We start from the raw sequence: 72,089 nt of genomic DNA on the forward strand, positions 1-72,089 counted from the left end.
TGCTGAACCATAAAACATTCCATTCAAAGAAAAAGAACAACTATTTTCTTTAAATTGAAAACTAAAACCTTTAGAATCCAAACTTGAAACGGAAATGATGTTTCTGGTGATACTAGGAACGTAGTAACAGTTTTCTAGTTCCAGAACAAAACCACTAGGCAAAGAAATAAAATAAGATCCTATGGCTAATGCAGCAATCCGTGCTCCATTTCCCACGCGTAGATCCATCTCGCCTTTATCAAGCTTTCTACTTCTCCTTAGTCCCTGCGAATTGGAACATAAGTGTGAGCCACAACCAGTATCTAATACCTAAGAAGTAGAATTTGCAAGATTACAATGTATAACATACATACTTGAAGTAGAGGCAACGTTCCCGCTCTTCTCATCTTCCTTTTTCTTCAAGCAATCCCTCTTCCAATGCCCCTTCTTCTTGCAGTAGAAGCATTCAGAGGCGGGAGGAGAACGAGTCACCCTTTTCTGTTTACCAGAACTGGTGCCGTTGGACTTGGATGAGGGCGCAGCCTTGCCCTTATTCTTGCCTGATTTCTTGAAGTTCTTGCCCTTACGCACCATAAGCATATCGTGTTTATTCTCTTGCTTGAGCGTCTTTTCAGCGGTTTTCAGCATACCGTGAAGCTCAGTAAGAGATTTTTCCATGCTGTTCATGTTGTAATTCAACTTGAACTGATCATATCCATTATGAAGAGAATGGAGAATGATGTCAATAGCCATTTCATTTGAGACTTCAGAATCTAGAGCTCTCATGTTCTCAAAGAGTCCAATCATTTTAAGAACATGTGGGCTCACTGGTTCTCCTTTCTTGAGCTTAGTCACAAGGATCAACCTCTAAGTCTCGAATCTTTCGATTCTGGCTTGGTCCTGAAACATGTTCTTCAACTCCGAGATGATTTGGTAAGCATCTGAGTTAAAGAACGTTTTCTGAAGTTCAGGACTCATGGATGCAAGCATCACACATTTGACATCCCTGTTGGCCTGGATCCAACGATTAAGGGCAGCTTCAGTTACCTCCGGCCCAACCTCTTCCGGTAACTCTTCCTCAAGGACATATTCCTTTTCCTCATGCATAAGAACTATTTGCAAGTTCCTTTGCCAGTCGAGGAAATTGTTTCAACTTCTCTTTGTCGAGAATTGAACGTAGGTTGAAAGTATTGTTATTGTTTGCGGCCATTTGATTACTACAATCGAAAAGAATTTGCAATAAATAACCATTCATAAACTTTAATAACTTTGAAACAAAAGCAAGCATGCAATCATTAAAGCTATTAAACATTTCATTCATGCAAAAAGCAAAACATGGTCCAAAAGAATGAAACGATTCCAAGACCCCAAAAGTCCTAAATCCTTAAGCAGCTTTGGCATGTCTTAAGTAGTTTAAGATTCTAGGTAAGCAAAACCTATTGCTAGTAATCTCCAAATTACTCTTGTTTAATAAATTAAACCATAATTTATCCCATTGCCACAACATAATGCCATTGTTGTTTGAGTTGAAACCACAATCAACGTGCTCCTTTGGGATGCCTTACTACCTAAGTCAACTAAAATAGCACATCGCTTTGGCGTAAACCTACTACCTTAGATCCTTAGATTTTTGTAAGTGCTTGATTTGGAAGAAAATTTTAAACTCAATATTACGTTGGACCTAGTTGTTTCTATGTTGGTTCGATTATTTAGTGAACTTAATCTAATCGAGTCATACGAAACAACCTATTCATGCAAAGCATACATACATTCATACATACACGCATAATATATATATATATATATATATATATATATATATATATATATATATATATATATATATATATATATATATATATATATATATATATATATATATATATATATATATATCCGATTGCATAAATAAATGGTGATCTAGTATGGCCCAAAACATCTTGTCTTGAAGCATCCAATCTTCATCACCTTCTTGTTAGCTTGACATCGTCTTGAATCTTCGTTCAAATGCTAACTTAAAGTTAAGTTCTAATCTCAGAAATACTTGAAAATAATAAATTACATCAAAATTTCCATGGTACGCAGACCATATTTAAAACTTTACATTCAAAGATAGAACGGTACGCAGACCGTATTTAACTATCCTAAATGGCCATACTAGTCACTTGGAGTACCTGCATTGCATAAAATATATATTCTATGCATTCACCCATTCGTATGCTAAAACGAATGGCCCATATAAATATGCAAGTATTTACGTGAATTAATTAAAATTCACGTTCACATAAACGCGTCCTAAAAGATTAATCAATTTCCAAATTATTAATCCTTAGACTTTATTCTAATTAAAATCGAATTTAATTAAAATAATGCGACCTACAAAAATAATTAAAATTAATTATTTCATTTTAATTTCATTTAGCGGCTCCCACTCAAACCAATAATTATTCCGGATAATTAATTATGAAATATTAAATTAAAACTCGTGGCCCGGCCCAAGCAAATAAAATATTAAATTAAATATCCCGTTAGGCCAAATTAATGCAAATAAGTCAAGCCCAAAAAGATGTCATCTGCTTATTTGGGCTAGGCTTGCGCCCAGCCCGTTGTAGCATTGCGTGGCCTACGAGGCACACGAGCATAGCCCGCAGCCATCGCAGCCATCGCATGGCCTACGAGCCATACGAGCATAGCCCGCAGCCATCGCAGCCAGTGCACACGTACCCGCAGCATCGATGCTTCCCCTGCGTGCCTTGCTCGAATCGTCGCAGCGCATCGCTGCACCATCGCAGGGCATTGCGCCCTGCTTTGCGCGCAGCACAAGCCCCTCACTCTCGCCCAGCGCGCGCGGCACACAACGTGCATGCTGTTGCCCGCGTCGTTGTGACTCGGTCGCGCATGGTAGCTCGCATGGCTCGTCGAGCCACACGCCCACCACACACACGTGTTCGTGCCTTTGGTTCGTGCCTACGGACCAACTTATTAAAATTTAATTTAATTTCACGAACTTGCATTAATATTATTTTTCAAAAAGTTACGATTTTTATTTTCGAAAAACAACGATTTTTAACGATTTAATAAACTTTAACGACAATCCAATTTCGTATAATTATTAAATCAAGGCTAACATTATTAAAATTTTTAAGAACGAACGAATCAACTTGAAAAAATTTGAACTTTTAAATAATAAAATCCAAAACTTTAAATCGTTCTTTAACATTTAAATTTCAGATTTTAAAAATTAGGTTTAAGTGCGATTAAAATTAACGAAATCATTCAAAATTTTAATCCAATAATTTTTAAAATTAGCCACTGACCCATGAAATTATATTCCCTTTCCCAATTAACCGAATTATTAAACCAAAATCATTTAAAAATCAATTAGGGTTCCAAATTTTACGAATTTTGGAAAGGCAAAATTAGGGTTTATACTTATCGGAAAAATCTGAAATTTTTACCATAGATCAAGAATACACCTAGTAACATTGTGTCAAAATTTCAAGAAATTACTAGTAGTTTAGGTCGACCTTTTAATTGAATTACTTTCCGATACTTTTAATTTTTATTAAAAAAATTAACAAAAACGCCCAAAAAACGACACTTCGAGGCCTGTTTTTGCAATTCCGTTCTCCTGAGTTGATCTTAGAAAATCGTTATCCATCAGATTAGGGTTTTAAAAATCGAAAAAGCGAATCTTTTTGAATTCAGACCTTATTACGCAATTCATCCAAAAATTCATAATAAATCCGAAAATTTCACAAAAAATTCCAAATTTTCGATAGATGCAAAAACAAATAAATCATGCTAAAATATGCTTTGAATACATAAGGCTCTAATACCACTGTAGGGAAATACAGTTAAACATAATAACATGTGCGGAAACAATCCCCAAAGCCAGGAAGCATGTATAAAGCACAGATTAAGCATACTTACGTTTGAAGCGTGTTTTCCACAAATTGTCAACGAACACGAACTTAGAACTCCACTTGTCGTTCCTCTACTTGGTTCACCGACACGATCAGATCCGTCTTGATTATCGTAGCTTAGACAATCGATCAAGATACTTTGCTTTTGGGAAGAACTCACTTTGGAGGCACAGAGAGAATTAGGGTTCTCTGTGTCTCTAGGGTTTGAGTATGACTGAATTGTGTGTGTTGGAAAAAGGGGTTAGAAGGTTATTAACATAACCTTACTAACCGACCAAGCCACAAGGGCAAGGCCGGCCAGCAAGCCCGCACAAGTGCACACGAGCACGCACAGTGAGCTGGGCCGTGGGCCGCGCTGCTGCTGCTGTGTCGTTGCCTTGGCCCGCGCGCACACACACGCAGCTGCTCGGCCATGGGCCAGCGCTGCTGTGTCGTGGCCTTGCTTGCGTGCCTAGCGCCCATGGGCCTTGAGTGCTTCGCGCACTTGGCTCGTGGGTTGCTCCTCATAGTCGCGACTTAATATCGATCCGGATATTATTTATCGTTTCGTATACGACGAATCACCGTCGTACGATACGATTTATTCGTGTCGCCTAGCTTACGAATATTCGCGCTACGATATACGATTCTGATGCAAGGTCGTATCGTATAATACGTTTTCCAACTAATTCCAGAAAAGCTATTAAATGAATTTCCGATTCATTTAATCCGGTGATCTGTTACGTGTCATTGGTGTGACCTTGTAGGTTCAGTCAAGAGTAAGCTGTGAGTTTAATATTCATTAGAACTCACTGATCGGAAGCATTGCTCCAGCTAGATGTTCCGATCACTTGATCTCACTGAATTAATTGTTCGCAATTAATCTGAACCTTGGTATTAGACTTAATGCACCTTGGGTGAAGGACATATTTCCTTCAGTATCTGATATGTATTGGCGCCTAATCTTCTGACAACCTGCAAAACAAGAGGAATATACCCTCCTATGCTTAAGTAAATATTTTCTAGAGAGATAAACTATTAGTGAGAAGGTAGGGTAAATGGTAATGTTAGATGGGAATGAGTTGGATGTCCTTTCTGTTAGGTTATGACAAATATAAAACATATATTTCATGCGGAAAAACCATAAAGCCAGGAATCCAAATTAATTGTCACATAACAATTAGCATAATTTAGGATGCATACATTCGAAGCGTGTCTTCCCTAGCTGCTCCCGAACCTAACAAGAACAAGTTTAGGACTCCAAGTGTAGTCCCTCCGTAGATAGTCCACAGCACGTTCGGATCCGCCTTAGATTCAATTAACTAGAATTTAGCCTAAGGTATTATGTTATTCGTTTATAATTTTGTGGCAAATTATTAACTTTAGTTTTTAACTTAAAACTATATGAATACTTGAATTGATATATTATAAATTGTGATTGCCATCACCTATTTATAGGGTAGGATTATCAGAACTAGAAACCTACTAGGATTCAATTTATCTAATCTTATTAGAATTAGATACTAATTAAATCTATTAACTTAGTGTTTAACTAAACAACTAATTCTAGTAGTTTTAGGAAAATAATTTTTAATCGAAACTAATCCTAAACGCTTAAGGATTTGATGCATGCACGAACTCAACGCACACAGACGCACCGCCCACGAAGGGCGTTGGGCGCGCGCGCGCGGAGCTCGGCCCAGCAGCGCTAGCTCGCAGCCCATGCTTGGGCGCGCCATCCTGCTGGCCTTGCCTTTCTCGCTGGGCCTGGCCTTGCGTGCTGCTTGGTTGGGCCTTGCGTGCCTTGGCAGGCTGCTGGCTCGCTTTGTTGTGCGCGGGCTTCGCTAGGCGCAAGCCTGGCTTCGTGCTGGGCCTTGCGTCTAGCAAGCTCGTCCGATGTTTATTTCGTACGACGCGCTTCCGATTAATTTTCCGATTTCAGAATTCATTTCCGATTCGAACAATATTTAATATTTCCGATTCCGGAATTAATTTCCGTTTCGAACAAATATTTAATATTTCCGATTCCGGAATTATTTTCAAATTTCGATAATATTTCCGATTCCGACAATATTTCCGTTTCCGGCAATATTTCCGATTCCGGCAATATTTCCATTTCCGATACGTACCATGTTTCCGTTTCCGGCAACATCTACGACTTGGATAATATTTATATTTCCGATACAATCCATATTTCCGTTTCCGACAATATCATCGTTTCCGAAGTATTCATAATTTGCCTTTTGACGATTCCAGCTCCCACTGGAACCGAGATCCGTCGATTCCGAATATCCATAAATGGAGTATTTAATTCACTTAAATACTTGATCCGTTCACGTACTATTTGTGTGACCCTACAGGTTCAGCCAAGAGTAAGCTGTGGATTAATATTATTAATTCCACTTGAACTGAAGCGGCCTCTAGCTAGGCATACAGTTCACTTGATCTCACTGAATTATTAACTTATATAATTAATTAATACTTAACCGCATTTATTAGATTTATCATTGAATGCATGATTGGACCAAGCGCATTATTTCCTTCAGTCTCCCACTTGTCCTTAGGGACAAATGTGCATTTCCTAATTCCTTTGTCGCTTGATGCTTTCTCATGAACATAAGGTAAGAGTTGTCATCCTTATTATGTCCAGAGGTATTTCTCGGTTTCAGAGTTCAACTGATCAAATAAACAGATAATCATAGCCTATGATATTCATCTGAGCACGGCCATGCATTTTACAGTTTCTAGCTCTCCGAGTGGCCTTGTACAACTTTCAGCATCTCATCCCGATTTATGGGAGGACAATCCCAATCTTGCGATCTTGAGATTAGACTTCGTTTGATAGGTGATTACTCGAGCTTTGCCGTTATAGCCTCCTTTTACGGTGCGGCGGTTGACAACGTCAAAGTAAGCAGTTCTCAAACAAGTAATCTCAAATCACTCAGGTATTGAGGATTAGTGTCTAATAATTTTAATGAAATTTACTTATGACAGATTTTCATCTCTTACAGTAAAGTTTCATAGGTATGTCCGATACTAGTCTTCCCAAAGTAAGTATCTATGCAAATGATTGCGACATTGCCATGTCCACGTAGTTCAAGAAACAGAACTACTAGTCATCTTGCATTCTAGTCGTCTAGTGTTTTCTATGCGTCCATCTTTATAACAAACTCCGACCAAGGACCATTTTCAACTTTTGACATTCAAGTTCACTTGATAGACATTTCTAAGTCACAGGACTGGTCTTGACAGTCTATCTTGAATATATCGTCAAATTGAAGGGACTCATCATTTCATACTAAACTAAGATTAAATGGAATATGAAAATGCATTTCATATATGATAAATGTTCAACCCCAATGTTTTACAACCATGGGCCTCAATCCCATCTTTAAAATAGTTCATGGAATTCAAAGCTATGCTTGATTTCCAGTGCTACAATGTGAGTGTTGCTTCTCACTTGTTGCATAGGTTTAGTTATCATGCTTTGCCAATCTTAATATCCTTTTCATCGAATGTCTTTCGAGATAGGATGATAAGATCTTTTGAGTTTGCTTATTATGTGATCTAGTCTATCTTACTTCAATATTGGTTCTACGCATTTTGCAATGAGGAACCATCAAATCAGCAGATATGTGATCCACCCAAGTTCAGTGAAGAACTCTTTAATGAAAACAACTTTGTTTTATTGCTTCTTAGGCAATAATTACTTTTACTTCAACTATTTAGGTTGCTAGTGATGCTTTGTTTGGATTTACTTATCCAAGCAGTTCACAGATATGCGGAAGACTTTCCAACTATATCTTAGAACATTAATATTTATTTCCCACGCAACAACTCATGGTCTTTAATCCATGTTTCCATTTCAAAACACGATGCTCTTTAGCTCTTCCTTGTCAATGGTTAACTCCAAAGGGATCTTGCTTGATCCTTTGCTAGTGTTTATGCGTGTAGCATCAATTTTTAGCATATCTTTATTTCCTTTAATCAAGAAATATTCCTATTTACCTTTTCAAGTACCATAGGATTTTTTTGATCTCAATCTAGTTGATCTTTACTTAGACCAATAGAGATTGGTATATGTTCGTCATGCCTAAAGCCATAAGATACGTTTTTGGCGATCCTCATATTATATGATACATGATAAATTCTTTTGCAGAATTATTCTCAATTGAATTCTATTCATGTAACTTTAGCTATCCAATTTCAGTAGATACTGAATCCAGCTAAATTCTTTGACATATAATATAGGTGAAGAATCTCATTAGATTCTTTGATGTTTAACTTAGTAAATGCTTATACATAGTTCAAACATTCATTACTTAGATTTATTCATATGGGTCGAATATCTCCAATGGAGTCTTTCCACTAGTAGAAAAAACCCTTATTGCAGCGGGCTTTTAGACCCCTGTTGCAGCGTACATCGTATGCTGCAACTGGGGGGCCTGCAACAAGTCTGAACTTGTTGCAGCGTACAATGTTCGCTGCAAAAAGTGATTTGTTGCAGCGGGCTTTTAGATGTACGCTGCAACAAGTGCCAAAAAATTGGCAAAATTTTAGACTTGTTGCAGCGGGCTTTTAGATGTACGCTGCAACAAGTGCCAAAAAATTGGCAAAATTTTGGACTTGTTGCAGCGTACATATATATGTACGCTGCAAAAGACTCAACTTTTTGCAGCGTACATTTATTTGTACGCTGCAACAAGTCTGAATTACTCAATTTTTTGCAGCGTACATTTATTTGTACGCTGCAACAAGTCTGAATTTTTGCCAAATTTTTTTCCCTTGTTGCAGCGTACAACATATATGTACGCTGCAAAAAAGCACTTTTGGCGGGAAAATTCTAATTTTGTTTAGGGATACCTAGAGTGCCTTGCACCAAATATAGATCGAAACCTGTCAAAACAATAATAGAATAACGCAACCTGTATAACAAATATAAAAACAACAACTGGAGTTTTGTATACTATATATCCCAAAACCAAAGTGCACATATTACATTTAAATATATGTTCCAATTTCAACATAAACATACATTTTAATATAAAATTTATTCTATAACAACTAAACCAACTCGATCAAGCGCGCTAAAGCCAATAATAAATACTTGTTGGTAAAAAACTTAGCCCATTGCTCACGAACCACATCAAATTCCTCGCATAAGGCGCAATCCTCGGAGTGTAGACCTTTACAAAAACAGAAATTTAAATTAAACATTAGATTAAATACAAATTAAATATCACATTTTAACATTCAAGAAACTAATGACAATGTCCTAATAGTCTAAAATGAGTCCTTAGGTTCTTTAGTTCAAAGTTGGGAGCGAAAATGTCATTTTAGCCTAAATATGACCTATAACGACCCAATGAGCCTATAGGTGCATAAATAGATTGGAACGAGTCTTAGATCGTTAAAATTATGCATATTAAACATGTAATAAGTTTTAAATGAGTCCTTAGGTTCTTTATTTTAAAGTTGGGAGCGAAAATGCCTTATTTTAGCCTAGATATGACCTATAACGATCAAACAAGCATTAAATGGGTATAAGTAGATTAGAATAAGTTCTAGAAACTCAAAACTAAGCTTATTAATCATATAATAATTTAAAAATGAGTCCTTCGGTTCTTAAGTTCAAAGTTGGGAGCGAAAATGTCATTTTAGCCTAAATATGACCTAAAACGACACAATGAGCCTTAAATATGCATAAATGGATTGGAACGAGTCTTATAAAGTTAAAATTATGCATATTAAACATGTATTAAGTTTAAAATGCGTGCTTAGGTTCTTTATTTTAAAGTTAGGAGCGAAAATGCCTCATTTTAGCCTAAATATGACCTATAACTATCAAACAAGCATTAAATGTGCATAAACAGATTAGAATAAGTCTTAGAAACTTAAACTAAGCATATTTATCATATAATAAGTTTAAAATGAGTCATTAGGTTCTTAAGTTCAAAGTTGGGAGCGAAAATGTCATTTTGGCCTAAATATGACCTATAACGACACAATGAGCCTTAAATGTGCATAAATGGATTGGAATAAGTCCTAGAAAGTTAAAACTAGAATATAAAACATTTAGTAGGTTTAAAATGAGTCCTTAGGTTCTTTAGTTCATAGTTGGGAGCGAAAATGTCATTTTAGCCTAAATATGACCTACAACGACCTAATGAGCCTTAAAGGTGCATAAATAGATTGGAACGAGTCTTATAAAGTTAAAATTATGCATATTAAACATGTATTAAGTTTAAAATGAGTGCTTAGGTTCTTTATTTTAAAGTTAGGAGCGAAAATGCCTCATTTTAGCCTAAATATGACCTATAACTATCAAACAAGCATTAAATGGGTATAAGTAGATTAGAATAAGTCTTAGAAACTTAAAACTAAGCATATTTATCATATAATAAGTTTAAAACGAGTCATTAGGTTCTTAAGTTCAAAGTTGGGAGCGAAAATGTCATTTTAGCCTAAATATGACCTATAACGACACAATGAGCCTTAAATGTGCATAAATGGATTGAAATGAGTCCTAGAAAGTTAAAAATAAGCATATAAAACATTTAGTAAGTTTAAAATGAGTCCTTAGGTTCTTTAGTTCAAAGTTGGGAGCGAAAATGTCATTTTAGCCTAAATATGACCTATAACGACCCAATGAGCCTATAGGTGCATAAATAGATTGGAACGAGTCTTAGATCGTTAAAATTATGCATATTAAACATGTAATAAGTTTTAAATGAGTCCTTAGGTTCTTTATTTTAAAGTTGGGGGCGAAAATGCCTTATTTTAGCCTAGATATGACCTATAACGATCAAACAATCATTAAATGGGTATAAGTAGATTAGAATAAGTCCTAGAAACTCAAAACTAAGCTTATTAATCATATAATAATTTAAAAATGAGTCCTTAGGTTCTTAAGTTCAAAGTTGGGAGCGAAAATGTCATTTTAGCCTAAATATGACCTAAAACGACACAATGAGCCTTAAATGGGCATAAATGGATTGGAATGAGTCCTAGAAAGATAAAACTAGAATATAAAACATTTAGTAGGTTTAAAATGAGTCCTTAGGTTCTTTAGTTCATAGTTGGGAGCGAAAATGTCATTTTAGCCTAAATTTGACCTACAACGACCTAATGAGCCTTAAAGGTGCATAAATAGATTGGAACGAGTCTTATAAAGTTAAAATTATGCATATTAAACATGTATTAAGTTTAAAATGAGTGCTTAGGTTCTTTATTTTAAAGTTAGGAGCGAAAATGCCTCATTTTAGCCTAAATATGACCTATAACTATCAAACAAGCATTAAATGTGCATAAATAGATTAGAATAAGTCTTAGAAACTTAAAACTAAGCATATTAATCATATAATAAGTTTAAAATGAGTCATTAGGTTCTTAAGTTCAAAGTTGGGAGCGAAAATGGCATTTTAGCCTAAATATGACCTATAACGACACAATGAGCCTTAAATATGCATAAATGGATTGGAATGAGTTCTAGAAAGTCAAAACTAAGCATATAAAACATTTAGTAAGTTTAAAATGAGTCCTTAGGTTCTTTAGTTCATAGTTTGGAGCGAAAATGTCATTTTAGCCTAAATATGTCCTATAACGACCAAACAAGCCTTAAATGTGTATAAGTAGTTAGAATAAGTCTTAGAAACTTAAAACTAAGCATATTAATCATGTAATAAGTTTAAAATAAGTCCTTAGGTTCTTTATTTTAAAGTTGGGATCGAAAATGCCTTATTTTATCCTAAATATGACCTATAACGATAAAACAAGCATTAAATGTGCATAAATAGATTAGAATAAGTCTTAGAAACTTAAAACTAAGCATATTTATCATATAATAAGTTTAAAATGAGTTATTAGGTTCTTAAGTTCAAAGTTGGGAGCGAAAATGTCATTTTAGCCTAAATATGACCTATAACGATAAAACAAGCATTAAATGTGCATAAATAGATTAGAATAAGTCTTAGAAACTTAAAACTAAGCATATTTATCATATAATAAGTTTAAAATGAGTCATTAGGTTCTTAAGTTCAAAGTTGGGAGCGAAAATGTCATTTTAGCCTAAATATGACCTATAACGACACAATGAGCCGTAAATGTGCATAAATGGATTGGAATGAGTCCTAGAAAGTTAAAAATAAGCATATAAAACATTTAGTAAGTTTAAAATGAGTCCTTAGGTTCTTTGGTTCATAGTTGGGAGCGAAAATGTCATTTTAGCCTAAATATGTCCTATAACGACCAAACAAGCCTTAAATGTGTATAAGTAGATTGGAATAAGTCTTGGAAACTTAAAACTAAACATACTAATCATGTAATAAGTTTAAAATAAGTCCTTAAGTTCTTTAGTTCAAAGTTGGGAGCGAAAATGTCATTTTATGCTAAATATGACCTATAACGACCCAATGAGCTTCAAATGTGCATAAATAGATTGGTATGAGTCTTAGAAAGTCAAAACTAAGCATATAAAACACTTAGTAAGTTTAAAATGAGTCCGTAGGTTTTTTTTTTCAAAATTTGGGAGCGAAAATGCTCATTTTAGCCTAAATATGACCTATAACGACCAAACAAGCCTTAAATGTGCATAAGTAGATTGAAATGAGTTTTCGAAACTTCAAACTAAGCATATTAACCATGTAATAAGAATAAAATGAGTACTTAGGTTCTTTAGTTCAAAGTTGGGGAGCGGAAATGTCATTTTAGCTCTAAATATGACCTATAACGACCCAATTATCCTTAAATGTGCTTACATAGATTGGAATGAGTTTTAGAATGTTAAAACTATGCACATTAATCATGTAATAAGAATAAAATGAGTCCTTAGGATCTTTAGTTCAAAGTTGGGAGCGAAAATGTCGTTTTAGCTCTAAATATGATCTATAACGATCCAATGAGCCTTAAATGTGCATAAATAGATTCAAATGAGTTTTAGAAAGTTAAAGCTATGCATATTAATCATGTAATAAGAATCAAATAGTCCTTAGGTTCTTTAGTTAAAAGTAAATACGACCTATAACGAATCAATGAGAATAAAATGAGTCCTATAACGAGGATACCTTTTTTGTACTGGGGGTATTGCTGTCATTCTCTCCCTTGACCCTGTCCACGTGAGTTGTCTCGGAAATCTGATTCGTTTTGGGCTGCTTGCTCTCCCGGTCTAAAGTAGGAATTTCTGGTGGTTCGGCTCTAGGGGTTACAGAACGGCCGGATGCTATAGTAGTAGTTGGGAATGCCTTTTCAGGAGGGACAACTGGAGTATAATTAGACGGTAGAAGATCATCCCAGTTTTCAAGCAGCTCTTTATAGACTTTTCTGAGTGTGACCTCAGTGAGACCTGTTACCTTACAAATTTCTGCCTGCGTCTTGCGTCTATCTTCTAGTTGACAGGCCAGATAAATAGCAGCAGCTGATATACTTATAGGGTTCCTACGCGTACAGAAACATTTGTTTATCACAACTTCTCCAATGTGAGTTGCAAGTTCCTACTCCATAACAAACTAGTAAGTCATATGATGTAGAAATGAGTCAAAACTAGGGAAATAAATTTCTCTGGAATGAAAACTTAATAATGTGATGGTTCTCAATCACATAGCCACCAAATAAATGACGAAAATGCAACAGAGGAGCACAATTCAAGGCAATTTTGACAAGCAACAAGCTTTCCCCATTTCTGATTATAATGCAACAGCCATGAGCCAACAGATGATTTAACAGCATTAAATATTGAAATAATGAAATGTGTTACTCAAGTCCATTGAACTAGCAAGATCAATGTTGAAAATCCTTCAATTATAAGAAGCAAAAGCAGGAAAGGAGCAAATATTACAATGTAAAGATGGTATCTCAGAAGTTTTATGATTCTTCATAATTTACTCTTATTAGCATATCAGCTGGGTGAAATGCCTACCAGTTTCCAAAAGTATACATATTATATCAGCCACCGATGCGTATTAGCAAATATCAGCAGGAGTTTTCAAGTACCAGAGCGGATTTATTAAGCTGGAGAAGGTTGCAAAATCTAGGCATATGTACAGCTATAGAATTGCTATTAATTGGTTGACTGAGTTGTAGAGCTTCACCCAGGATCTTGATATACTTTCCAATCTCTTTCTGAGGGAGGTTCGCCGCTATTGAGATTTCCTGTTACATGAAATAAGATACCCATTTACAGATGCCCTTAAAATCAAGTGTTCTTTTCTATCGCATATGCAACTTATCTTAAACCAATTCCCACTCAATTACTAGCAAATACAATGAGCATTTTCAGTTTTCAAAGAGTTCAAACTCGGAAATTGTTTAATTTTGCAATTTGCACTAGTAGTTTAGGCATAAAGATGAAGCAAAGGTGGTTACGGATGAGAAAAAAGCGCAATTTGCAAATGGCTTAGCATTCGGGACACAATCTAAGCAGAACAAGAACCCCAAAAGGAACAACATACTGTTAAGAAAAAAGTCAGCGTATCGTATTCAGTTTTAGAACTCGTAGGATTTCCATTTTCATTACTAGTTTCACAGGGAGAGGTGTGAAGTTGATTAGGAAAATAAATATGGATAACATGTGCAATTTCGCAAAGACAACCGCAATCAGAAATTCATAAATGGATCGTCTTTCAGAACTTAATTAATGGAGAACAAGAACAGAAAAGGCAATTGCAAAATGTTCACTATAGTTTTATACCAAGACAAACACTTCCAAGTCCCAACCAACCCCCAACATATCACATTAATTGAAGAACTGAACTCAGAATGTAACATAACATATTTCTCCAATGAGCCCCTTATAATAATCAGTGTAATACTGACGACTCCTCAGGTAAATTAAAACAAAATTCCAGTTATCAGGGACAAGAGATAAACCTGAAGGGTACGGGGCTCCTGGGCCTCACGAATAGCCTGAACAAGGCAAGCAGTAGCAAGAGCTTCAACACTACGATTCCTCAAACAAGTAGCAGAAGAACAATCCCTAAACAACTGGAAAGCATGATCAGAAATATCACGGTCCAACCCCAAAATAGAAGCCACATCAACAATCTGAAGATTCAAACTCAAATTCAGATTCATCAATCAATTAAACAAAGAAATTAACTACATGAACCATATGCATAAGTAAATCAACTAATTAAATTTATTACAAACCACATTTACCATAATATTTAAACAAAAAATCCAACAAAGTTTTCAATAATTGCATAAATTTAACAAATCAAACAAGATTATACCTCATTTGCGCTTGTTCTTTCCTCAAAATCAATCAATGAATTTCTTTTGCAGCAGATGGGAACCCCAACTCCAATCTTCTGAAACCTCCTTGACCTGCTAACTTTGGAACGAATTTGTCAGAATATTGAGCAATTGAAACACGGGAACATCCCCATGACTTCTAGGGTTTTATTTTCCGGTATAGGTGAGAGGAGAGAGAAAAAGAAGTGTGCGTGGTCGTCTGGGTATGCCCTCACGTCCGCCGCTGAGTGTGGTGTTTGCCGGTCCGTAGAGGAGATCTGAGGGAAGAAGAAGAAGAAGGGGGAAGGTCAATTTGAGCAAGCTTTGAAAATTTTCAGATTGAAATAATTCTAAGTTCAGCTCTAGGGCGACTGACGAGGAGGCGAGAAAAGAGGACCCACCGGCGACTGGCGAGGAGGCGAGAACCACCGACGAGGAAGTTACATTGATTGCGACGCAGTAAAGCTGAGGGAAGAAGAAGGGAGTTGAGAGGTGGGAGTATGAAATTTTAGATCTAGAGTTTTTTTAATTAATTTGGTCTAAATTGAACTAAACCTGGTTGGGTTGTAGCGAAAGACTTTTACAATGTGTTATTGCAGGGGGCTTTAGGACGTACGCTGCAACAGTAACGGGCTATTGCAGGGGGCTTTTACAACGTACGCTGCAACAAACGTTTTTGCAGGGAACAATTAATTTGTACGCTGCAACAACCCTTTAAAGGGTTTGACCCGCGTTGACCAACTGCTTGTTGAAGCGTATTAATACATGTACGCTGCAACAAGGGGGCTGCAACAGGGGTTTTTTCTACTAGTGTTCGTGTTTGATTTAGTAAATGCCATTACTTAATCTAAAACAATATTCTAAGATCTTTGTAAATAGATCTTAATACCCAGTACGTACTAAGCTTCGTCTTGGTCCATCATTGATGAATAATTTCAAATCTAAGTCATTAGAATTTGAATGTTATTTCACAATAGAGAGATATGTGCGTGATACACATAGGACCAATTAAGTTTTATGTACTCCCACTAAACTTCTTATATATCTATAAGAATCATGTACATTTTATGAAACTAAAATACTTATTAGCTTCACTAAAATACAATTCCAATTCCCAATTGCTTGCTTAAATTTGTACTTAGATTTCATAAGCTAGCTTTCCTTTTCAAGTATTTATTTGGATCCACAAATCCTATGACATACCATGTACATAGTTTCTTCCAACATTTGATTGAGGAAGATAATTTGTCATCCAATTGCCATATGTACCAATATGAAATCATTGCTTGAATTATAGACATGAGCATTATGATTATGCATGAGGTTTCAACACAATCCACGTCGTGAATTTTCTTGTAACCTTTAGCAACTAATCTATCTTTGTGTGAAGACACAATTTCATGTTTGATGGTTTTTATCCTTAAAACAAACTTTTTTTTGGCAAGTAATAATAAGCTTTATTTACCAAGTAATCAGAGTATTAACAAACTCTGAAAACACTAACTGTCCACCTGAAACAACAGAAGCAACAAGCTAACCAACACAAGCTAGCTAAGGCAAACAGAAGCCACTACTGACATCTACACTCAACATTAAACATAATGTTGCTCACAACAGTTTTGACTGGATCAACATGATCCCTAAACACCTTAGAGTTTCTTTGCAACCAGATACAGTAAACTGACTCAATGAAAGCTATACTATACTTGCAAGCCTTCTTCTATTTTCTTCTGCTTTTCTTCACTGCAATCTGTACTTCATCATGCCAAGGCAACACAGTTCTAGTCACACCTAGATAAAGCAAAACCTGTCTCCAAATCTCCTTAGAATAAGAACAAGAGAAGAACAAGTGCTCCAAGCTTTCACTTTCCAACTGACACAGGCCACAAGTACCATCAATATTCAGCTACCATCTTATCAATCTGTCTTTTGTAGCTAGCCTGTTCTGCACTGCTAGCCACATAATGAAGGTACTCTTTGGACTAACATGGCTATTACAGATCAATCTCTTCCATCCCACCTGAGTTCCAACTGGATGAAGAAACTTATACATTTTCTGAATTCTAAATTTTCCAGCCTGCGCAAACTGATCAACTCCATTGGCCTGCAGAAACACTTCTCTATTATGCCAAATTTTCCTCAAAGACCAAGTTAAGCCATTAGGAATTGGCATAGTCCAGAAGTCTCTATGCTGAATGTAATAAGCATGAATCCACCTCACCCAAAGCCTATCCTGCTTCAAAGCTAAATCCCAACAGTGCTTCAAAACTGCTGCTTTATTCCACACAGTTAGGTCTTTAAGATTCCACCCTCCACAACTCTTAGGAAAACATAATTGCTCCCAAGAGATTGAAGCTTTCCTAGATTCTGCATCAGTACCAGACCACAAGAAACATCTACAAATTCTCTGAATTTCTTTCATCACCTTTTTAGGCATAACAAAAATCTGGCACCAGTAAAGTTGGATACCAAATAGAACACATTTCACCAGTTGCAACCTGCCTGCATAGGATAGAAATTTAGAAGTCCAACTCTTGATTCTAGCAACAGTTCTATCAATGAGAGGCTTGCAGTCTGTAAAAGAAAGCTTCCTAGTTGTGAGAGGTACACCCAAGTATCTAAATGGAAAAGACCCCTGAGGAACCCCAATTGAGCTAACAATATTGGAAGCAACATGGTCAGAAACTCCAGCCACATAAACTTCACTTTTATGCAAATTAGCCTCCAGTCCAGAAGCCATGGAAAACTTGGTAAAAGCATCAAAAAGAGCTTTCACAGCACTCTCATCAGCTCTTGAGAACATCAATAAATCATCAGAAAACATTATATGGGTGAGATCCAACTTTTTGCATCTAGGGTGATAAGAGAAGTCAGCATTATCAGCAAGTGCAGCAAGACACCTTGACAGATATTCCATACCCAAAGCAAACAAGTAAGGTGAGATAGGATCACCTTGTCTCAACCCCTTCTTTGCAGGAATTGGTTTTGTGGGACAACCATTTATCAGAATAGAATAAGAAACAGAATAAAGACACTGCATCACCCAATTCACAAACTTCACAGGGAATCCTAGCTCTAACAGCATGGTTTTCAAGAAAGGCCACTCCAAGGAATCATAAGCTTTTTTCAGATCCACCTTAATCATACACCTAGGAGAAATATGTTTTCTAGAATAGAACTTCACCAACTCACAAGCTAGCAAAATATTATCAGAAATAGATCTACCAGGGTTGAAGCCAGATTGAGAATAACTTACAACTGTGCCAATAACACTTTGCATTCTAGCAGTAAGTATTTTGGAAATAATTTTGTAAACAACTGAACAGCAAGCAATTGGCCTAAAATCCTTCACACATGAAGCATTCTGTGTCTTAGGCACAAGAGTAACTGAAGTGTTGTTCACTTGCTTCAACATCACTCCAGTTCTGAAAAACTCTCTCACTGCTTCATAAACATCTGCTTTCACAATCCCCCAAGCTTTAAGAAAAAATAGACTATTGAAACCATCAAGCCCATGAGCTTTATTAATATCAATACCTTTGATAGCTGCATCAATTTCTGCATCTGAGATAGGAACCACCAACATTTCTGCATCAGCAGCAGAAAGCTGTTTCCCTTTCCTAACTACCCCAACATCCACACCCATCAAGGAGCTAGTTGCAGTACCAATTAATTGCTTATAGAAGGAGCTAACTTCCTCCTGGATTTCCTAAGTAGTGCTTAGCTTCTTTCCAGAAGAATCATACAAGATATCAATGTTATTCCTAGCTATCCTCTCCTTCATTGCACTAAAAACGAATTTAGAATTAGAATCTCCTACTTGCAGCCACTGAATTCTTGCTTTCTGTCTATATGCACTTTCCTGAATATGCAAGAACTTCTTAAGAGTCTCACTACACTCCCTCTCACTTTGTTGCACATTACTATCAGTAGGGCAAGCTGCTAACTGAGTCTGAATTTGACCCAAATCAGCCCTTAACCCCTCAATTCTCTCATCAAGTTTAGCAAAATCTTTGTGATGAAGCTCCTTCAATCCTTGATTTACTGCTTTAAGCTTAGTCCATACCTTCAACATGGAACCACTCCTTGGACAGGACACATCCCATCCCTTTTTAACCACATCAAGAAATTGAGCATAGTCTGCCATATAGTTAAAAAATTTAAAGGGTCTACTCCCTCCTCCCAGGTGAATATTACAATCCTTAAAACAAACTTGCAAGCAATAGGTGTAAAACTATTCTTGCAAATCAAAAAAATGTCAATTTTGTCATCAAAACATTGAGTATGTTTTATGGCCTCTAACCATTTAAAACATTGAGTCTATATATGGCCTCTAACCATTTTAGGGAATTTATATTTCGTCATAGCTTTCTTACAAGTCACAAACTCATTATGATCTTGATAATAGTTTGACTGCAAGTTGTAGGTTTCTTAACTATCTAATAGAAGAATCTCATAGCTTCAATGACCTAAACTATATGTTTCTTCACTATCTAATAGAAGAATCTCATAGTTTCAGTGACTTGAACTCTATGCCTACTTGGGTATAGAACATCAAACAATAGAATATCAATAGACACTTGAAAGTCTTTTGAATATTCTGTTCTCCGTGAAGCACTTGTAAAGTCTTCTAAGAGATGTCTATTCTTTAAAGCCACTTCTAAAGTCCTTAAAGAATAAGTGTTCGGATTTTCTGAAGAACTTCGAAAGCCTCCGGAATGTCCGTTTTATGTTTGTTGTTCGCCTCGAATACTTTCGAGGTCTATTTCTCCCACTTGTCATTTTGGAAACGAATCTCCAAAAGGACATTATTTCGAGCAAACAAACATTATGTTCTCAAATATTCGTGGTAGAAACAATACCCTTGTGTCTCATTTGAATAAATCACAATGAAACATATATCTATACTTGGGCCTTAGTTTGTTGAATAACAAACACTAAGCTCCCACTGAGTTTTGCAACTCTTTAGATATATATATTGTTGAAAAGATATTCTGAAATTACTTTTCAAATAGCTTTGACGAGTTTGGTTTAGTTTGGTGGTAGTTGAGCATTTTGTTTAGAAATTATAGGAAAAATCTTTATGATTCATCATTGATCGAATCAAGTACTAATTGACTTCGATCATTCCAACGTAGATATGCCATATCTTATGGAGCTAGATCGTGAAATTACAACACACAGTCATTGATGATCATTTTTGGTCTTAAAGTAATCATCGTCATGATCTAACCTAGATCTTTTATGATTTCTTGCCAAGTGGATTTGATACTTCTGAATCTTTGAACTAGCCAAACAGATTCAAACTTATATCACATTGAGTAAATAAACCTATATTCACTCAAATCTATGTGAAAAAATAAAGTCATAAAATCTTTCTTTAGCTTTGAACTCTATTGTCTAGGGGTTCTAGCAATAGTTCATATCTTTTGTTACTTTCAACAAGTAAGACTAACTTGTCTTGAATGATCTAGAAATCAATCAACTTTCAAAAGTCCATCAAAATAGAGCTTTAGAACGTTAACTTGTTGATATGGTCTAAGCAACAATGCCAAAGATTAGTGGAACTCAAATCAAGGGGTTGATTTGAACCTAGTAAAGTTCTTATTGTTAAAGAGTTGTTTGTTTTAATCAAACATATTGACTCAACCCGTAAATGACCATTTCATTTAAATAAACAAACAAACATTGTTTTTGTTTTTCTTGAATGTGAGTCTTTATGTGTTTGAAAACATAAATTTAGGTATGCTGATTTATGGAACAAAATAGCCATTAAGTTCCAGCCTTGAAAGGACTTAAAAACAAACTAGATGACCCTACAACTAATGTAGCATTGCCATGCTTCATTTTCCACTTGTAGGTCAATAGTGTAGCCTAGCTTCCATATTTGAGTTATTACCGAAGTAAGAACCTCAAGCGGTATATGATACCAAGGAAGTTTGATTGCTAGGTCACTTTTCTTTAAACATAAACTTATAAGTAGAAACGGAATCGTAAATTCCTTTCATTTGTTCCTTGTTTTCCTATTTCTTGTACCCTTCTTATAGTCTTAAGAATTTACTTCTCTAGTGTTGATTTTTATATTTTGTTAGACATGTCCAATGTCACTCCAACAAATTTCTTACCATTTTATTTATGTTGAATATTGTTTTTCAACTAGATGATCTTACCAGAAGCTTCTAAAGTTCTCTAAGCATCGATCTATTCGAATGTCTAGGGACTAAACTCATTCGAGAATTAAATGGATAAAAGATATTAGGTTGTTAACCATTGGTAAAGCTGAGCGTTTAAACTCAATGCTTTATGATCTCAAAACTACATTTTATTTTGAATTCACAAGCACCAATCGGTTTTCCATTCGACTTTGATACTCGAAAACAACCATAAAAGTCGCTAAAATTAAGAAACGTACATTTTAAATTGCTCACTTTCTCTCATTTCCATGAATCGTTCTTGGATTCACTACCAATCGAGGAAATTTACTGTTACCTTTCTAAAAGGATTTATTGCAGTGCAAGATATTTAATTATAAACAATAATTAAAACATACATTGAAGCATGCAAAGTCTAAAACATTTATCATGAGTAATAACTTGAAAATTAAAGCAATCAGGCAATTTAAACAAGTCACTAGCATTTTATTCGAATTTATTATTCCGGCAGGTGTGAATAAAATGAATCCAAGATCCTAAAATCATCGAAGAATTAAGCACATTATGTATTTAGACTCAATTCTAAAATATTTTAGGGAAGCAAAGCCTTTGCTAATAGTCTAGAAACTACTCTTGGTTGATAGGTACGTCTAAGAACTTATTAGGTAAACCTATTTCATTTGCCACGACATAAAAGGACTCCTTACTTATATCGTTGAGTTTCACCAAAACTAACATGTACTCAAAATTATTTGTGTACCTTACCCCTTTAGGATCAATAAGTAACACCTCGCTATGGCGGAAAACTATTACTAAGATTGATGTAAAGGTTATCCAAGTAAGTGTTATTTTGGCATGGTACATTTTAACTCAATTTTTAAAGTTTGGAACTTAAGGCTCTTACTATGTTGGTTAGATTTTAAGTGAACTAAAATCCTTAATCATGCAACATAATCAAGCCACAATCTCATGCATAATTAAGACATATTTAAAGCAATAAATAACTTAAAGCATGCATAAGATATTAATGTGATCTAGTATGGCCCGACTTCATCTTGAAGCTTCAACTTCAAAATCCGTCTTGAAAATGGATTGGAAACTCCGTCTTGAATTTCACCATGGGAGGCGCCATTTTCTTCAAATAGGATAAGCTATAATTGAAACTAATTACAACTATTTGATGGTACGCAGACCATATTTAAATTAAAAACTTTGGAGCATTAGACCAATTTTACATTCAAATTAATGGTACGCATACCATATTTCCTATCCTTTTTGGGCCATACTAGTCACTTTCCATAACCTGCAAAACAGTACATTTACAATATACCATTCACCCATTCATTTATCAATGAATGGCCCACATAGCTGGTTAGTAGAACATATTATGCATCACATAAATATTTGCAGCAATTAATCAAGGCTTCCAATAATCTACAAATTATTCAATCCTTATTAATTCTAATCGAGTTGTTTTAACCTTAAAGGAATGTAGACCTAATCAAGAGTTTATGACTAAAACGCTCCCACTGAAACCAAGAAATTTACATGCTTTACTAATTTTAAACATAAAATTGTATTTCCTAGTCCAACCGGAAACATACAAATTTAATTAAAATTTAAAGCTCATATAAATTATTATTTAAATCCTTTAATTTATTTTCAGTTTATTAAATTAATTAATTTAAATTTAATCACGGTTTTAATTTTAGTAAAATAATTAGTATAAATAAAATTTATAATAATTAAATTATTCAAATTTAAATTCCGAGAAAAATTTAAATTACGAATTTTAAATTTAATTAAAATCGTTTATCCAACTGAAAATCTAAATTAAATTAAAACGAACCAATCGGGTCAAGGCGAGGCCATGGGCTCACGCCCATGCCTCGTCGAGTCCAACAAGCAGTAGCCCAGGCCACTCGACTGATCGTACCGCAAGGCCGAGCGACCACGCGCAGACGCTGCAGACCCAGCGAGCTACGCTTGCGCGCAGCCCATGCCCACTGCCAAGGCACACTGCTGGGCAACGCAGCTGGACGAGCCAGCCATCGCTGCCCGCGTGCACGATGCGTTGTGCTCGTCGCCTTGCCCACTCGCCTATCCCGCCCACGAGCTTGCAGCACTCGATGCAAGGCAGGGCTGCTGCCTTGCCCTCTCGTGCCACGCCCTTGCTCGCGGCATTCATACCGCATGGGCAACGAGCTCCCTTGCTCGTCGTCGCATGCCCGCACTGTACAACACCCCTTAAGGGTAACACTTAGCGTCCATTGCTTCGTGCGTGCATGATTCGTGAACGGATTTTATAAAAATCGAAACTTTATTATTTAAATTTATAGACGAATTAATAAATCATATTAATTTCATAAATTTAGGGCGAAAAATCAAAAATTTATTATTCAAATTAATTTCCGATCAAGTTTATTTTCATGGATTCAAATCTAGGTCATAAAATTTTAAAACTTTTCAATTTTAACAAATTTTATGGTGGTTTTTAATCATGTATTCTTAATTAAATTGCTAATTAATTATGAAAATCAAATCAAATTCTAAATTATTCGAATTTCAACAAATTAATTACAATTACAAATTAGATTGTATAATTAAGCTTAGGCATTAAAATTGTTGAACATATACAGTAGGTCAATCATAGATTCAATATTTACAAACAATAATCGCAAATATTTAATTTAACATCTTAAAATTACAAATTTTGCGTTCTAAAAACTAAAACCCCCGAAAAGTCATAGTTAAGCTTCGAATTTGGGAATTCTGGGTTCGGCATAAAATCTTCGATTTTAGTCAAAATTTTAAAACGTCGTTTACATGCGCAATTCACTATAAAATTATACGATTCCGACCATTATTGACTAAACTGCCGAAAATCCTGCGAACATATAATTAAATAATCGCACAAATTTGCAATTAATTACAAAAATCGAAATTAATCACCCCTTTATTTCATTGCAAATTTATAAAATTTAACCATGTTAACTATAATTGATTATGGAATTAATTAGAGGCTCGTGATACCACTGTTAGGTTATGACAAATATAAAACATATATTTCATGCGGAAAAACCATAAAGCCAGGAATCCAAATTAATTGCCACATAACAATTAGCATAATTTAGGATGCATACATTCGAAGCGTGCCTTCCCTAGCTGCTCACGAACTGAACAAGAACAATTTTAGGACTCCAAGTGTAGTCCCTCCGTAGATAGTCCATAGCACGTTCGGATCCGCCTTAGATTCAATTAACTAGAATTTAGCCTAAGGTATTATGTTATTCGTTTATAATTTTGTGGCAAATTATTAACTTAAGTTTTTAACTTAAAACTATATGAATACTTGAATTGATATATTATAAATTGTGATTGCCATCACCTATTTATAGGGTAGGATTATCAGAACTAGAAACCTACTAGGATTTAATTTATCTAATCTTATTAGAATTAAATACTAATTAAATCTATTAATTTAGTGTTTAACTAAACAACTAATTCTAGTAGTTTTAGGAAAATAATTTTTAATCGAAACTAATCTTAAACACTTAAGGATTTGATGCATGCACGAACTCAACGCACACACACGCATAGCCCACGAAGGGCGCAAGGCGCGCGCGCGCGGAGCTGGCTCGCAGCCCATGCTTGGGCGCGCCAGCCTGCTGGCCTTGCCTTACTCGTTGGGCCTGGCCTTGCGTGCTGCTTGGCTGGGCCTTGCGTGCCTTGGCGGGCTGCTGGCTTGCCTTGTTATGCGCGGGCTTCGCTAGGCGCATGCCTGGCTTCGTGTTGGGCCTTGCGCCTAGCAAGCTCGTCCGATGTTTATTTCGTACGACGCGCTTCCGATTAATTTTCCGATTTCGGAATTCATTTCCGATTCGAAAAATATTTAATATTTCCGATTCCGGAATTAATTTCCGTTTCGAACAAATATTTAATATTTCCGATTCCGGAATTATTTTCCGATTCCGATAATATTTCCGATTCCGACAATATTTCCGTTTCCGGTAATATTTTCGATTCCGGCAATATTTCCATTTCCGATACGTACCAAGTTTCCGTTTCCGGCAACATCAACGACTTGAATAATATTTATATTTCCGATACGATCCATATTTCCGTTTCCGGAGTGTTCATAATTTGCCTTTTGACGATTTCAGCTCCCACTGGAACCGAGATCCGTCGATTCTGAATATCCATAAATGGAGATTTTAATTCACTTAAATACTTGATCCGTTCACGTACTATTTGTGTGAACCTACGGGTTCAGTCAAGAGTAAGTTGTGGATTAATATTATTAATTCCACTTGAACTGAAGCGGCCTCTAACTAGTCATACAGTTCACTTGATCTCACTGAATTATTAACTTGTATAATTAATTAATACTGAACCGCATTTATTAGACTTATCATTGAATGCATACTTGGACCAAGGGCATTATTTCCTTCACTTTCACCTTGGGTTGGAGTATAGGGCTTGGGTTTGGGAGTTCTTCCCAAAACCTAGTTATCTGATTGGCTGACTATTCTAGAAGGGACACGTGTCCTTTGTCATCAAAACCTGTAGAGGCTTAGCTGGCCTCTAGGATTTGTGCTTTTACTAACCTTTCAACCCATCTTGAGTTCTGCTTGTGGGCTGCTTGCAATGGGCGCTTGAGTAGGTTCTTTTTCGGCAGTGCCACGTGTTGAGACACAAGTGGTTCTTCCTAGACAAATTGTTTTATGCCACATCAAAAGGTGGTCTGGATTTGTATGGGTTAGATAGTCTCTTATCCTGGCTAAGTTGCAATTAGTGTTGGTAGTTCTCATGTAAGCGCTAAAGACCTATGCATAATGCATTGTTGTTATACTGATTCTGGAAAACAAAAGGTTTCTTGTGTTAATTAAATTGATGGATTCGTTTCTCTTGAATATGATACACCAGCCTTTCCTAAAAATATAGACAATTAAGAGAAGGTATCCACAACTTACCCTCGTTACGGTCTCTCAAATGAGCACCAAAAAATTAGCTTAAGTTCATTAGAGGCGCCCCGTCCGTCCTGGGCAAGGTATGAGGAGCGGTCGCCTTAGGCGCAGAGAAAAAGGCTCATTAAACCAATTTAAATAAAATACTAATAATTTGCAGTACAAACATAATACGAAGTTGTTAGGTTATGATACATATGAACAACATAAATCATGCGGAAAAACCTTAATGCCAGGAATCATATTAATTGCACATAATCATATAATTAGTCTATGATGCATACACTTTGTAGTGTGCCCTCCCTAGCTGCGCCCGAACCGAAAAAGAACAAGTCTTTAGGACTCCAAGTTTTGTCCCTCCGTAGAAAGTCCAAAGCACGTCCGGATCCGCCTTAAGATTGACCAACTAGAATTGCCCTTAAGGTACTTAGAATTTTCGGCTAATATGTGGCAAGTGTTTGGCTGATTTTTGCTTGAAAATATTACCTTTGAATACTTGAATTCTCGTCCATAAATTGTGAACCTAGGCACATATTTATAGAGTTGTGGAAAGGGATTTAGAATCCTATTAGGATACCAATTAGTTTAATTAGAATCTCATTTAAACTCTATTAAACAAATTCTATCTGTTAGGATTAGGATTTAATCATAGAACGAATTCCATTAGCTTTAGGATTCGTATTGAACCCAAGAGTTGCACGAGCAAGAGCACGACCACGAGCCGCACAGCCCGCGCAAGCCTTGCGGCCCACGCGAGATGCACAGCCCGCAGCCCACGAGCTCGCGCGCGCCATGGCCTTGCTGGGCCTGGCCTTGCGCTGGGCCTGGCGAGGCTTTGGCAACGTTATGTTGGGCGCTTGGCTTGCTGGATGCGGGCCTGGCTTCGTGCTGGGCCTTCGTCTAGCAAGTCTCGTCCGATGCTAATTCGTACGATGCGCTTCCGATTAAATTCCCGATTCCGGAATTCATTTCCGATACGAACAATATTTAACATTTCCGATTCCAGAATTAATTTCCGTTTCGAACAAATATTAATATTTCCATTTCTGGAATTATTTTCCGATTCCGATAATATTTCCTGATTCTGACAATATTTCCGTTTCCGGCAATATTTCCGATTCCGGAAATATTCTCATTTCCGATAATATTTTCCGATACGTACCATGTTTCCGTTTCCGGCAACATCTACGACTTGGATAATATTTATATTTCCGATACGATCCACATTTCCGTTTCCGGCAATATCATCGTTTCCGGAGTATTCATTGTTTGCCTTTGACGATCTTAGCTCCGACTGAAACCAAGATCCGTTGATTCCGAATATCCATAGATGGAGTATTTAATGCCATTAAATCCTTGATCCGTTTACGTACTATTTGTGTGACCCTACGGGTTCAGTCAAGAGTAAGCTGTGGATTAATATCATTAATTCCACTTGAACTGAAGCGGCCTCTAGCTAGGCATTCAGCTCACTTGATCTCACTGAATTATTAACTTGTTAATTAATACTGAACCGCATTTATTAGACTTATCATTAAATGCATACTTGACCAAGGCCATTATTTCCTTCAGTCTCTCACTTGTCCTTAGGGACAAGTGTGCATTTCCTAATTCCTTTGTCGCTCGATGCTTGCTCTTGAACATAAGGTAAGAGTTGTCATCTTTATTATGTCCAGAGGTGTTTCTCGGTTTCAGAGTTCAACTGATCAAACAAATAGATAATCATAGCCTATGATTCATCTGAGCACGGCCATGCATTTTACAGTTTCTAGCTCTCCGAGTGGCCTTGTACAACTTTCACCATCTCATCCCGATTTATGGGAGGACAATCCCAATCTTGCGATCTTGAGATAAGACTTCGTTTGATAGGTGATTACCTGAGCGTTGCCTTTATAGCCTCCTTTTCGGTGCGACGGTTGACAACGTCAAAGTAAGCAGTTCTCAAACAAGTAATCTCAAATCACTCAGGTATTGAGGATTAGTGTCTAATAATTTTAATGAAATTTACTTATGACAGATTTTCATCTCTTACAGTAAAGTTTCATAGGTTTGTCCGATACTAGTCTTCTCAAGTAAGTATCTATGCAAGTGATTGCGACATTGCCATGTCCACATAGTTCAAGAAACAGAACTACTAGTCATCTTGCATTCCAGTCGTCTAACGTTTTCTATGCGTCCATCTTTATAGAAAACTCCGACCAGGGACCATTTTTAACTTTTGACATTCAAGTTCACTTGATAGACATTTCTTAGTCACAGGACTGGTCCTGACAGTCTATCTTGAATATTTTGTCAAATTGAAGGGACTCATCATTTAATAAACCACAAATTAAATGGAAAAATTAATTCTATTCATTTATGCGAATGATTAACCAATAATGTTTTACAAAGTATTAAAATCTAAAACTTTAAAATATTAAACAAGGACATCAAAGCCATTTCCAATATGCTTGATTCCCAAAGCTGCAGTGTGCGAGTTGTGCTTCGCCTGCGGCAGAGGTTTAGTCAATGGATCTGAGATGTTGTCATCAGTTCCAATATTGCTTATCTCGACTTCTTTTCTTTCAACTAACTCTCGTAGAAGGTAAAATCTACGAAGTACATGCTTGACTCTTTGGTGGTGTCTAGGCTCCTTTGCCTGTGCAATAGCTCCATTATTATCACAATATAGGGCCATTTTTTTAATGGAGGGGACTACACTAAGTTTACCTATGAACTTCCTTAGCCATATAGCTTCCTTTGCTGCTTCATGTGCAGCAATGTACTCCTCTTCAGTTGTAGAATCCGCAATGGTGCTTTTCTTAGCACTTTTCCAGCTTACTGCACCTCCGTTGAGGCAGAACACTAACCCAGACTGTGATCTGAAATCATCTCTGTCGGTTTGGAAACTTGCATCCGTATAGCCTTTAACAATTAATTCATCATCTCCGCCATAGACCAGGAAATAATCTTTGTGCCTTTTTAGGTACTTCAGAATGTTCTTGGCAGCAGTCCAATGTGCCTCTCCTGGGTCTGACTGGTATCTGCTCGTAGCATGAGTGCATACGCAACATCCGGGAGTGTACATATCATAGAATACATTATTGAACCAATCAATGATGCATATGGAATCCCATTCATTCGTCTATGCTCATCTAGTGTTTTTGGGCACTGAGTCTTGCTTAGAGTCATTCCATGAGACATGGGTAGGTAGCCTCGCTTGGAGTCTGCCATATTGAACCTTTCAAACACCTTATTGATATAAGTGATTTGACTGAGTCCAATCATTTTTTTAGATCTACCTCTGTAAATCTTGATGCCCAGTATGTATTGTGCTTCTCCTAGATCCTTCATCGAAAAACATTTCCCAAGCAAAATCTTGACAGAGTTCAACATAGGAATGTCATTTCCGATAAGTAATATGTCGTCGACATATAATACTAGAAAAGCAATTTTGCTCCCACTGACCTTCTTGTATACACAAGATTCGTTTGCGTCCTTGATGAAACCAAAGTCACTGACTGCTTCATCAAAACGAATATTCCAGCTCCTTGATGCTTGCTTCAATCCGTAGATTGATTTCTTAAGCTTGCATACATTTTTAGCATTCTTTGGATCCTCAAAACTCTCAGGCTGTGTCATAAACACAGTTTCTGTTAAAACGCCGTTTAAGAAAGCGGTTTTGACATCCATTTGCCATATTTCGTAATCGTAATATGCAGCGATTGCTAACATTATCCGAATAGACTTTAGCATTGCAACTGGTGAAAAGGTTTCATCGTAATCCACACCGTGGACTTGCATGTATCCTTTTGCAACCAATCTAGCTTTGAAAACTTCAAGTTTCCCATCCTTGCCCTTTTTCAGTTTGAAAACCCATTTGCTTCCTATGGCTTGGTAGCCATCTGGCAAATCGACCAAATCCCACACTTGGTTTTCTGACATGGAGTCTAATTCAGATTGCATGGCTTCTTGCCATTGCTTGGAGCTAGGGCTCGTCATAGCTTGTTTGTAAGTCGCAGGTTCATCACTTTCAAGTAATAGAACGTCGTAGCTCTCGTTCGTCAAAATACCTAAGTACCTTTCCGGTTGAGATCTATATCTTTGCGATCTACGCGGGGTTACATCTCTAGATGGTCCATGATTCTCACCAGATACTTCTAAAGATCTCTGAGTTTCATCCTGAATGTCATCTTGAGCATTCTCTAGATTTTGTTGTTCGACTCGAATTTCTTCGAGGTCTACTTTTCTCCCACTTGTCATTTTGGAAATGTGATCCTTTCAAAAAGATACCATCTCGAGCAACAAACACCTTGTTCTCAGATGTATTGTAGAAGTAATACCCCTATGTTTCCTTTGGGTAGCCCACAAGGATACATTTGTCAGATTTTGGATGAAGTTTGTCTGAAATTAATCGTTTGACGTATACATCACATCCCCAAATCTTAAGAAAATACACTTTTGGAGGCTTTCCAAACCATAACTCATATGGTGTCTTTTCAACAGCTTTAGACGGAGCTCTATTTATAGTGAGTGCAGCTGTATTTAGTGCATGTCCCCAAAATTCTATTGGAAGTTCGGCCTGACCCATCATTGATCTAACCATGTCTAGCAAGGTTCTGTTCCTCCGTTCCGACACACCGTTCCATTGTGGTGTTCCAGGAGGAGTCAATTCTGATAGAATACCACATTCTTTCAGATGGTCATCAAATTCATAGCTCAGATATTCACCGCCTCTGTCAGACCGCATTGCCTTAATCTTCTTGCCTAATTGATTCTCTACTTCACTCTGAAATTCCTTGAATTTGTCAAAGGATTCAGACTTATGCTTCATTAGGTAGACATAACCATATCTACTGAAGTCATCAGTGAAAGTGATAAAGTAGCTGAAACCACCTCTAGCATTTGTACTCATTGGTCCACATACATCTGTATGGATTAAACCCAATAGTTCAGTTTCTCTTTCTCCAACTTTAGAGAAAGGTTGCTTTGTCATTTTCCCAAGTAAACATGATTTGCATTTACCATAATCCTCTAAGTCAAATGGTTCTAGAATTCCTTCCTTTTGAAGTCTTTCTATGCGTTTCAAGTTAATACGGCCTAATCGACAATGCCACAGATAGGTGAGATCTGAATCATCCTTTTTGGCCTTTTTGGTATTTATGTTTTAAACTTGTTTGTCGTGATCTACTAAATAAAGTCCATTGACTAATCTAGCAGATCCATAAAACATCTCTTTAAAATAAAACGAACAACTATTGTCTTTTATTAAAAAGGAAAATCCCTTAGCATCTAAGCAAGAAACAGAAATGATGTTTTTAGTAAGACATGGAACATGGAAACAGTCTTCCAGTTCCAAAACTAGCCCAGAGGGCAACGACAAATAATAAGTTCCTACAGCTAATGTTGGAATTTAAAGATGGAAAAGCGCTCAAAACCTGCCTGCCAGGTTTTGGAAAACCGGCAGGTTTCTCAAAACCTGCCTGCCAGGTTTTCCGAAACCGGCAGGTTTCGAGTGTAAGTTGAAAATCGGACTTAAAAGGCATTTTTTGAAGTGAACCGAAAACCGGCCGGTTTTGGAAAACCGGCAGGTTTCGAGATCGGTTCTTGGTGTTGTCCGTTTTTTATCTTCTCTTTGGATTCCTCCTTTATGATAACCTTTTAAGTATTATTTATGGACAATTATCATTCTGATTATGGTGATTAAGTTGGTCCATTATTTCTCTTGATTATGGGGGTTATCAACTCTTCATTATCATGGGTTTATGGTTGATTAATATCATTGAATTCCTTTGAAACCTTTGATTTCTTTGGATTGTTTTGTCTCCTCCACACATCCTATAAGTACTCTTCATTTTCTGAGTTGTTGGTACACACATATATTGATCTCTTCCTCTCCTCCTCCTTTCCCTTTTGTTTTGGATGGAAGAATTTTGGTTCATGATTAAGTCATGAATATTTGTATCTCTTCAAACCTTTTCCTTCTTATTCTTTTGGGCATAAGTTTATGTGGCTCCATCTCATCACCCAAAAGTGCCTTTGTGTGTTGAGAGTTGTGTAAACCTTAGGGAATGAATCGGTGGATACAATTGTGCACCCCGGTTGCACCGAATCTCGTTTTCAAGGCAGTGGTTTGGTTACCACGGCGCAACGATTTCCTAAACTCGTTCTTATTCTTATTCTAGTATTTGCCTTGAAAACCCAATTATTACAACAATTTGAAAACGCGATATATTTCAATGGCTAAATACTTCTTATGATTTTTGAGGAAATTTATATTTGTGAGTTTGAGTGAAAGATAAAGGGAATTTAGAGGGTTTCCAAAGATGTTTTTCATTCACGTTTTTCTGGGAGAAGTCTCAAAGATTGATCCGGATCGAGGATCATCCGTGGTCCGATTGTCTTGAAATTTTGACACAATATCCGGAACATCTTGGGCTTGATTTTCAACGGTCGGATTGTCATTGGATGATCGAGATCGTCAGTTACAACTTCAACAACGAACCTGATTTTTCTGGATACGGAAAGTCAAAAGTAACGTCTTGGAAGAAGATGATTGATGAATGGTGGTCATGATATCGTGATGGAGGATTGATTGAAGATTTTGGAATGTCTTACAATACACATACTTGATTTAATATCAAGGGAGGTTCATTCTAAACTACTTCTTTTAATAAGATATTATTCTAACATGTTCATTTCTAATAGTCATTTCAACAAATTATATTTTGTGAAGATGACAATATTAAAATTGATTTTTATATTGTCAAATGATGTTTGTTGGAATGATTACTAGAAAGTAGAGTATTTGAATTATTTATGATGTATGAACATGTTATTGCACTCTACAGTTTACTTTGGTTTCATGCATGTTTAATTTCATGAGGAGACCTTAGTTTTATTAAAGTTATGTTTTTAGTCTTTCAAAGACTAATGTGAATTATTTGTGCATTGTCATATTTTCCTTGGTAGAGGAATTTTGGGCTTGTGACTTTGTGTACTTGCTTTACTAAGGGTATTTAATAAGTAGTTTTATTCTAATAGTGATTAGATTATTAGCCTTGTACGTTGTCATTTCAAGCGCTAACTTGTCATGGTAATATTGGTGTATACGTATGATTCCAAGTTCTTGTTTATCACCATGAATATTGGGTATGTAACTTCATAATCAATGGTTTCTTATGCATTGTTGGAAATATGCATATTTAATTCCTTGGAGTTTTTTGTGTACCCATTGGAGCAACTTATCATAAGCTTGTGATGACCCCCTAGAACATAAGTGTTTGAGTTTGTGGAAGAAAACTATGTTAACCCTTTTCCTTGGAATATGTTGAGTGAGTTTTTACGTATAATATTTTCCTTGGATGTATACCTGATTATTCGAGTCACTACACTTTTGGGAATTTGACCATTAATCTTGTCATGATTGGTATGGTGTTGTTTAATGAATTTTCTATGGTTGAGACTAAATAGCCTTTTTATTTGTGTTGGTGTTGGAATTTCATTAAAGTTGGCCAAAAGTTTTGAGACTTGAGTTTTAAGGGTTTATTGATCTTAAAATGGTTTTATGGGAATTGTTGAGTACATAATTTTATTATGGCATTTCTCATAGTTTAACCTTGTTGAGTGATCATTTTATGATCTTAATTTTTGGGCTTATTATTTCCATGTGGGGGTTGTTTTTGAATGCTCATGTATTTATGAGAGTTTCTCTTGGGAAACCTTTAGACCCCGGTGTTTTTTGGAAAGTGGTTGTGAGTCCAAATATTCGAGATTCGAAATTTTTAGGTGTCATGTAAAAGAGACTTTTAAGTCCACTATATGGGAAGTGCCTAATATTTCAATGTTGGACTTGTTTTCTTGGTCCTTGTATTATTTGAGTGTACTCTTTTTATTATGCATGTAATTCCATGACTTCTTGGGATGTTCATCTTATTGATGAGTTTTGGTATGTATTTTTTTGAGTATTCTCATTTTAACGGTAATTCTTCTTTTAGCATGTTTGTGCATGATGCAATTAAGGCTATGCATGTTGGGTTTAAAGTGTCTCTTGCTTGATTGTTCTATTTTCTTCTAATTCTTTTGTTAGTAGTGAACAAGTTGAATTTAGAAGAGACTTGAAGTCAGAGTTTTCAAGGCATGAGAATTGCCCGTTATGCTAAAGGACGTTTTTATGTATGCCTTGAATTTGTGTTGTGTTTTCAATTCCTATGAGTAAGACCTTAATTCCGTGATTTGTCAATGGAGAATTTTTGTCGTTAACCTTTGAGGGGAAGCTTTTGGGAGTAAGTTAAGCTTACTTGTGAGTTTCGCAACCTACCTAAGGAATATGAATATCTAGATGTTTTCTTGAAAGGGTTTGATGACTATTCACCGGATGGTTATTATGAGTTTCAAGGCTATACTTGAATTGGGAGAACCTTATCAACGTAAGGGAGTGAGATTTTCTTATTTATATTATTTTGGGAACAAGTTTTATATCACTTAGATTTTTGAGCAGTTTAATTTTCATTCCTATATTGCATGCTCTTTTATCATAGGTATGTAAAGTGATTGTTCTAAGTGGTAAAACCATGAGTGATGAGTTCCCATGCTTGAGGATAAGAATTATGTGTTTATGGAATTCATTATGTGTGTTGGAGTTATCACCATTGTAATGGTACATGTACCTTATCGATATCTTGATGCATATTGATTGTGTAGAATTTGAATTCTCATAGTTGTTTAGATTAATAACTTGGGTGGAGAATTTCAATTCTTATTTTTCCAAGGTGATAATTATGTGTGGTTATTTTACTCGATATGTGGATGATGTGCTCAAGTTATATTTACATCACATGTTGAATATTGAGTTTTAAACCTTCATTGAATTCTATGTTTTCTCCCTTGAAAGTTGAAAGTGTTATTTAAGTAAATGGTTTTGAGTAATATATGAAAACAAATGTTGGGTTTTCATAGTAAGTCATTTTCTTAATTTTTGAGAAGATTTGTGGAAATATAAAATCATATCATTTGTGGGTATGTGTGGAATGTAATTTTTAGCTTCAGCCTTTAAAAGGACCTAAAACATGATTTAGGTTGTGGACGCTAGTATATTTTCCGCTATGATAATGATATGTATTGTTGGTATTTTGACATAGCTATTATTTGTGAATTTACTGTGAAATAATTGAGTTGTTTTTAATTTCACAAATTTTTAGTGAACGAGGGTTTGCTTCATTTTAAAGGTATCATGGATAAGGTCAAATGGTATTTATTTGCTATGTTTTCAAAGTATGTCGCTTTGAAGTTTTCGATGCAAATTATAGAAGTTTGATATTGATGAAGTACTTTCACTAAAGTGGCTATGTTGATTTGAGGATCATACTTTATGAAGAACTTTTTGTAAATTGAGTTTTACAAAATTGTCCCATCAAATTTAATTGGTGTTAGTTGAACCAAGAACAAAGCATCTTATAATTTCTTTACCATGTGTGCTTTTGAGTGAGCATATACCATTTAAATGTCATTGCTTATGGTTATACTTTCTAACGGAAAATCTTAATGCAAGGTACGCTATGCACTATGGTACGAAGATTGAATTGGGACATGTAATGATCCTTGATGGTTGAAATGTCGAGGGGGATAGGCTTCATGCCCATTTGAGTAAAGTAATAAGCATTACTTGCTTATCCCTATGGCATGTGTTGTAATGCTTGAATGAGGTTGAGTCTTTGAACTCTTAATGGTAGAGTGCTAGTTGAGATGCACTTTAAAGAGAACCACCGCTTGTATGAGGGTTGAGTTGTATAAACTCTTAATGAATCTAACATATTGAAATGGACGCATTCAACTTGTGGATTCACCAACCAAATTATTTGAGAGGTTGAACATTATATTATGTTCTTAATGAATCTATGGTCTTGTGGGGGTTAATATAGCTGCGAGGTAGCTCTTGATGGTTCACTAAAAGTGAACATAATTTAACCCTATTGACTAAGTGCTATTTTGAGAAGCACTTGAGGATTCACCTACGTGGTTGTGAAGACTCGCCATCTTCTATGGAAACTTGGGCAGTTTCCTAGAGCTTCCATGAGAACTAAGGTAAACGCATGGCTTAAAACGCGTACACTTTGCGGAGTCCACATAATCTTTGGAGTGAGGTATGTGTTGTACGGGCGTGACTTAAATCTTAGAGTTTCAAGGTTAGTCCACTCTTTGATCAAGGACTTAAGGGTTTCAAGGTTCGTCCACCCTTGGGTTTGTAAGTCATAATTCACTTCACTAAGCATTTGGTTTCAATTTACTTTATGTAACACCAAGTGTTATGTATTAAGCTCCTCTTATGCCCAATATCTTCCTCTTTCATTTGGTATCTTTTCTCATCTTTAGTGGGGGATTGTTGGAATTTAAATATGGAAAAGCGCTCAAAACCTGCCTGCCAGGTTTTGGAAAACCGGCAGGTTTCTCAAAACCTGCCTGCCAGGTTTTCCGAAACCGGCAGGTTTCGAGTGTAAGTTGAAAATCGGACTTAAAAGGCATTTTTTGAAGTGAACCGAAAACCGGCCGATTTTGGAAAACCGGCAGGTTTCGAGATCGGTTCTTGGTGTTGTCCGTTTTTTATCTTCTCTTTGGATTCCTCCTTTATGATAACATTTTAAGTATTATTTATGGACAATTATCATTCTGATTATGGTGATTAAGTTGGTCCATTATTTCTCTTGATTATGGGGGTTATCAACTCTTCATTATCATGGGTTTATGGTTGATTAATATCATTGAATTCCTTTGAAACCTTTGATTTCTTTGGATTGTTTTGTCTCCTCCACACATCCTATAAGTACTCTTCATTTTCTGAGTTGTTGGTACACACATATATTGATCTCTTCCTCTCCTCCTCCTTTCCCTTTTGTTTTGGATGGAAGAATTTTGGTTCATGATTAAGTCATGAATATTTGTATCTCTTCAAACCTTTTCCTTCTTATTCTTCTGGGCATAAGTTTATGTGGCTCCATCTCATCACCCAAAAGTGCCTTTGTGTGTTGAGAGTTGTGTAAACCTTAGGGAACGAATCGGTGGATACAATTGTGCACCCCGGTTGCACCGAATCTCGTTTTCAAGGCAGTGGTTTGGTTACCACGGCGCAACGATTTCCTAAACTCGTTCTTATTCTTATTCTAGTATTTGCCTTGAAAACCCAATTATTACAACAATTTGAAAACGCGATATATTTCAATGGCTAAATACTTCTTATGATTTTTGAGGAAATTTATATTTGTGAGTTTGAGTGAAAGATAAAGGGAATTTAGAGGGTTTCCAAAGATGTTTTTCATTCACGTTTTTCTGGGAGAAGTCTCAAAGATTGATCCGGATCGAGGGTCATCCGTGGTCCGATTGTCCTGAAATTTTGACACAATATCCGGGACATCTTGGGCTTGATTTTCAACGGTCGGATTGTCATTGGATGATCGAGATCATCAGTTACAACTTCAACAACGAACCTGATTTTTCTGGATACGGAAAGTCAAAAGTAACGTCTTGGAAGAAGATGATTGATGAATGGTGGTCATGATATCGTGATGGAGGATTGATTGAAGATTTTGGAATGTCTTACAATACACATACTTGATTTAATATCAAGGGAGGTTCATTCTAAACTACTTCTTTTAATAAGATATTATTCTAACATGTTCATTTCTAATAGTCATTTCAACAAATTATATTTTGTGAAGATGACAATATTAAAATTGATTTTTATATTGTCAAATGATGTTTGTTGGAATGATTACTAGAAAGTAGAGTATTTGAATTATTTATGATGTATGAATATGTTATTGCACTCTACAGTTTACTTTGGTTTCATGCATGTTTAATTTCATGAGGAGACCTTAGTTTTATTAAAGTTATGTTTTTAGTCTTTCAAAGACTAATGTGAATTATTTGTGCATTGTCATATTTTCCTTGGTAGAGGAATTTTGGGCTTGTAACCAAGCCCACCCCCCTACATCATTGTGGTTTCAATTTTAAATTTCATTTTCGCTTGAGTAAAATTATTTCAACCAACTTTGAGATTTGGAGATATCTCGTGATTACACACTTAAAAGGAGTAGTGTTGTTCGTCAAAGTCGAAAGTGTTCAAGCTTAGTAGAGATTCTTTCTCCGTTAAATCTTATAAAGTAAAAATTTTATGATTTACTGAACATTTTCAATAAAAAATATATTACAATTTTTTTGTCCTTATAGTATTTTATGGTATAGGCCTATTGTTTTGTCCATATGCCACCAAAAAGTCAGAAACAGCTCTATGAGTGGTACATAGTTCTTGTTTTCGCCATGCCGTCCCTCCACTATGTTTGGAATTGTGAAGTGATTGTCTGCAATTAGAAGTGGTGTTCTTGTTTTCGCCATGTTTGGCCTGCTATGGTAGTTTCAGTGACCTGGTAAAGAGGAGACTATAACTTAAACTTCATATAGTAACGCAGAAACCATAGCCAAACTTCATACAAGATTACAAGTGATGTCAAAACTTCTATCACAAACATGCTAATGTACTCCATGTTCTGCTCACTTTCTTCTACAACACCCCTCCAATTTCCCGTCTACCTAAAACTGTAACTCAAACAACCACAAGCTGTCTACTAATGTTACAGTTTCCTCCCTAAACATGTACTCATATCAAACACTAGTGTCTAGCTCTGGCAATTATGACCAGCCAAACAAAACAAAACAAAACAAAAAACCCATACATCAAAGTTCTAGCCGGAGAGGGGACCTGGATAAGGATTTTCCAACTTGAGTTTCAGTTCGATTTCTCCAGATTCAACCCCAGAAAGTCTTAACCACAGCTCCTGAACAATTTCACCATTCACACAATTGATACAACTCTCTCTCACAAGACAGTTATCGCTGTCCGGGATCATCTTTCTCAAAGTTGTCTCTCCTGAAGAAACCTTCAGGATCTGCTTCAGTCTTGCTGCTGATACAAGTGGTTGAATATTCACATGAGCGCATCCCATCTTATCATCTGCCTTGAAACGGTCTTTGTCAAACACTTCCTATACAAAAACAATACCTAACCCAACTTTAGTAAGGAGCTTACCGTGCCTTACGCTCATTTTATTTTATAGCAAACCATTCACAATGCACCTAGAAAATATGAACAGCCTGATATAGAATAGAATTTATCCTGCAGTGATATTGTCTGTAACGCGCACCACAGGCACAGGAAAATTTTAGTGGTCTATAAAAGTTTATACAATACTTCTAGACAGATGCGAAAAAGACCTAAAAACTAGGCCCAAACAGATAACCTTAGTCCAAAATAACAAATAACAGATTCTGTACAAAGTTGTTCAATTGAGAGACTGTAATTAGGGTATGTTATAGAGATCCCGTGTTGGTTTGTTCTAAGGGTAACTTAACCGATTTCAAGACATATTCTAACAAATATGTCATGTATCTCATTACAATAAAGAACTTAGATCTTTGTCAAATACTTCCTACCAAATCAGATTAAAATAAAGACAATGTTTCATTAAGTGCGCATTATAAAATTGGGTTTAGGAACGTATATAAATTATTCGCCCCTTCATTCGGAAAGTGCAATTTAGAAGATGGACCATTATACACCTTAAGTATGGTGCATCATAAGAACACAAGTACATAGCTAAAAAAACATTACCTTAAGTAAAAAGAACATGGATACATTTATTATTTATATTTTTAATAAAAAGAAATAATATATTTTATTACAACAAATAAGTGAAATAATATATGGCATGTTCTTTTGTAGCAATGTTATATTCTTTTGTTTGTACATACGGAGTATATGTTTTTTGCTTATTGTACATCATTGTCCATAGTCTACGAATAGCGCAAAAGATGTTTCTGTTTTGAAAACAACTTTGAGAATCATTCTTTGTCAAAAAAAAAAAACTTTGAGAATCATTCTTATCATTACAGTCAACAAGTGGACTAGTCACTAGTCAATAGTCAAGATTAACGCCAATTGTAATTCGTAAGCAATCTAGTATGTTTGTATAGTGTAGAAGGGAAAACCACTTCCAAGCGCAAGAATTGCTAACTTAATCAAGCAAATTAAGGCAAAGAAAGATGAAGAGAAAAAACAAAGAAATAAAAGAGACATGACTGACCAAATAGAGAGTTCCAACAGAATCTGTAAGGGAGAATGTTAACTCCTCATTCCAGACAGGGTTTAGGCAGCTGTTGATAACCTTAGTCTTTGCAATCTGGAGAATAGACCGAAGAATTCACTTTAAAAAAACAACATTAATTCCAGCTAATCGAACAGCAATCAGTTACTTGTTACTTGTTACTTGTTACTTGTTACTTGAACAGAATGGGTGATAAAGTGACTTGTGATCAAGTTGGACAAAGGTCATTCAATACAATTTATTTATTTTAGTGACAATAACACAAGTGATTCTTGTTGGTACTAATTAGTAGCGTATTGGTATACCAATAATTAGTAGCGTATTGGTATACCAATAATTAGTAGCGTATTGGTATACCAATAACAGACTAATAAGTACGGAGTACCAAATAGCAATCACTTTGAACACAAACCACTTTTGACATAAACTTGCTCGTGATGAGAATATGAGATATCATAAACCAATTTGATGAACTCAAAAAGTATAGTATTTTCAAAACTAAATACTTAGTAAGATTAGAATTATTTTCCTGGAGGGTCGAGAAAGGAACATGATTTCATGTAATGGATTATGTTAACAGTTATATGTTTGAAATTGGTTAAGAAAGTGGAAAGAAAGAAAAGTAGGAACCTGATCGCCAAGCTTGAATTTGATATAAGGATCACTGGTTTTGAAGTCTCTAATAACCAACCTCTTGCCTTGCACCGCCACTACTTTCAGAATGGCTGTAGGATTCGACATTCCAGATCTGCACATCAAACCCAATTTTAACTTACATTACTCACTCCACGACCCCCTTAACCCGCTTGTTACAGGAGCCTTTCTCAAAGGCAATCATTACTTTCGAAAGGCGATTACTTGATTAAACACTAGTCAATACTACTACTCCGTACAATACACTGATACGGTCATACAGAGCGTAACAACCTTCAAAAAGGACAGGGGAAATAAGGTGGATCCATTATTCATGTTAATTACAAGTAAGAAGCTTTTAAGAAGCAAATTAAATTACCAGAAATCTCAGAGAAATTTATCAAAACCCTAGAACAAAGAATAGAAATGAGAAAATCAATGAAGAAAAAAGAAAATACAGAATACAGAATTCTCTTCTCAAACCTGGAGTCTTTTTTTTGTTTGCTTTCGTACTCACTTCTTCTGCTGGCTCAGCTGCGATGGAATTCAGACGGAATTGTATTCCATAATATAAACACTTACTTCGTCAACTGTTATTCTTTATTACTATTATTACTTAATTAATTATTAATTAAAAATGAAAGACCAAACCATGTCCCTTTTCTGACCCTTTCCTTCATCATCCAATTCCAGGATATCCACTCCCCACTCCCACTTTCCCGGTTCCCACCCACTGTGGACCGAATAAAACTAAAGTCATCTGTTTTCAATTTTTTTTTTTTTTTTTTTTTTTTTTTTTTACAGGAGTCCGTTTTCTATCTGTCCGTTCTTACACTTAATCAACTATCAGATAACCATTATTTACACTAATATAAACCTGGTCCATGCTAACTTAGCGTGGACCAGGGCAACGGAGTAATTTTTATAGGTAACATATGTAACTGTCACGTGACAGTTATTTTGTAATTTTAAATAGTAACTATATGCGTATTACAGTAACTATGTGTTTTAAAGAGTTACTATGTGTTTTGAAGAGTTTTAATGCGATTTTTGTCTAACCCACTTTATATACGTTTTAAACTTTTTTATTTTTCAAAATTTCAGATCTACATTCTGTTCATTCTCTTTCATTTTCTCTCTCTTCATTTTCTCTCTATGCTTTTCAAAATTTAGCCCAAATTTCTAGGTTTTGTTCGATTTTTTTCGTAATGATCTTATAACTCTTATGATTGGATCTATTTGATGAGGAAAAATTGGAGGAAGTAGTAGATCAAGAAGGAGGTTCGTCGTTGCCGAAATCGAATCAAAGAATTTGCGCTCGCCTACAAATCTTCGCAATAATTTTTAGAGATCACATCTCGGTTTGTTGTTTTTTAAAGAATTTTAAGTCTATTTTTATTTAAAATTGAAAATGTTTGTTGTTTTGAAGAAATTAATGTTTATGTTTTACCGAAGTATCGTTTTCACTTCGCGAATTCGATCAGTGACTTCACGATTTTAAATAGTAACTATATGAGTAATACAGTAACTATATGGTTTAAAGAGGTACTATGTAATTTTAATGGTTACTATATGTGTACAATAGTTACTATATTATTTTAATGGTTACTATATGTGTACAACAGTTACTATATGTGTACAATAGTTATTATTTTGTTGAGTGATTCGAAATGTTTGTTGTTTTGTTGAAATTAGGGTTAGTGTTTCACATAGTTAGTATATAAATGATATAGTCACCTTTAATTTATGTTGCGAATTAGTGTTTTTAATAGTCACTGGAATGTTCGTTGTGTTTATGTTAGTAGTATTTTTTTGAGTAACTATACTTTTTTTAAAAGTTACTATAACTTTAAAACAGTAACTATGTGTTTAAAATAGTCGCTATATTTTTTAGAAAGTTATTATAAGTTTAAAACAGTAACTATGTGTTTAAGATAGTTATTATGTTATGAACAGTTTATAGTGACTTTTTAATAAATAATAGTTACTATACGATTACATTATGTACTATGTTATTTAGAGTATGTATTTGTCCGCTTCTTAGATAGTGACTATATGATTATAATGGTTACTATATGTGTTCAATAGTTACTATATTTTAATAATAGTCACTATATGGTTTATATAGTTACTATATATTTGATATTTGTATAAGAAAATAATACGAAGTATCAATCACATGTTATTCCAGGTCCTAAAGTTGCACTATCTAGTGACGAATCTCCAAAAATACTTTACAATATCATTTGTATAAGAAGAAATAATGCCTTAAATTTAGAAAAAAGAGACAAAGGCTGTGAACTTTAAGAATTGATGCAGCAAAGCACAAGAGGTAGAAATAGTGTTTGTTTGTTTGGGTGAAATTAGGGTTAGTGTTTCATATAGTTAGTATATAAATGATATAGTTACCTTTAATTTAAGTTGCGAAATAATGTTTTTAATAGTCATTGGAATATTCATTGTGTTTATGTTAGTAGTAGTTTTTAGAGTAACAATATTTTTTAAAAAGTTACTATAACTTTATAACAGTAACTATGTGTTTAAAATAGTTACTATATTTTTTAGAAAGTTATTATAAATTTAAAACAATAACTATGTTTTTAAGATAGTTACTATGTTAAGAACAGTTTATAGTGACTTTTTGATAAATAATACTTCCTCCATTTTTTAATAATTGCACCATCTTGGTTTTATCACTATTCACATATTCTTATATAGTTAATTTTTGTGATATATATGTAAGGAAAAATATATTCATGTGGGATCTTGTTAGATTCGTCTCGAAATATACTTTCGAATGATCAAATTTTTATAATTTTTTAAAAGGTATAATGAGAGATATTAGTGATTAAAATAGTGCATTGGCAAGCGTGAAATCCCAGATGGTGCAATTAAAAAAAAATGGAGGAAGTAGTTACTATACGATTACATTATGTAATATGTTATTTCGAGTATATTTTTGTCTGCTTCTTAGATAGTATATGATTATAATGGTTACTATATTTGTACAATAGTTACTTTATTATAATAATAGTCACTATATGTTAAGCTAGTTGTTGTGTGATTATAATGGTTACTATATGTGTACAATAGTTACTATATTATTATATTAGTTACTATATGTTTGAAATAGGTACTATGTTTATTTTATCATGATATGTTACCATATGTTTATTTTCTTCAATAGTTATTATATTATTTATATAGTTACTATATTATTTATATAGTTACTATATGTTTGAAATAGATATTATGTTTATTTTATCATGACTTGTTACCATATGTTTATTTTCTTTAATAGTTATTGTACGTTTTATATAGTTACTATATTTTTGAAATAGGTACTATGTTAGTTTATTATGTTATGTGCATGTTTTTATGTTATTCTATATTTTTAATGATATAGTTACTGTATTATGGATAGAGTTACTATATTATTATCACATCGACTATGTCTGCAACTCTGTGACTAAATGACCATCAATAATATTTATAGGTATTATATCTTGTATTATAGTAACTATATGTTTGGTATAGTTTTTTATGTATATTATAATGTTCTTTTCATGTTCTTTGTTGTCTTCTATGTTATTAGTAATAAGAGTTACTATGTTATGATCACAACAACTATATGATCATAACAATAACTATATCTACAACCTTGCTCGTATATGATTATCATTAATATTAAGAGTTACTATATCATGTATAATAGTAACTATATATTTTTAATAGTTATTATCTTATCATTATGTTCTTTTTATGATCTTTCTTTGTACTCCATGTTATTATTAATAAAAGTGACTATATTATTTTGACAGTAACTATATGACTATAACAATAACAATAACTATATATGCAATTCTGCAAGTATTTTACCATCGTTAATTGTAAGAGTTACTATATGATGCATAATAGAAACTACACGTTTTACATAGTTACTATGTTATTTTTTCATATTTAAATGTTAAATTATTAACTTAGTTTAAATATTATTGATTCAAAAATACAAAGATGATGCACCCAGAATTGAAATCGTGCAAAGAATAAATTCTGCAAGGAAAACAAAAGCAGGAGGAGAAGAAGAAAATCCTGACAACAATGGAAACCAAGAACGTGGTAGAGGAAGGACATGATGTGTTGGTGGAAAAAAAAGACGTGGTCCACGTGGACGTGTCGATTAGTATTTTTAGTTCAAAAAACATTTGAGTTTAAGATGGTTTATTTAATAGATGCAAAGAATTAAAATGTCGTAGCTAAAACAACTAACCAAGTAGTTAATGTTTTCTTTATTATTGTTCAAGAGTTATAATTACTGTTACTTTTGATATAGTTACTTTTTTATATTTCAGTAATTATGTGATATATAATAGAAAAAATTACTATATGACCTCTAAACCATCTATATCATATTGTTTATTTTTATAATATAGTAATTGTTTTACAGCTAAAGTTATTTTTCTATATAATATAGTTAATCTTTGGATAGAATAATTGTTCTCATCGAAATTACTATATTGTTATTATTATTTATTTCATAGTTACTATTCTGAAAATATAGTTACTTTACAGAACCTATAGTTTCTATAATTTACTCTTTTTGTCTGCAAGAATGAATATATAGTAGTAATTGTTTTACAGTTAAAATTACTTTTCTATATGATATAGTTACTCTTTGGATAGAATAGTTATTCTTATCATTATTATGTTCATAGTTATTATTCTAGAGATATAGTTACTTTACAGAACCTACAGTTTCTATAATTTACTCACTGTTAAAATTACCTAATTACCCTGGTCCATGGTAATCTTGTGGTGGACCGGGTCCATGCAAGTGGAATTGGATAACAATATGTGAGGTTGATAGAAATATGAGATGTGATCTGACAGTTAAATAAGTATTAGACTGTCGCTTAAAAGAATTTGTATTTTAAAAAGAAGAATAACATATTATGTTATGTATTTCTATCCATGCAACTTCCCCTGTATTCAGTTTGACTGGCGTTGATGATTGTAAGTTTGTAACGTGAATACAGAGTATAACTCTAGATTTTGAACTCGTAATTCATAAATCTCTTACATTCATGCTTAAGATTGAGGGAACAGACTGAAAGTACTGTCAACTAGAGTTTCACTTGGCAAAAGTAGAACCCCAACACAGTATCCTGTGATTCTTCATGTCAATAGAGATAATTAAAAAATGGTATAAAGCTAATCACGCTAACGTATCATCAAAATGAGTCATTATCTGAAGCATAATACAAATAGTACATGCTCCATTTTCCTCTTTGCTTTTACTTTCGGCAGCTCTTGGTACAAGGCATCCACATTTTAGGAAAAGTTTTACTTTGACCACTAATTAATCTCTCTTAAAACCATGCAACAAGAACACCATTAATTTCAATTATAATACCTTCATACATCCAAGATAAGTCAAACTTCTAAGATTGACAATTGCCTAGTAAATCCACAAGTTCAACTGCAAACAGGAAAATCAATAATACAAGATTGACAATTTCCATTGCAGAACCACTTTGTAAAATACAAAATACTAAGCAATCTTCTTAAAGGTTTAGGCTCGGGGTGGCAGTTAGGCAGAAGCAGGGGTGGTGTTTGTCTACAAAAAAGAAGAGTACTTATACAATATAGTTTATGTACAAGTAAAGATGAATGCCCCGGCACTTTGTTAGACATGCACATAAACATATGATATCCCATGCTACATTACTGACTGATCAAACAGCCTATATAACTGTACATGTGACCCCACCAATTTTGCCTACAATCAATAGCTACATCACCGCATCAATACAAACCAGCCTCACTGCTAGGGAAGTGGAGCATCAGATAAATGCTTGAAGATAAGTGTTCCGACACCACTTGACATTTACTGCAGTTGCTGCTAAAAGACCTACAAGCATCAGATAAACGCAGCAGCTGAAAAGAGGAGTTTTCCTCCTGATTCAAAAGACAGCAGTAACCCAAAACATATAGGATCTGCATAGTGTATGGTAATCCCGTTCTATTCTCCATGAAGGTTTGTGCAGCTGATACTGGTAACTAGCTCTACTTTATTGATGTGATTTCGCTACCCGTCGCTTCCACGTACTCTGGATCATTACGAGTGAATCAGAAATACAGAGGAAGGGAACATAGTTTTGTAAAGTTTAAATATACAGCTAGAGGAACTACATACCAGAGGCACGTCATCAGCCTCTTCTGTATCGTCATCCACATCTTCTGTATCATCATCAGCATCTTCTGTATCGTCACCATCTGAAGTGTCAGTTTTATCTGGCATGGGATTACTCTCAGCCTCTTCTGTCTGTTTCCCTTCATCAAATTCTTCTTGTGATATTCCACTGGGTTTCTCTACATTTTTGTCCACTTCATGTGATTTTTCCATATCAGAAGCATGAGAATCCTCCTGACTAGTCTCCCCGGCCTTCTTTTGTCCATTTTCTGGACTTGGGGTTTCTTCTTCATCAGAGTTCTCTGTGTCTTTCTGAGCAGCCTCCCCGTCTACTTCCTTTCTGGCAGTATTTGATTTTTCCTCCACATCATCATAGTCCTGCTCAGCATCACCTGAAGAAAGAAGGAAGGAGTCGAGACAGAGGGAAGAAGCGGCATAGCTCATTGATTAGACTAAGGTATACTAAACTCAATCGACAAATAAAATTCAGCAGAAACAAAGTAAATGGCAAGGTGGCAACATATCATGTCTCTCATGTAGAGTTTGAAGTTATAAATTAAGAAGCAAACTGCAGTAAGATGTATCTTGCACCAAGGATGTAGTCAAGATCAAATAAAATGACTTTGTGCTGGAATAGTTACATAAAAGTTGTCATCATTAGCCCAATGGAGACTTAGATGGTAGCTATGATTTATGGTGTTTCTCTTTGTTGCTTAAGAAAAATCATAGTTGTGATTTGTACCCTCGGAGAGACTTTTCTACATCAAACAAGTTTGATATTCTCGTGTTTATATATAGTTAACTGTTCCATTGTGCTATTGAAGAGGGGGATAGAGACGGATAAGGTAAAAGGTTAGTGCCTTACCAGACTCAAGTACATCACTTGCCGATGAAACAGTTGGCTCAGCATTTGATATATCAGAATAATCAGATCGGTTCTCTACATCCTCTGCGGCACTTGCAGTCTTTCCTTCTAGACTGTCTCTCTGGTCAGTTCTTGAAGTTTTCTTCTGAGATCTTTTACCCTTAACACTAGAAGGTCTGCAGTTTGTTGGATGATTATAAGAAAATATAGCAAGTATATGAATGTGTCACAGTAAGCAGATTACGATACTCACCTCTTTTCCGATGTCCTCGATCTTGATTCGTCTAAAGTCTTATTCTTCTTCTTGGGTAACCTGTGACAAGTAACAACTTGTTAATTAACAAGATAATCCTTTTGTTCTTCCTCCATCCCAAAATAAAGTTACCTATAAAAAATTTTGAAATTCCAAAAAAGTCCGCCTATCCCTTTAAAGTAAATGTTGTTTGAGAAATTCTCGTTGGTAACCCTGTGTCATTACACTTTTGATTTGGTAAACCAAAAAAAAAGAACTTAATCATGGAATTGATAACCATACATAGCAAGTCAGTTTCAAAGTTAAGTAGATTAAATCTGGACCAGAGTTACCTGGTTCGTGGTTCGCTTTGGTACGGGGTACGAGTTCGGGTTCGCGGTTCGCGGGTAGCTGATTTTAGGTTCGCGGGTAGCGGTATGGATTATTTTATTTTATTTTAAATTCAAATTAACAAATAAAAAGCAACCACCATCTTCATTCTTCGGCAGTTCGGCTTTCCAGTTCTTCACCTCGACCTCATCCATGGCTATTATTTTCAGCAAGACGAAAGAACAACAATTGACAGTAGGAATCAACACATATGTACTTCTCAAACAAAAGCCCAACATATTTTATCTTCTATCGCTTTCCCGGACTTTCAATCGTTAAAACTAGGGTTTTGGTTTGGTTCGTGAAAAATCGCGAATTGGATCGCCGGAGAACCACGAATTGGTACAGGCGAACCGGTACGCGGTTCGCGGGGGTTAGGGGCGAACCAGGTAACACTGATCTGGACAGAGTATGATGAAGTGGAATTGTTAACCATAATTAGCAAGTTAGTTTCCATGATGCATAGATTAAATCTGGACGGAGTATGATGAAGTAATAATAGGTTGTAGAGGTTGGAGCCTTCAAGGAAGATAAAGTGAAGGGGAAATTTCATTTTTACATTAATTATGGAATTGTTAACCATAATTAGCAAGTCAAGTTAATTTTATGTAATGGTCATTAATGGCACGAGTGAGAATAACTATGAGTACGGAGTTAACACATAATAAAAAAAAAAAATCGTTTACCAAATCAAAAGTGTGATGACACTTCCGAATGAGAATTCCCATGTTTTTACAATTATTTATTTTGTTTCTCTCCATCACATCAACCTTTTATTTTTTAATCTCACTCATGCCTTCTCCAATTTATTACATGTAACTACTTTTACAACCCATATCAAAGTCATTACGAGCTTTAGTTAGGGAAGGATGGAATATAGAAAAATGGCAAGGTCACCCATGCAGCCATGCAACAAGGCCTTGAAATTTTGATTGCAACATTAATAAACACTTACATCATCTTGGCAGGACTCTTTGTCGTATTTGTCTTAGCAGGACCCTTTGTAGTATTTGTCTTAGCAGGACTCTTTGTAGTGTTTGTCTTGACAGGAGGACTCTTTGCAGTATTTGTCTTCTGCAAGTGAAAAGAAAGGCGAGAAAGAGTTTATACTCAATGCAAGGGGACAATGTATTGAACTAGACAAAAGCCCTTGGGTAGGGAGGGAGATTCTCAACCAAACAACGAAATATACCTTCTTAGGCCTATGGTCACCATCAACAAGCTCCCAGCGTTCCTTTTCTAGATGGAGCACTTCCACATCCCCATCATTATATAATACCTTCACCATGGCATTAATACATTAAAAGTCACGATAAGAGAAGCATTGTCAATAGCGTGTAGCAAGCATCAATTTCTAAAAAGTCATTGGGGTGTAAAATAAAGAGAATCCCAGGAAAAGCACAACAGAGAAACACCTCCAAAGTCCAAAGGTGTAGGGAAAACAGTAATATAGACAAAGCAACAGCTTACCACATGTTTCTTTTTTTCAGGATCATAACTTTTCACCACACCTTCATAAAACCTGTTGATGACAATATACAGACTTTCAGCCAACTATCCACAGCGTTATCACAAAAAGTTAAAATAAAAACTTAGAAAGTAGCTTCTTTGGAAAGAAAACGATTTCATCAAACTCAGTAATATGACCAGAGGAAGTTTGTGACATTTCTACATTCTACACCAGATCATTCCTCTGGATTCCTCCATATACAATGGCAATGAACTAACACTGATATGCAGTTTCCTTTGCCAGTATGCAGCATGATTGCAATCTAACAGCACATAGATTCTGAGGGCAGCTATTTATCATCTAGTTTCGTCGTCATTTTTGTTTAGTCAATATAGACACTTACCGCTTATCCATTGGCCACCAAATTTTTATCCTGCAATCAACCAAATCTGTAGTAGGACCGTCACCTTCATTCGATGTGCACTGATAAAGACCAAAAAAAATCATGTTAGATAACAGAATTTGCATGCTTATGACACTAAAGTCGTAGCCAGTGCACAAGGCTCTCGCTATTTAGCGCTAGGTCTGCGAAGATCAAAATGTACGGTCTTACCCTTATTTTCATAAAGAGGTTATTTCCAAGGATCACGCAAAGGCACATTAAATTGCAAGTGAATATCATTTAATCTAACATGATACAGAAATTCATTTACGTTTTAAATCAAATTATTTAAACAAAAGAAAGGACTTAGTGTGAATATGTAGTGCACATAAGTTATCCAGCCTGAAGAGAGTAGTTTCATATTAATTCTTATTAGCAGAAATAGCATTTGAAGTACCAAAAAAATCTGCCCAAATGAGAGAGTACTCTCAAGTCTCACTCCCTAAGCACAGTATATTCCAATATAACCAAAAAACTGATATTATTATTATCATTACCCCATTGCCTCAAAGAGGCTCCCGCAAGAAGCGGGGTAAGTGGGGGTCGGATGTACGCAACCTTACCCCTGCAATTGCAGAGAGGTTGTTTCCAATTGACCCAAAAGCGATAACGGGACAACAACGGGACGATCATCTTCTACTTCATGGAAAGGAAGCGAAGAGGTATTAAGAGTCATTTTGATTTAGTCCATTACATCCCACAGCCAAAAGAACAAATGAATCTTTGGCTGCATCAGAAATGGACCAAAAAAAAAGATGTACGTGAAAATTTATAGCTTCTTTACCTACAAAGCAAGATGTGTAACACAAGAAAAATGTGGCTGTAGAGAATCAACGGAAAGATACATGGAAAAAGAAGGTAATGTCGGATAAACAAAATGCGATATTTTTTATAAGAACAAGAATTTTTTATCATTGCTGAAGCAGTACTATGGGGTAAAAAAAAGTAACCTTTGCAAAGCCGGATACACTTCTGCTCTTTCTTTTCTTGACAGATCCAACAGAAGACTTGTCATATATGACAATTTCACTCTTGTCATTATCTACGACCTCAGTCCTCTGCAAAGGCAAATAACATGTATAAAGACTGACATTCACATGACGGAAAAGTATATATAGCTTATGCTAAACATGGTAGCAGTTCACCTTCTGGTCAGAAGTATCAGATTCTTCAACTTTATGACCCTCTATGTCATTACCCTGATAGGAGCTCTTGCTGCGGCGCTTCCTTTTGTTGCTGCGTTTCCTTTTGACTGGTAATGTTACCAAATCTGACTCTTCCGAGTCCCTCTCTTTTTTAATAGAGAGAGGATCTTTTGAGCTAACATTTGCAGAAGGCTTAGCAGCAGTTTTAGAAGAAGGAAATTTGGTACGACTCCTCGCAGATGATGATCTTTGGCGCTTGGGTGCAGAAGTAGTTTTAGCATCGACCTCCTTCCTTTTCTTACTCGGATTTTCATCTTCAATTTTTGGTTTGCAAGTCAAGCGATTGGCATGGCCATTGCTTGCTTCTATCTTGCTTGAGGGCCCCAGATTATCCAAATTGATTTCCCTCACCACTTTCAAAACATCTTCATTTTTCGTTACAGTTGGTGAAGAATGGCCTTTTACCATTGCCTTTGCTTTATTTTTCTGGGATTTGATTTTTTTTATCAGTTTTCCCAGAGGGATCTCATTTCCATCTGTCTCAACATCTTCCAGAACCTCATCTTGTGGAATCTCTATGTGGATCTACAATGATCAAATTGAGAGGACAAATGATTAAAACAAAGGCAGAAATTTGCATTTAAAATAAATGTAGCTTCATAGATACATACAATTCCATTGACTTCGAGCGTAAGTGATTCAAAGTGAGCTAACACAGAGTCATCAGCCACCCATGTATATACATCAGCAGCCTATTCAGAAAAGCGGCACTGTCAGTTTTGGAAATTGAACACCAAAATTACGGTATAACGCCGTGCGTCAAACCCACAAAATTACGGAAACATCGGAGACAAACTGCGGTAACACATGAACTTGGTAAAATTTACGTAAAGGACATAATGACATCAAACAACGAAGATAAAATCTTTGCCTACGTAATAACATTTTTTCAAGTTCCTGTTTCAGTGAAAGCCCAGTCATGGTGAATTAAAAGTGGCAACATGTCCTGGTTCTCGAAATGTATACCTCGGCACTAGCTTCATCTTTGGTATCACTTGGTTTATACAGCACTGACGGTAAAGAAACCGATTCGTCGCCACCTTGAACCTCCCCTGACTTTTTAGATAAGCGCTTGATCACCAACAGCCCAAGTTCAGAAATTGCATGTGAATTCTGCAATTCAATGAGAAAGGGAACAGCCTCAGATCTCATTTATTAAGTATTGCACCACTGATAACTGCATGTCGAACAGACTGCCGACCAATTCGAAACTTGAAAACAAATTGAGGTAGCATTAGTACATCTAGGACTCACTCAATGGAACAAAGATGGCAGTTATTGTTCTTTAATACAAAAGTGATCTCATTTTCATCTTAATTTGGTCCACATTAAACAACAATTTCTTTGGACTTCCAAAGTGCCATACTGCCATAGTGCCATGTTTAAACAAATTTATAAGAACTGACATTATATTTGTATGTGACTCATTAATTGGTACTCCCTCTGTCCCTAAATGATGCCCCATTCCCCTTTTATTTTTTAAGAGTTTGTATTCGACTACCTGGTACGCGGGTAGTGTTGTCCTTTTGCATGTAGGGTAGAAAATAAGATAGAGAAAGATTGTGAGGACCATGTTGTCTAGAAAGGACATGGGGCAATCTTCAAGGGACAAACCGAAAAGGAAAATGGGCAATCTTTGAGAGATGGAGGGAGTGTCCTTAAAATTTTGGATTCCCGCTGAGGCCTACTCATTGGACAGACTGACACTCTGACAGAGTACTAGACAAGCAATACATCTAACTATCAAAGGGGCATATTCCTTTTACCTTTGACTTCAACTTATCAACCACATCTTCTGAACGCTTGATACATTGCAAGATAGAAACGACGGCAGGAAATATATCTTTTTCCTTATCGACGCTAATAGTTTCAGGAACAATATCTTCTTCACCATGTAAAACCATTGAGAGCAACAAATAGAGCACCCTAGTAAAAGCAACAAAATAGATGAGCTTAGCATGCAAGTTAAGAAAAGGGACGAAATAGTAACCTACAGAAAGCAAGAGGATCAAAAGGATCTGTGTGTCTATCAAAGGCCACACGAAGTATTTGACAAGCAAACAAACATCTAGAATAATCTTCATTAATTAACTGACGGAGGGCTACAAATAATGCAAATCGGAGCATGGTCTTTGAAATCACATGGCAGAAAGCAGTTTTATGAAGAAATGCAATGATCTGCATAGCATACAACTTGGCTGATTTACATTCAAGAGAAACCAAGTTAAGTAAATGAATCCAGCTATAGCTGAAAACAAACTAGAATGGAAGCACAATGTAAATATCATTCACAATTCACAAGTCACTGATAAGGCTCATATTCATCTATCATCGGAAGAAAACCAAAATAAATGCATAGTAAGCATTATAATTTCGGAATTACGGCAAGCGATTACTGAAATACCCATAAAGGCAAAGAGCCTAATGAGAAAATGGAAAACAGGTGATTGAAGATTCAAGAGTATATCAGAATATCTTCATACAAGAAGCCGACCAAGTTTCAAAGAATGCAACTTGAAACAGGTCGTTGATAGAAAGCTTTCTGGATCGATATACAATGCATTGCTATTTGAACACCTTCTCGATATTTGGAGTCAGGAAAAATCAGAAGATCACATAGCACTATGCAGGATGCTATTAACACGTAACAGAAAACCCCACAGACCAGCCTCTCCAAGGAAAATCATCCCCGGCTGCAATACTAACTGGAGTACTTATTTCAAGCTCAAAACCAACGACACATTTGATGTTATATATTCGAGAAAGAAGATTTAGATTAGCCGACCCGCAAAGAGGCTGAACAGGATTGTCCAATACATATTACACAGCAATATTGTTAGAGAGTTAAATTTGCCACCAGCTAACACGAAGACTTTTATGAAATATTAAATAATTTGTTCTCTCTTCAATCATACGACTTTAAAAGTATAGCAGATGAAAAATACAATTGGATATTATAATTTCCTCCTTATAAAACATACCTATATACAGGTTCCAATGCTTTGACATCCATGCCTTTATCAAAAATAGGGCACATAGGGTGATGGGCAAGCATGTGGACTAGGTAAGGAAGTATGTACTCTGGGTAAAGCCCAAGAAAGTTTGTATCAGATTGAATAGAAAGTTGCCGAGCTTTAACCTGACGGCACATCTGTATAACTTCACCAAGATTATGTTTGTCCTGCAAGTCAGATAGCACAGAATTAAAGCTAAGTTGTGATGACTATTTCAAACAAGTTACATTGCAATGACAATAAGACACACTAGGAAACACAGTTAAATGTTAACGACAAATACCTCTTCAATATCAGCATGTTTGGACGCGAAAATATCCAGCAAAAAAGCACAAGCATATTTTGGATCCAAGATGCGATCCTTTATGTACTGATGAACTTTGCTGAGGAACAGTTTTCGAGCTTGACGGAAATTTATCTGTGTGATAAACATAATAGAAAAGGTGAAAACAGCAGAATTAATTTCCTAAAACACGAAACCAACCTACACAAAATATCTTGAATATCGGTCAGGAAAAAATTGTATGACAGATACATAGAAGCGAAAGATCTTACCTCAACTGTCCTTAAAGCTAGATGGAAGACGTCAGCGGGTATATTATTTTCCCAAGATCTAGAAAGGCGAAGGATGGCTTTAGCAGAAGCAAGCTTCAAGTGAGCCTTATCCACAGAACTGCAATAAGCACCAATATGCAATGAAAGAGTAATATGTTTGTAACATAAAATTTGTACAAAACGCCAAAATTTAAAAATCTAAATTCTCCTCCATACCTTGATTCTAACTCTTCCGAAAAATCTCCAAAAGACAGCATATTTCTTAGAATTTCTATGAGACTATCAATTCCACCTCTAAGATGAGCATCTTTGACAGGTAGGTAGCTCTTAACCAATGCTTTAATACCAAAAATCTGCCCAATAAAAGAAGAATAAAATTTTAAAAAGAATGATACACATTTATCCAAATAAGAAAATAAATGTTATTTTCCCGTAGTATAAAACAACAAAGAGAGAGAAATAAAGTTATTGTCAGCTCTACATTAGTGTATATATACAACCCACAGTTTTTATTTTTCTAAAGAAATTCCAGGAATCCATGAAATTCACACATCTAGGAGACAAGACAAAAGATATCCTACTGTAACCAACCTTTAACAGACAAAGTTCACTCTGATCACGCCAACGTGTTTTTGGTTTGTCTTGTCCTTTCTGGAAGCATGCAGAGCAAATATACATAAATAAACTATACAGGACCCCCAACAGACCAAGAAAAAGGCTATCAAGGCCCAATGGATGACATTTAACATACATTACTGCATTTCAAAATTTTGATCTTGATGAATTCTACAATTTCACTTTCTCTAGTTTCAAAAACTGCCATTGCAGTTTGCGCTATACAACCCAGTGATTGTAGTACAGTGGGTAAATGTGCCTTCTCATCCAACAAATCAACCAGCTTCTGCACAACAAATGAGAGGCATTAGCTATCCAGCATCATAATTCCTATATCAAGTAAAAATCCAATTCATTTGTTACGATATAAGGTAAACAACAAATTAACACCTTGTACAGAACCGAGAGTGACCGGAGTCCATCATCCTTAGTTATCATTGCAAGAGCATGTACAGCATACTTGGCCTGCCTTCGTGTCCCTTCTAAACATAGCCTTTCAAGTATGAGATCTACAGAGCTGCAGATAAGCAACAAGCTGTTACAGAAAATTACTAGCACATCAGGTTCAGATTTGAAAACAAGGCGAGAATTATACCTAGATGAGGACGTTAGCTGTTCCCGAATGGTTCCACCAGCCCTCGCTAAGACATGCAGAATGCCTTCTTTTACAATTTCATTCTCATCTTTAAGGAGGTTTAGCAAATCTTCTTCACTTCCAATGAACAACAATGGACAATAGCTTGCCAGGATCTGGAAAGCATCGCGACAGGATGAGTACAGCATGCACAACCCCAGCTCCTCAGACACGAAGGAAGCTCAAACATGACATGGATGAAAAAAAAGAAGCACAACGACGACTCTTTTTTTGTAATATACTCCCTCTATTTGCAATTCAGTAATACATTGCATTGTGGGACGCATAAGTGCATAACACAGCCACCGGATCTTACTAGGGTTTTATTTGTATAGCAGCATTCTAAAATCACAACCCTCCAACCTCCTATAAGGGCATTAGGCCAAGAAAGAATCTAACTAGTTATAAACATTCTCATTAGCCTCCAAGGAATACAGAAAGGTGTGATGCTGCTTGAAAAAGACATGGTTGTTGTAATTGTTTCAACGTTGATTAATACAACATCAGTCTTATTTAGGTAACAGATAACCAAAATTTGAACATTTTGTGGAAGGCAACCTTCTCACTGCTTCAGAATCTCTAGGGAAAATAATCATGCTTTACTGGTTCCGATCATTTTTGTGCTTAGAAAAAAAAGATTGTGTAGCCCCACCCAAAACGATGTAATACATATATCAAACAAACACTCTACCTGGAGCCCAGCAAATAAATAATTATATGAAAAGGAACAAAATATAAATCAGATTATCTAAAACTAGATCCCTACTGCAAACAGAAAAAATAACTAATAAAAGCTCAGAAAAATGAGGACTTACCACCAGCATGTTGACACATGACAAACAATTCTCTGTGTTTCCGGTGGATTTTTGAATTGTAAGTTCCAACAGGAATTCTTTGACATGCTCCTTGCTAAAAAGCACGAATGAGCATTTCACAGAAAGCACATTCAAGAAATCAAAGAGTGGGTGTTTTTCACCAAGAATCTTAAGTAGATCATCCTGCAGGAGAAACAAAAAAAATGAACAAGCTCGTTTCATCTAATATAAGTGAGTTCACATATCATCATTATCAAACCATTACCCAATGCCACTTACAGATCCCCCCACCCCCCATGAAAGAACAAAGGAGCTCAATATATGCAGCCATTGCCGCTGTGAGACTATGCTAACAAAGCAGGCCGTTTCCAGCTTGAATTGTTTATACATTTTTGCAAAAAATTACACATACTACAAAACTAGAGTATCTGCGATAAAAACCAAATTCTTTTCCGCAGGGACGGCAAAAAATCAATTCCGTATTAAAAGAACATCCAAACCTTCATGGCTTTGCATGCATATAACTAATTTGTCGCATCAAATTTTAAGATGTTTTTTTTTAGGTGGAGGTGAACGGGATTTACTTAACATAAGGGATACAACATCTATTCAGATTATGAAATTGAAGCAAAGATAAAAACAAAAACACTAAATTAAATTATTTGCCAAACGGCTAAAAAGCAAAATAGGTTCACAGTCACAAGGTTACAATACAACAATACACATCTCCAAATGTGACTTACGATACGTCAACACATCTTCGAAGTTAAAGGAGGTCCAAACATAGCGTGCATCAGCTTGCAGAAAACAAGAACTCATAAGCAATACATCACACTTGAATACATGATATTCTAACACGACTGAATGGAACACCAACTTCGCTTCAATTCCCCAAAAAGAAAATTAAAATATGAAAACCAACAGAAGAAAGCACAAAACACTTCACATCCAGGAATACAGGACCAACAAAGCACAAAAAATAGGACAGTTAATTGAGAGGAAACCTACAGCAAAAAATAATTGTAAAATTGATCAAAGCAGTCCCAGCAATAGTTAAAAATGGGCTTCTCTATAAGAAAAGAGAAGTCCGGAGTGTTCTTCTCATTCAGATATTAATTTGTTTACTTTAAAAGAATAGAAAATTGAACAAGTAATAATGTTTCCCATTGTATAGATAGGCTTTCATACACTGCACTTGAACCACCTTACACTCTGATGGACATTATAAAACAAGTGCTACAGGCTACAGCCATCACATAGAAGTTTAAGTCTCCTTCACCTATTCATATTATAAAATTACCACAAATAAAATTCCAAGCGTGTTATCCAAGTACAAAGAGATCAAGCAGATTTATTATTATTAGTGTTACCAAGTACGCAGTACGCTTCAGTATTCAGTACAAGTACGGGTATGCAATTCGCTACCTAATTATGTTAAATTAGTCCAAAGTGTTCCACAATACTAATACGCAGTACGTAATACGTAATACGGGTGTACTCAATACGTAGTACACGGGATAAATGAGCGTATTACATAACGCTGAGCAGGAAGATTAAAAAAGACAATGAAATATCTCATGATCATCAATATAAAAGTAAAAAAATGCCAGTCATTATACCAAAACCAGCCAGCTGTACAGTATACTGTCATGCCCAAAAGGCAGAGTAAAGAAATTTTATGGACTGGAAAAGAATCATCTACTTCCGCATCTAGCTACAGCCTGATACTCAGATGTTCTCGTGTTCCTGATCACATTACCAACTAATCTTGCATAACGTCTAAGGTATCCCACTGATTATGTAGCAAAAACAATTTGTACTTCAAGAAGACTTGTCAAACTAGAGATCACGCATGACAAGTGAATAGTTCGATAGAAGGAAAATCATGACTTTTATAAGATCTCTAAGAAAATTTCCATCAATTATGTATTACAGCTCACCTGACTAGCACGTGCTTGATGGAAGCTAGTGTTTGGATCAAGTAGGCTCAACAAAATTTTCCAGATGTTAGCATCTTTTAGCTGATCAAGAGTCAAAAATCCTTCCTCGGCCTTCGAAGGATCAACAAAAAACCTTGACATAACCCGAAACAAAAGGATAACTTTCTTTTGATAATCAGTTGCATCAGCATCCTGCATTTAGGCGAACACAAAGAAATACATTATCCAAACAACTTGTTTAACTTCTAGCTGATGACAAAATATATTACATCTTTTAAATTGTTACATCCACATTGTGCATACAGCCTCAGAAAGTAAGCAAAGATGATGAGCAGAGGTAAGAGATTAAGCATAAAGGGATGAGAAATTAAGAGTAAATCACATGGGTAAGAGAAAAGTTAGCAAGGGCAAAAGCATCAATTCACAGCACATAACATACCAAATATGGGTATGTAGCAATTAATAGTGAACTTCCATAAAAGAGAAATGTAGCAATTAATAAAGAACGGGGAAAGTAATTGTTTATAATAATTACAAACCTTGCATGTCTGCTTAAGAGACATATACTTCTGCATTTCTTGTTGCAACCTTCAGTAAAAAGTAAACAATCCAAATCAAATACAAAAACAAACCATTTGCACTGGATCATCTGTTGAGCAAACAACCTGGATCGTATACAAAAAAGGCGTACCTTTGTTTCTGTTCCAATATCTTTTCTAAAGCCTTAACCTCAACTTTGTCCAGTCCCGCAAATATTCGTATCCAATTTTCAACTACATTTTTTACTGAAAACTCAGCTGGAAACAGTGCTCCACATAGAATAGATTCAATTGCATCTGAACTGCAAATAGATAAAACCAGCTGAGAAAATAGTAAAAGGTTTTCATCACCAGGAACACTAGACCCAAAAATAGAGGCAGATTGCAAGAGCATCCGCATGCTGTAGGATTTCTGCTCCAATATAAGAAGTTACATCAAGAAACCTGATGATATACTAATATGGTAGACAGTTAATATGTGACTACGAATATTCACAGCACTTATTTAAGTTTATAACAAGAAATGAGAAGTAAAAGAAGAAATGTGAAAGGATAGGAAGACAACTAGAAGTTTTTAAAAAAAATTAACCAAAAAAGACGCGCTGCTCTCGAATCTACAGAAAGACACCCACAGAATAGTTCAATGCCTTAAACCAGTGAGTTACTTAGTACGGTTCAACACTTCAGATTGCATTCTTTAAATTTCAAATTACATTCCCTGATATCAGCCCTTTAAGACAGCTCATCATCTAACCAGAAAACAGTCAAAAACAGTGGTGATGGTAAGTTTTAGTATCTACAGAAACAGAAAAACACAGAAACATTATGGTACAGAGGAAAGTTAATCATCATAGAAAATGAGAGGAAATGTATTGATGAACAATTCTGCACCAAAAATTTAAAAAATTCAAGTTCCTAGCAGCTGGAAGTTTCAAAGCAAAAATAATAGAACACCATAGATATCAAACCCTATTGCTTACCGGAAATCTTTGTCATAGAAACACCTCAGAATCTTTCCAGGTACCCAGTCATATTCATTAGCACAGCCTTCTTTGCACCTTAAGCAGTAATGCCTGTATATCTCAGCAAGTCTATCAAGGGTATATTTCTTCACAAGTAACTGCATGACCAAAACTAAAACAATTAGATAATTACTCCAAATCATCACTGAGAGTATGCAAAGAGATAGACTTAATTACAGATTTGTCACGAAGACGTTCTGCAACTAGTTTGGCGGTTTCGACTGGAATAGAATCAAGATTATAACAAGCAACATCGCACACCACAGCAACAACTTGCTTCCGCACATTTTCATCATAGTCCAAGAGCCGATCGCACAAGGCAGCTACAAAAAAATTTGGAGTATAAATCACATACCTTAAGAAGTAAACAATACATAAAACCATAGGGGGAGATGTTACCAAATATTTGAGCAGCCTCAGGTCTTAAGGGGTTTGAAAGAAGACATCTTTTTACATAGTCAAGGGCAGACATCCGAACCTCAACTTCTCTATCTGTTAACCTCTTCAAGAACTCCACAAATATGGATTGAAATGCCTCAGAGATAGCAGAACCTGGTAGCGCAAAAAGCTCACCCACCAGATTAACTGCTTTTAGACGTGCTTTTGATTGATCATTCTGTTTGAGAGAAAGACATCTTCAGACATCATTATACAGGGCAACAGCCATACAAGCAGCATTGAACAAAATACTGGTGCTAATAGTGTTGGTAAAAATAAAAATAAAAACAAGCGGGGAATCCTACTCTACAAAGATAAGGAAACAAAAAAAACAATACATGTGCCAGTCAATTGTACATTTGTACTCAAAGTCTCAAAAAGTAATTGAGGAAAAGGGATGAAATAAATAAAGCTATCAGAAAAAAGAATTAAAAAAGTCACAATTTTGCAGTTACCAGTATCTCTCCTGTCAGGTAAGGAACAACTCCCAACAGAATTTGTGGTGAACAACGGTATAAATTGAAAATAACTTCATGGTAATCGATTTCGCTATTCAAGGAACTTTCCTCTGTCATTGAAGACATGAGAAACTGCTTCACATAAGGTTCGAGTTTAGCAGAAAAATGTTCTATCACGTTCATGGCAAGTTTCCTCCCAGCCACCGTAACATCCTGAACCACCAAGACATACCGCACTACTTTAAAATGATTAAAAAGTTAATTTAAAATAAAAAGGATAAATAGTGATTTTAGCGAGCAGGTTGTGAATGATAGAGAAAACGTTCCCACCTTTTTATTCTGTCCCAGTGTAGAGAGCAAAATAAGCAGAAGATCTTCATGGATATCCTCACTTTCATCTAGAAGAACATGCATAATTGTTTTCATTGATGACAGTACGTTTTCCGGGTGATCATCCCTGCACACAAAAGCATACCAAGTTACAGAACCAATCATAACAGCAACTGACATCTATCTAGTAACTCCTTCCAAATCATTTTTCATGCCCGAAAACAAACAAACAAAAAAACCTTCTGTGATCCCATTTGATTTTTGAGATAGATTAAAATATTACCCCAAAAGTGACAAGTGATAAACTTCAATACAATTTTTTTCCACATAAGGCCAGCATGATAAAACAAAGACCAGTAGAAAATTACTTCGCAAGTCAAATATGTATAACGAGGGAAACTGTTTTAATCGATCACCAAACCAAACATACCTTGCTACAGAGAAAAACGTCCTGAACAGCTCACTTATAAGATCATCACATTCAAGATCTAACATCACAACACATGATCTATATCTGGCAAGGGTCTCCAAAATGATGACTCTCCTTCCAAATGATGGTCCATTTGTCTCACTTAGCCCACTAAAAGTCCCAACAATTAAACAAAAAATATCCTGCAGAATCCAAAGAAGCAGACATAATGTTATTTCTAGCAAGGAAAATTAACCATTGAACTTCATAATATAGCATACCTTCAGAATTTCATCACTATAGGGTGCTTCGGGTGCAGTAATGCGAGTGATCTCACAAAGACAAGAGGCAACTAGGAGTTTAACATCCTTATCTTGGTGTTTCAGCAGCTCGGGTCTTACAATGGCCTTCAAGAAGGGTTGCATTGACTCCAAGATCGGTGTTGGCGGAGATTGCTCCAAATCAGAGAGAATCGTATTGGCTTGCTGAGAAGCAAAAAGAATGTTTAATTACAAGACTTCGACAAAAGCTTATCTCACAGGGAAATAACATTAAGAACCAACAAACACAAAAGAGACAAACCATCAAGGATGTCAAAAAAAGCAGCAATGCTGATTATTCTTATGTATAATCCGAGATTAAAAGAAATTGCGATATACCAACAATAATTGGAGAGAACAGAGTAGAATACTATTGAACCAAGGTAACACACCACACAAGGCGATTTGTTTCCAATAAAATCACACGAATATATCTAATGAATTTTGATCATCGTTGCATAAAAACAATCAAGTAACCCCTCTGCTTATAAAATTGGTAACACTTTCAAAAGACAATTAAAATAAGAGACCATGTATTTACTGCTTTTTCTACTACTCCCACTGTCATTTTATTTCCTGCACAAGCTTATGGCACATTGGCACGCTTTTTAATAAGAGTGACAATACAGAGAAACGGAGTGCGGGGGCGTGGAACTCAACTTTAGAGAAAAGTAGAGAGAAAAGCCTAGCCATATAGGGGTCGATGCAATTAATTTTAGACATCCAAAAAGGAAAATGGTGCAAATAATTTGGGACAAACATAATATATTAGTAACTCACATACGGAGTACAACACAAATTTGGTACATCGTTTTCGAGGCAATCTTGACCACATTTTGGGTCAGAATAGAGTATTCCTCTTCCATGTGACATGATGATCAGAGAACTCCTGAGCTTTCCACCAAGTTAATGTCATAAAACAGATCCTCCTATTTCAAACTCAAAATACTGTTTGCAAGATTACAAGGACTCGGCCTTCTATAATAACTATATTGGACAGGCCCGGATGGACCCGGATGGAAGACATCGCTCCAGCTAATATAATATAATGTTGACATGGAGTGCTTTACTGCTTTGTTACATAATACTAGATTACTAGGTGTGGACATCAACCTCTAAAAATTCGATTCCTTGTACACAAGAAGGCTACATGGATCAATTGTTGTGCTGCAAATGAAATGAATGAGGCACTTGACTCTTTAGATCTCCTCGTCACTGGAAGAGGAACCAATTGTTAGACTTACATAATTGGGCTAATGTTCATCAAGGGAGAAGATCTGATGTGTTGGCTCGCAGCACCTTTTAGCTAATGAACTTGCTTCAAGTAACTGATTGTTGCAACTTGCCTTCAAACGTAGGAAGTCTAAGGCTCCCGAGCGTACTCTTATTGTATGGTAGAAAGATGAAAAATGGAAAGATTCTTACAGATAAAGTCCAGTGGAAATTTCCACTTGTAGATAGAGTCTTGTTTGTCCTTAGGGTTCTAAGACTTCTAAGCTTAGCATATTAATTAATCTTTGTTTGGGGCTTATTAAGCTCATACTTATTACTGGCTTGGAAATTGAGGATGAAGGACAGGATTGGCAAAGTGTGAAAGTAGGTTCCTTTGGCAATCAGGTGGTGCACATGGAAGGAAAGAAACGGTGGAACATTAAGGGCAAAGCTTTGTGACAACTGACAATAGGAATTGAATTGAAGTTCACCTCTTTAGGCTATTCTCCAGCCGAATCCAGATTATTAATTATAAGCAGCAAATATATCTTCTTGACTCCATGAATGAATTCATGATATCACTTAGATTTTAGTCTCACAAAGGCAGTTAGAGAGTATTTGGTTTGAAGTAAAACGTTTTCCCGGAAACGATATTCCTCCTTTCAATAATATTTCATTGTTTGATTTGGCAAGGGGTGTGGGAAACATTTTCCATTTGAAAGGAAGGGAAACACCTTTTTCCACTTTTCTCCTTACCTCTCTCTTCTCATCAATCCACGCCCTTCTACTCTTCAATTTCTATGATTTTTTTTTGCAACGAACCAAACAAAAGAAAACTAATTTGGAATCGTGTTTTTCCTTGAAAATTGATTTCCATGGAAAATCATTTTTCACTGAAAACGTTTTCCACCAATTCCAGCTATTTCCATGCTGCCTTCAAAAGTTAATTGAGATTTTCACTTAGGTACTACGTATACTACTTTTCCCGACACGGCTTCCTTGTTCAAATTCTTTAAGTCTCGATTATTTGTTTAAAGTCATTTACATGGAATCTCTCTTTTTGCTACAACAGTGTACATTTGGAAGGGCATGATGCAATGATATGGTTGTAATAGCAAAATTTTAAAAAAGTCAGTAAAAAACAGGCATCACTAGCTCTAATACTATAAGCACTTCCAGTTGTCAGAACTTCCGAGTCCTTTTAATGAAACTAAACTGTAGGATATTGAGTTAATGAGGAGATTATAGTTAGCTCAGTCTTCCACGAGTATATGAATATTAACTTTTCCTGGACAATTTTCAAATTCTAACTTGGCAAAAATGCTTTGTGGTCATGATTGAATGTGTAAAATGTCTTATCCATTAGGCTTTGATAAAGCCTCACAATTCTCCAAGTTTTCAAATTATAATCTCATAAGGACCAACTTCATTGATTCACTGATTGAGCATCTTGAGTAATTAAGAACCATTAATATGGCAATGTTTATACCTTAAAGGCTAATTGGATAATACGAAATAAAATAGGTTTCCTATTATAACCAATGCATCGCCTTCATGGTTTCGTTATTACCGTATGCCAATCTTCTAAGATCTCCTTCCTAAAAGTTTGAAACTTGCCATAATCTTGTCTATGTTCTAAACAATGGAGTATAACCTAATCTCTATGAACACAGGGACTTACTTTTTTTTCCCGCTAAACTAAGATTCATGCATGTTATGCAAAATTAAGGAATTGCAATGCAGTAAAAATAGGGAAGAATAATGAAATCAAAAAATTAATAGGGTTCCAACAAAAGGAAGTCTTCAAATTTGTGTGTTCTCTTCAAGCCCTAACCTTATTCTACCAAGACTTGAAATTTATCAACAACAACGAGAAGTCGAAAAACAGCGAAGAAAAAGCATTTAAAGACGCGGAATTCAAACGGAATAATGGACAGGCAAAGCAAAATTGACCTAAGTGAGCTTAAATCGGGGACAAACTACTGGAATTGACAGAATAAATTCAAATCAAAAAAGAAAAAAAGGAGCGGAAAACTCAAACCTTGAAAAGCTTAACCAGAGAATCTTTGGAAGAAGGGGGAGTTTCCAACTTGGATCCCAGCTCCTTGAGCTGCTGTTGCAGCTGTTGAGCCATTGTTGGTTTCTCTCGAAAACCCCCGACTAATTTCTCTCTTTAAATTCAGAACCCCAACTAATTTTCTCTCTCTAAGTTCAAAGAATAAGAATTGGGTTATGCTTAGCTACCCAATTCCCCAGCTGCATCTGATAACGGTGGTGTGACTGAACTCGGTCGGAGTATCGAGGGTTTCCGTAAGGGATTCTACTGAGTTTCTCTCTCCTGATTCTGAATTCTGAAACACAACTACACGAACGACACAAGAAGAAGAGGAGAATAGAGTGACTTGGTAGTGACTCGCTTACCCTCTTGACTTTCTAAATGCCGGTTTCTTTCACTTTTCACTTATTTTTATTTCCTTCTTCCGCCCAATGCTCACATGCTTTCTCCCTTTTTTTTTATCCTTTTTCCAACTTTGCCCCTTCCTTCTCTTTCTTCTTGTAACCAGTTGTTGGCCGCACACTAACGCGTGCAGTCCCCTAAGTTATAAAAATCTATCTTCCAAAATATTATGCGAATTATAAGCCTAAGTACATAATGAAAATAATTAGAGACAAATTATTATTTTTTTGGCAAGCAAGTGATAAATTTATTGAACAACCAAAACAAGCATTACAAACAGTCACCAGAATGGTCCCAACAGACCAAACAGGGAACAAAGCAACATATGGCTAGGAACACCAAGCCAAAAAAGACCCTAACCCTTCAAAGGCTAGAAAACCAATCCCTATCTCTATTACAGACTTTCTTGCTAAGTAAATTTGTCACTCTACTCTTAACTTCAGTTTCAATAGTTTTGACAGTGTTCTTGATCACTGGAACTTGAGCTCCCCATACTGATGAGTTCCTAGCTTTCCAGATATGATAGACCAGGCAAGCTACTGTTGTGTACATGATTGCCTTCTGGACTTTGCTCTTGGCATATCTTTGAATCCATTTGAGAAGAATAGCTACAGAGTTCCTACTGTGTTGGAATCCCAGCCAGCTCATAATCTGGTTTTTACAATTGACGTTGAAGTGGCAATCAAAGAAAAGGTGGTTTGCTGTTTCAGAGCTTGTACCACATAGAGGGCAAAGGTCATCAGACCCAACCTTTAACTTATACAACCTGTCATTTGTTTTCAGCCTATCAAGCATGGTGAGCCAAAGGATGAATCTGTGTTTTGGAACAGAAAGTCTGTTCCACACATATTGTTGCCACTGAACCCTATCTTCTTGATGGCATATAGTAGTGTAGGTTCCTTTGATGGAGTATTTAGTTGCTCTCAGCCATTGGTTAGATTGAAATTGAGTGTTGCAGTTGTTCTTCACTATACACACAAACTTCACCACCCAACTTGCTGCAGTAGGAGCAATGAAGTCATCCCAATTCCTGTCTTTCACATAAACAGCATGGATCCATTTCACCCACAGGTTATCTTGTTTTCTAGAGATAGCCTATGCTAATTTTTCCACTACAGCTTGGTTCCACGGAAGGAGATTTCTGAAACCCAACCCTCCTTGAGCTTTTGGAAGACAAAGTTTTCCCCATGCCACAGGGTCAGGCCTGGTGTCATCATAGTTCCCAAACCACAGGAAAGACCTACAAATGGAGTTAATTCTTTTCAGGACAGTTTTTGGGAATATGAACATTTGTGACCAATAGACAGTCACACTCATAAGAATCAGAGACATTAATAAGAAACATAATTAATTATGTAATGTATGATCTACATTTTATAATGCATGATCCAAAAAGTACAATGGGTATTTCCTAAGAACATGAAAATCTCAAATTTTCCATGCTCCTCTCCAAAATCTCCCACCACATAAGGTAGTTTAAATACTAACGCAACATAAATAAGGTCTTCTTGCAAAAGGTGATGACGCATATTGTCATTATACATAGCCTTGGTACTAACTTTCACACGTATAGGAGCATGCATCAGCAAGCTAGGCAAAAGGAAGACGTCTCTGAAAGTGGCACTCCTTGGTCGCAGTGAGGGGAAAACTCTTTATATGGGTTGTATATATGTTGTGAACAAGTCATATCTCGTGATGCTTAAATTTTTCAGGTGTGAGTCACCTAAGTACGTGGGTAGCACATGGAAGCGGATAGAAAAGATATCAAATAACACGTGATTATAAATTTGTCAAATAACACATGGAAGCGGATAGATAAGATATCAAATAACACGTGATTATAATGTCTGCACTGTACGATAGAAGTTTAGGATAACAAGACGTTGAACTTATCATTGTTGGAGCATATTGTTAGGTTATGATACATATGAACAACATAAATCATGCGGAAAAACCTATATGCCAGGATTCAAATTAATTGCACATAATCAAATAATTAGTCTAGAACGCATACACTTTGTAGCGTGCCCTCCCTAGCTGCGCCCGAACCGAACAAGAACAAGTCTTTAGGACTCCAAGTGTCGTCCCTCCGTAGAAAGTCCAAAGCACGTCCGGATCCGCCTTAAGATTGACCAACTAGAATCGCCCTTAAGGTACTAGAGATTTTCGGCTAATATGGGCAACAATATGACTGAATTTTGCTCTCAAAATGTCACTTTGAATACTTGAAAACTCGTCCATAAATTGTGAACCTAGGCACATATTTATAGGGGTATGGAAAGGGAGTTGGAACCCTATTAGGATACTAATTAGCTTAATTAGAATTTTATTAAAACTCTTTTAAACTAATTCTATCTATTAGGATTTAGGAATTAATCATTGAACGAATCCCATTAGATTTAGGATTTGTATCGAACACAAACGCACACGAGCACGAGCATGCCGCACAGCCCACGCAAGCCTTACGGCCCACGCGAGCAGCGCAGCTCGCAGCCCACCTGTGCGCGCGCCTTGGCCTGCTAGGCCTGGCCTTGCGCTGGGCCTGGCGTGGCCTTGGCTGCGTTGTGTTGGCGCGCGGGCTTGCTGGACGCGGGCCTGGCTTCGTGCTGGGCTTTCGTCTAGCAAGTCTCGTCCGATGCTAATTCGTACGACGCGCTTCCGATTAATTTCCCGATTCCGGAATTCATTTCCGATACGAAAAATATTTAATATTTCCGATTCCGGAATTAATTTCTGTTTCGAACAAATATTTAATATTTCCGTTTCCGGAATTATTTTCCGATTCCAATAATATTTCCGATTCCGACAATATTTCCGTTTCCAGCAATATTTCAGATTCCGGCAATATTTCCATTTCTGATAACATTTTCCGAGACGTACCATGTTTCCGTTTCCGGCAACATCTACGACTTGGATAATATTTATATTTCCGATACGATCCATATTTCCGTTTCCGGCAATATCATCGTTTTCGGAGTATTCATTTGTTTGCATTTGACGATCTCAGCTCCCACTGAAACCAAGATCCGTCGATTCCGAATATCCATAGATGGAGTATTTAATGCCATTAAATACTTGATCCGTTTACGTACTATTTGTGTGACCCTACGGGTTCAGTCAAGAGTAAGCTGTGGATTAATATCATTAATTCCACTTGAACTGAAGCGGCCTCTAGCTAGGCATTCAGCTCACTTGATCTCACTGAATTATTAACTTGTTAATTAATACTGAACCGCATTTATTAGACTTAACATTAAATGCAACTTGGACCAAGGGAATTATTTCCTTCACATATACATTACAAAATCAGAGTACTTTTCTGAAGGGGTAATTGACTCATTGCTTATAGTTTAAAAGATGAAAAAATAGAAGCAACCACACTCGTAAATAGATAAAATATCAACAACAATCGCTCAAATTCGCCTACATGTTGGTTACCAGAGTTATTTCTATTATTAATGTCACAACTTGTAAAGACAATAATTCCTTGTCTTGATTCCTCTGAGATTGTTTCATTGACTCTCTCTATGGAACCTGATGCCTCTCATTGTCTTCATGGAAGGTTTTAGTGAAGGAAATAATGCCCTTGGTCCAAGTATGCATTCAATGTTAAGTCTAATAAATGCGGTTCAGTATTAATTAACAAGTTAATAATTCAGTGAGATCAAGTGAGCTGAATGCCTAGCTAGAGGCCGCTTCAGTTCAGGTGGAATTAATGATATTAATCCACAGCTTACTCTTGACTGAACCCGTAGGGTCACACAAATAGTACGTAAACGGATCAAGTATTTAATGGCATTAAATACTCCATCTATGGATATTCGGAATCGACGGATCTTGGTTTCAGTGGGAGCTGAGATCGTCACAGGCAAGAAATGAATACTCCGGAAACGATGATATTGCCGGAAACGGAAATATGGATCGTATCGGAAATATAAATATTATCCAAGTCGTAGATGTTGCCGGAAACGGAAACATGGTACGTATCGGGAAATATTATCGGAAATAGAAATATTGCCGGAATCGGAAATATTGCCGGAAACGGAAATATTGTCTGAATCGGAAATATTATCGGAATCGGAAAATAATTCCGGAAACGGAAATATTAAATATTTGTTCGAAACGGAAATTAATTCCGGAATCGGAAATGTTAAATATTGTTCGTATCGGAAATGAATTCCGGAATCGAAAAATTAATCGGAAGCGCGTCGTACGAATTAGCATCGGACGAGCTTGCTAGACGAAGGCCCAGCACAAAGCCAAGCCCACGTCCAGCAAGGGAAACGCGCGCCACAACACGCCAGCCCAAGGCTGCGCCAGGCCCACCGCAAGGCAGGCCCAGCGCGCGCCCAAGGCTGTGGCAGTCGTGGGCTGCGTTGCTCGGGCTGTGCGCGCGCGCGCATGGCGCCCCTTGTGGGCTGCTGTGCGTGCGTGTGTGTTTGTGTTCACATACGAAACCTAAAACGTACAGGATTCGTTTAATGATTAAATTCCTAATCCTAAAAGATAAATTAATTAAATAAGAGTTTCACTAGGATTCTTATTTAATTAATTCGTATCCTAGTAGGATTCCAATTCTCTTTCCATACCCCTATAAATATGTGGCCTGGGTTCACAATTTATAACGAGTTTTCAAGTATTCAAAGTGAGTTTTTGAGAGAAAAATTCAGTCACATATCTTGCCTAAAAGTGCCGAAAATTATTAGTACCTTAAGGGCGATTCTAGTTGGTCAATCTTAAGGCGGATCCGGACGTGCTGTGGACTATCTACGGAGGGACGACACTTGGAGTCCTAAAGACTTGTTCTTGTTCGGTTCGGGCGCAGCTAAGGAAGGCACGCAACAAAGAGTATGCATCTAAACTATGCTATATGATTATGTGTAAATAATATGTATTCCTGGCTAAATGGTTTTTCCGCATGATTTATGAATTGTCATATGTATCATAACCTAACAGTGGTATCACGAGCCTCTTATTATTTTCATAATCTAAATTGCATGAACATGGTTAAATATTACAAATTTGCAAGAATTAAAAGGGGTGATTAATTTTCATAATTGTTAATTAATTGCAAATTGCGTTTATTTAATTATACGTACGCAGTTTTTCGGCAGTTTCTTCGTTACTCATCCAAATCGAGTGATTTTTGTGTCAATTCCGCATGTAAAAGGCATTCTAAAATTTTGACAAAAATAATAATTTTCTGCCCAACCTAGAATTCTCAAATTCGAAGCCTAACTATGACTTTTCGAAGGTTTTAGTTTTTCGAATGCAAAATTTCGTAAATTTAAGATGTTAAATTAAATATTTGCGGTTCTTGTTGATAAATCTTGAATTTTTGATTGACCTACTGTATATGTTTAACAAGTTTGAATGCCTAGCCTTGTTAATTATGCAATCTAATTTATAATTATGATTAATTTGTTGAAAATTAGAATAATTTAGAATTAATTTGATTTTCATAATTAATTATAATTTAATTAGATACCTATGATTAAAAACCACCATAAAAATTGTAAATTTATGATAAATTTTAAATTTTTATGACCTAGACTTGAA

At 35.8% G+C, this 72,089-nt stretch overlaps 3 protein-coding genes across 4 annotated transcripts; all 3 read right to left on the reverse strand.

Moving 5' to 3' along the window:
* Nucleotides 1-8,823: 8,823 nt before the first annotated feature.
* On the reverse strand, nucleotides 8,824-15,867 carry LOC130461161 (plant-specific TFIIB-related protein 1-like). 2 transcript variants are annotated; one of them, XM_056829135.1, is made up of 6 exons: nucleotides 15,512-15,867; nucleotides 15,110-15,388; nucleotides 14,748-14,853; nucleotides 13,872-14,030; nucleotides 12,947-13,372; nucleotides 8,824-9,070 (listed from the first exon to the last, which is right to left on the reverse strand). In XM_056829135.1, exons 2-6 carry the CDS (start codon nucleotides 15,112-15,114, stop codon nucleotides 8,972-8,974), a joined length of 795 nt encoding a protein of 264 aa, XP_056685113.1. In that variant the 5' UTR covers nucleotides 15,115-15,388; nucleotides 15,512-15,867; the 3' UTR covers nucleotides 8,824-8,971. The 2 variants fall into 2 exon arrangements, with proteins under 2 accessions (XP_056685113.1, XP_056685112.1); XM_056829134.1 differs by having other exon boundaries at nucleotides 15,110-15,867.
* A 22,775-nt stretch (nucleotides 15,868-38,642) lies between these two features.
* On the reverse strand, nucleotides 38,643-41,713 carry LOC110793792 (protein C2-DOMAIN ABA-RELATED 11). The gene is made up of 4 exons (XM_021998692.2): nucleotides 41,478-41,713; nucleotides 40,992-41,109; nucleotides 40,341-40,436; nucleotides 38,643-39,242 (listed from the first exon to the last, which is right to left on the reverse strand). Exons 2-4 carry the CDS (start codon nucleotides 41,100-41,102, stop codon nucleotides 38,943-38,945), a joined length of 507 nt encoding a protein of 168 aa, XP_021854384.1. The 5' UTR covers nucleotides 41,103-41,109; nucleotides 41,478-41,713; the 3' UTR covers nucleotides 38,643-38,942.
* A 4,779-nt stretch (nucleotides 41,714-46,492) lies between these two features.
* LOC110793793 (sister chromatid cohesion protein PDS5 homolog A) lies at nucleotides 46,493-66,505 on the reverse strand. The gene is made up of 33 exons (XM_021998693.2): nucleotides 66,114-66,505; nucleotides 62,822-63,025; nucleotides 62,562-62,743; nucleotides 62,132-62,258; nucleotides 61,799-62,014; nucleotides 61,305-61,521; nucleotides 61,083-61,228; nucleotides 60,864-61,003; nucleotides 60,036-60,185; nucleotides 59,884-59,932; nucleotides 59,345-59,536; nucleotides 57,405-57,587; nucleotides 56,551-56,705; nucleotides 56,346-56,472; nucleotides 56,092-56,241; nucleotides 55,932-55,991; nucleotides 55,557-55,693; nucleotides 55,341-55,458; nucleotides 55,069-55,203; nucleotides 54,753-54,952; nucleotides 53,538-53,697; nucleotides 52,738-52,884; nucleotides 52,383-52,463; nucleotides 51,712-52,296; nucleotides 51,517-51,624; nucleotides 50,528-50,607; nucleotides 50,145-50,196; nucleotides 49,867-49,953; nucleotides 49,630-49,748; nucleotides 48,306-48,365; nucleotides 48,053-48,228; nucleotides 47,191-47,579; nucleotides 46,493-47,104 (listed from the first exon to the last, which is right to left on the reverse strand). Exons 1-33 carry the CDS (start codon nucleotides 66,204-66,206, stop codon nucleotides 47,066-47,068), a joined length of 5,064 nt encoding a protein of 1,687 aa, XP_021854385.2. The 5' UTR covers nucleotides 66,207-66,505; the 3' UTR covers nucleotides 46,493-47,065.
* Between the last annotated feature and the right edge of the window lie 5,584 nt (nucleotides 66,506-72,089).

The sequence above is a fragment of the Spinacia oleracea genome, chromosome 5 (genome assembly GCF_020520425.1).
Source record: "Spinacia oleracea cultivar Varoflay chromosome 5, BTI_SOV_V1, whole genome shotgun sequence".
Classification (NCBI taxonomy): domain Eukaryota; kingdom Viridiplantae; phylum Streptophyta; class Magnoliopsida; order Caryophyllales; family Amaranthaceae; genus Spinacia; species Spinacia oleracea.

Excerpts from the sequence above, each read along its gene's own strand:
- LOC130461161 (XM_056829135.1), bottom strand. Across the intron at positions 14,031-14,747 it reads AGGAGCCCCGTACCCTTCAG|GAAATCTCAATAGCGGCGAA; the intron begins GTTTATCTCTTG and ends TTCATGTAACAG. Across the intron at positions 13,373-13,871 it reads AGCTTAATAAATCCGCTCTG|GAACTTGCAACTCACATTGG; the intron begins GTACTTGAAAAC and ends GTTATGGAGTAG.
- LOC110793792 (XM_021998692.2), bottom strand. The coding sequence starts at position 41,102 with ATGTCGAATCCTACAGCCATTCTGAAAGTAGTGGCGGTGCAAGGCAAG. Across the intron at positions 40,437-40,991 it reads AATTCAAGCTTGGCGATCAG|ATTGCAAAGACTAAGGTTAT; the intron begins GTTCCTACTTTT and ends TCTATTCTCCAG. Across the intron at positions 39,243-40,340 it reads CTGTTGGAACTCTCTATTTG|GAAGTGTTTGACAAAGACCG; the intron begins GTCAGTCATGTC and ends GTTTTTGTATAG.
- LOC110793793 (XM_021998693.2), bottom strand. The coding sequence starts at position 66,206 with ATGGCTCAACAGCTGCAACAGCAGCTCAAGGAGCTGGGATCCAAGTTG. Across the intron at positions 63,026-66,113 it reads CTCTGGTTAAGCTTTTCAAG|CAAGCCAATACGATTCTCTC; the intron begins GTTTGAGTTTTC and ends TTTGCTTCTCAG. Across the intron at positions 59,537-59,883 it reads CTCTTAAGCAGACATGCAAG|GATGCTGATGCAACTGATTA; the intron begins GTTTGTAATTAT and ends GCCTAAATGCAG.